Below are 60,948 nucleotides of genomic sequence, written 5' to 3' on the forward strand. Positions count from 1 at the left end.
CAGAGAGTGTATCTTAGGCTTGTGGGGGTCCTGCCAAGACATCTCAAGGGGTTCAGCTGTCCATGCCTGTAGCTCATTAGAGGAAAAGTCTGAAGATGCAAGTTTAGACAACGGTTGGCATAAAAGATAGAGCTGAAACTGTGACCGCAGATAAAGTTCTTCAAGGAATGTGACATGGAAATGGGACCAAAATCCTAAGTATGAGGATGGAAAAAGGCAGCAGAGAGAGATGGGGTGAGGCAAGGGGGAGGAGATGAACTGGAAAGACTGCCTTAGAGTCGAGGGAAAATGCTTCCATCGACAGTGGAATGTAGAAAAGAAAGATGACCCAAGGAGAAAAGATGATGGAATGGGACAACAGAGAGGTGTTATTGACCTTTCAGTGATGGTCAGCAGACAGCTGGGAGCAGAAGCCTCATTTCAGGGGAATTGAAGGGTGAACGTCTTATACGGGAAGGGAGGCACATTTGAGAAACTTGTCTATGAATTGAAAAAAGAAAAAAAATAGCCAAGACATCAGGCTTAAAAGAACAGTGGTGTCAAAGCTCTTTATTGGGAGCAGGCTCCCTGTGTGGGTGAGTTAACTGTAATACAAACTGGGAGGAGTTGCCTCTCTAAGCCTTGAAAGTAGGCCAGTGAAAGAAGAGGAGAAATTAACATCTGTGAAAAATACACAGTGCGGAGCATGGCAGGTAGCAGTTACCCATCAAAGGTCTACTTACCCCTGAATGCCTTCGGATGATTTCCTTTATTTTATCATGTATGTTTAGACCCAGCTAATTGGCCCCTACATGAGACCCTGCACGTGTGGAGATCAGACGAGAGTTTGCTGTAACCCCCTTTCCAACCATTTAAAGAAGCACTCCGCTGCCCCTGTCCCGTGGGGTTCAACAGCTTTTGAGGATCTGTTAGGGAGGAAGGAACCCTCAAAGCGGTGACTCAAACAATTCCTGTCGGTCCACAGCAGCCAAGGAGCAAACAAAAGTATTTGTTGTTGTTGTTCCGACGCTCAGTCATTTCCGACTCTTTGTGATTCCATGAACTGTAGCCCACCAGGCTCCTCTGTCCGTGGCATTCTCCAGGCAAGAAAACTGGAGTGGGTTGCCATGGTCTCCTCCAGGCGATCTTTCCAACCCAGGTACTGAACCTGGGTCTCCTGCCTCGTCAGGCCGGTTCCTTGTCTCTAGTACCACCTGGGAAGCCCCTCCCTGTCCCGCACTATCTCTGTATCGCTCCACTGTGCACAGGTACAGGAATGCCAAGCATAGCCAGACCATGTGCTAAGCCAAAGCAGACTTCCGCTCACCAAATCCAGCCCTTGACGTTGACGCCTCAGTGTCCGTCTCACACCTGAGAAACCGGGACTCAGAGGAGTTGAGCCTGTAGTCATCTGCTGCAGAGGTGATCTGTGGCTTCCCAGGTAATCCAGTGGTAAAGAGTCCTCCTGCCAATGCAAGAGATGTGGGTTCAATCCCTGGGTCGGGAGGATGCCCTGGAGGAGGAAATGGCACCCCACTCCAGTATTCTTGTCTGGGACATTCCATGGACGGAGGAGCCTGGCGGGCTACAGTCCACGGGGTCCCAAAGAGTCAGGTATGACTTGGTGACTGAGCACGCCCCTGCTGCAGAGCTCGTGGTGGGGGGTGGGTTGAGCTCATTTGGTGTCTGAAACCGGGGAATTCCACCCTCACTCGATGGGTCTCTTTTGGTTCAGGTGTTCTGAGACCTGGAAATCTACCCAGCACTCCCCCTGCTTCCACGAACATCTTCCCAGGAGATGAGAAGTCAGGTGACCCAGATCCCGGTGAGACAGTCACAGGCCAGCAGTGATACCAGCCTAACTAGGGCCAAGGACGGCCAGACGAAATCCGAGCCTGTCCTCAAGCAGCGAGGGGGTCGGGGGAGGTCAGCGACCCAGGTGCCAGAGCCAGCAGAGCCCCATCTGCCCTTTCATACACAAGCAGAGCAGGGTCAGATCTGTGGGCCGGAGTTTGAATGTCCAAACAGCCTGGCAAATCCTGAGCAGTGTTACACCTTCCCCAAGGCCCCTGCAGCCACCAAAGCCACAACTCCATGGAGACAGACACAACTCTGACCTTCGCAGATCACAGTCATCGTGGGGCCGGCCGGCCCCTGGAAGGGCTCCACCCAACTCAGACACCTCCAAATAGCTATTCTCTAAAGCACGCCCGGGACTGTTACCTCTCTGCGTGAAGTAAGCTCAGAGATGAAAGACCAAGGTGATCATTTGAGTCCGGCTTATGCGTAATTATGCATTCATCAGTCAGAGCTTTAATTACCCGGAGATAAAGGTGCCTTTAACGTTTTGGGGAAAACTGGCTCCAGCAAAATGCACTTCTTTTGTCTACCAGCCAGGGACAACTAACTGTTATCCTGGGAAGGGCTTAGTGGGGAGACTCCAGCCTAAACCATAAAAGGCTCTTGGCCATTAAAGGTGATCCCGCTGAGATGGGCACAGCATTCGTGGGAGATCCTGCATGACCAGGAAGCCCAGAAGAGCTCCCTAGGCAAGGGCACTCCTTGAAAGATGGAAAGCGAGAAATCTCAGGGCCAGAGAGGGAGGCGCAGAAGGAAGAGGGCAGGGAAAACTTAGATCCTTAGGTAAAGCATCATCTCGTGACTTCCTGGCATGAAATGTGGAATCTCAGACTCAAGACCTACTGAATCAGAATTGGTATCTTCTGTGAGCCCCAGTGGTTTCTATGTGCATTCAAATGTGAGATGCATTGATTTAGGGACTTCATACCCCAAGACAAGGGCTTTTCAGGTGGCTCAGGGGTAAAGAATCCCACTGTAATGCAGGAGATGCAGGAGACATGTGTTTGGCCCCTGGGTCGAGGAGGAAATGGCAACCCACTCCAGCATTCTTGCCAGGAAAATCCCAGGGACAGAGGAGCCTGGTGGGCTGCAGTCGATGGGATCGCAGAGTTGTACACGACTGAGCACGCATACGCACGCATACCCCAGGACAACATGCCTTCTGCTCATTGTTAAAAACAAGTAACTGGTCTTTGCTCTCTCTCTATTTATCCGTGTGTGTTAAAGAAGAAGGGACTTCCCTAGAGGTCCAGTGGTTAAGACTTCGCCTCCCAATGCAGGCAGGGGGTGCGAGTTCAAACCCCGGTCAGGGAGTTAAGATTCCACATGCCTTGGGGCCAAAAAACCAGAACCTAAAACAGAAGTGATATTGTAACATATTCAATAAAGACTTTCAAAATGGTCCACATCAAAAAAAAAAAATCTTAAATAAAATAAAGAGAAAAACTGGAGGCAGAAATGTGCAAATGTGTGTGTCTAAGGAGCGCTTTTCTTGTTTAACATCTGGCAGAAGGCAGAGATTTTTCCCTTCCAGTGTTGCTTTCAAAGGTAAACATAATTGAACGGGGGCACACTGAGGGCGGAAGTAAAGACCATAAAACACACACAATGCCAAATTGAAGTGATTAATAAAGCCGAGAGGAGAAGCCTCCCCGGTGCGGTGTGAGATGCGACAGACAGGTCAGGGCAAACCTAGGGAACTGACTTCAGCGCCTCTCGCCTAAGGGCTGGGACAGGCAGCAACAGAGACAAAACCATTTCACAACGTGGAGAAGAGGAAGCTGGCGAGAAAGAAACCTCAAAAGAGGGGGGACGGGGTGAGAAGGGATCATGTAGGGAGAGAGATGCCTTGGGTGGTGAGGTTATCGGCGCGGTGGGATGTTACTGCAGCCTCCAAACTGTGCCCACAGGTCAGATTAACAGACCACAGACGCCAGGCATCCAAGGCTGAGGTTTAAATAATCCACCCAAGTCCTAAGGTCTGAGGACAGACTTGTCTTCCCACCTGAACACTGCTACTTACTAGAAATGCAAATCGGGAGGAAGTGTAAATTTTCTCATGGATGGATCCTCAACTTCCTCATCTGTGAAATCAGGGTAATTCTACCAACCTCGAAGTAGTAACGATGAAATGGGATAGGGCATGTTAAACATTAAAGACAACATTTGAGAACAGACATTGCAGTGCTCTGTGGTGACCTAAATGGAAAAGAAATACAAAAATCCCCGAGGTCCCCGTCGCAACTCGAGAGGAACCCCAAGCTTCCCGCCGCAACTCGAGAAAAACCAGGAGATTCTCCCCTTAACGTGAGATGAGACCCTTATCCACTGCAGCGTCTCGAGAGAAATCCCATGTTCCCTCTTGAAACTCCAAAGGGTACTTGACGCACTTCATGCAACTCAAGAAGTTTCCCGTGGAGCTGATTCACTTTCCTGCGCAGCAGAAACTAACACAGCTTGCAAAGCATCTGTACTCCAATTAAAAAACAAAACAAAACACATTAACCCAAGACGCAAAGCCACACCCAGTTTCAAGGGTTGGAAAAATAGTACTTCTTGATGGGAGAAGCCATTCTTTTTCTGATTCATGCAAGATATAAATGCATTTATAAACAAAGCCAATCTCTTAGTACAATGCCTGGTACATATCACACTCTCAAAATGATAGCTATTAAACTTTTCATTTTCCCAGCAATATTCCAAGCATTACCAATTTCCCAGAAAATGTCTTCTCTTGGCCCTGATCTTAAACTGTGCTCTGAAAGAGTGAGGAGAAATGATTCAATTGCTTTTATTTTTTTTAAGGTTTTTTTTGATGTGGACAATTTTAAAAGTCTTTATTGGATTTGTTACAATATTGCTTCTGTTTTATATTGTGTGTGTGTGTGTGTGTGTGTGTGTGTGTGTGTGTTTGGCTGTGAGGCTTGTGGGATCTTGACTCCCCAGCCAGAGACAGAACCCATAGACCCCCCCCCCACTTCACCATTGGAAGGTGAAGTCCTAACCAATGGACTGCAAGGCAAGTCCCTCAGTTGCTTTTATAAGCTCTGTCCTCTGCTCCCTTAGTGCTCTCATTTATTCCATTCATTCCCTCAATAATTGCAATAGCTTATTGTATTAACCAACTCAATGACACTTTGGGCATCAAAGCATCCACGAAGGACTTGCCCGGTGGCTCCGTGGTTAAGAATCCACCTGCCAATGCAGGAGACACAAGTTCGATTCCTAGTCCGGGAAGATCCCACATGCCTTAGAGCGACTAAGCCCTTGCTCCACAACTACTGAGCCTGTGCTCTGGAGCCCAGGAACTGCAACCACTGAGCCCACAGGCCACAAACACTGAAGCCTGTGCAGCTGGGGCCTGTGCTCTGCACCAAGAGAAGCCACCGCAGGGAGAAACCCGAGCTCCGCAATAGAGAAAAGCCTTCTCAGCAACGAAGACCCAGCACAGCCAAAAATAAATAAATTCAAGAAAAGCATCTGTGGAAGGAAAACGAAAATGCACAAAAAACTGGGCAAATGCCTGATATCTTCTCGAACACGTGCACCCGTATTTTCTAGGGCCTGGCTCTCAAGAAGTGCAGGAAGGGATTTGAGCCAACTTCCTGGAGCTTCTGGAAGTAAACCTATACTCTTGTGAATGATTCCCGTAGGCGGCGAGCAGCTCTGCATTCCCTGGGTCCCTGGACCGTTCCTTCCATACTGGGTCCCTCAGACAAGGGGATGAGGTGCTGAGGAAGCCAGACTTGGTCACCCTTGGAGTGGCTTCTTTGCACTACTGTGCAATCTGCATCCTAGACCAGATCATCTGCTGTACGCATCTGCGTCTTTGGTCCCCTTGATGAGGGCCTGGAAAGGACGCCGAGTGGGAGGTGGGGAGGCTTCGAGAGTGACGCTCAACAGCTGATGAGTCACGGGTGCCTTTGTCAGACACTGTCAACTGACAAAGGACCTTCCAGACGTGCCAGGGTGCAGTCATCAACCTGAGGGTCTGCCTCGCTTAGACTCCTGAGTTCAGCCCAGTGACGCACACACCTTTTTGCTTCGAAGGGCTATTTCAGAAATGGTCTCCTAGAATCGACCCCATGGGCACCACAACTCCTGCCAGGTCATGATTATCTATTACTCCTTTGGAAAACAAGAAATCATCCCCGCTCCCTACTATCTGACTTGTTCCTCTGTTAAAATCCCACTGAATAGTGTCGTTGCTGTTGTTCAGTCACCAAGTCGTATCTGACTCTTTGCATTCCCTTGGTCCACAGCCCTCCAATCCCCTCTGTCCTCTGCTACCTCCCAGAACTTGCTCAAATTCATGTTCACTGAGTCGGTGATACTATCTCACCATCTCATCCTCTACCGCCCCCTTCTCCTTCTGCCCTCAATCTTTCCCAGCATCAGGGCCTTTTCCAATGAGTCAGCTCTTCACATCAGGTGGCCAAAGTATTAGAGCTTCAGCTTCAGCGCTACCCAGTGCTAACTCAGGACCTAGCAATGTGACTGACTCATCTCCTGACGATAAATCTCTTCTAGATCCAGAGTGATTTATATGGAAACTTGACTTAAATATTCTACTTCAACTTTCTCAGGGGCATCCATGAGCCATCCATGAAATGCCCCCAACTTTTTGGACCCCAAGGACTGGTTCCATGGAAGACAATTTTTCCATGGACCACAGGTGGGGGATGGTTTGGGGATGACCACATTGCTCGTGCACTGTATTTCTATTATTATTACATCAGCTCCCCCTCAGATGATCAGGCGTTAGATCCCAGAGGTTGGGGTTCCTGGCCCTGGAGGATATGGTATTTGCCATCGGCTCCCTCTACTCTGGCTTCTCCTTCCACTAACAGTCTATAAACAACTCTGCACCTGGCCATAAACCACAATCTACTGTTAGCCCCAAAGAAAAAAAAACAGCAACCAATTGCAAAAATCTTGGCTTCATTTGCAAACCCCTATAGCACTTACTCATATCCAGATTGTTTCATCCTGAGCTTCTCTAATGGGCAAACGGAGGGGGTGGGGGTGAAACAATTCCTCATCAGAGCCACCCGCAGGGAGTACCAGGACTAGTAATCTCCCGGAGGGTCACCAACACGTGTGCCATCTTGGATCCACTGGGTGAGATTATCCCACCTTCGGATAGCTTGCTCAACAAGCCAACCAGCTACTCCATCCCTGGATGCACGGCGCTGAGATTATCCCAAGACAACTTGGTTTTCCAATGGTCTTTTCCAACGTGAAGATAAGAGAGCTCCAGTTTGGTCTCAGAAGCAAAAATAAAACATAAGCGTGCATCCTTAAATGGATGCTTTCAACTTCAAGATGCTTGACGTGTCAGCCACTAATTATAAACATTTCTGCAAACCAGAGTTTTAATTCAGTTCCCGAAAACTTGTCCATCGACTTTTGATATTTTAGAACGTCAGGCTCGGACCAAAGTTCAGAAGCACAGGACGCAGGACGCCAAGTGGTTCATCCGGGGACTTGATGAGAGATGAACGTGGACTTTCCGGCTCAGGGAGCCCCTGTAGTTTTCCCAGCCTCTTTCCACATTCGTCAAATGGGGCCAATAACAGGGGCCTGTCTCGTAAGGAGGTTAGAGGAGTGAGCTAGATAATTCATAGCACATTGAGTCCGACAGACAGTAGCGCCCAATAAATATTAAAAGCAAATAGGAAAAGAGAATGTCTGCCGTCCCAAACCTTTTCTCTTCTCTTTCAAGTTAAAATGCCATGGTAATCACCGGGATGGTTTGTTTCCAGGCAGTAATAGAAAACCATCCATCCTAGAGTCATTTTAAATGAAATAGACACTTCATCTCGTTGATACAGATGCAGAAAGAGGTGGGGTGGGCGTGAGAGCAAGGAGCAGGCCGACTTGACCTGGGGGCTGGGAGGAGAGCGAGGGGGGTACCATTTTGGTGGCTCTATGGCGATCCCATGAGATTTTTTCAGCGTCTTTTAACTAGTGAGATGCTGATGTTGATGAAAAATGGAAAAAGCGAAGAGGAAAGCATGAATCCCACTAGGCCGCCGCCTCCTTCTGCGTGTTGGCTGCTGAGCCAAACGCATCACAGGCTTCCAATAACTCTGAAATAATAATCAAATTTAAAAGTGAGGAAATCATTGCAACCTGGCTGCCCGCCCAGCTGCTGCTCGGAGGGTGATGAGCTGATTTTTATCTGCGAGTAGATCTCCCCTTTGCCCGGAGAAACGTAGGAACCCCATCCAACTGGAAGACTTTTCTCAGCAGCCTTTGCTTGGACCATGTGCCTTCTTTCCCAGCACAATCCTCCCCACACCCCAGGGAAACTCACCCTTGCCTTTTTTTTTTTTTAATAAACAACGAGATTTGTTCCAGTTTCTTTAAGGATCAAAGTATAAAGAGTCTACTTTTGGCTTCCAAGCCTACGCTGCCAAGATCAGAGTTCTGTGAAAACTGGTTGGAGCCCAGGCAAGGCCAGGGAGAGATAGCACTAGTTCTCCAAGCTAGGAGGGCCCTGGAGGTTCCACACTGACACAGACCTGGAGATGGAAGACGCTCTCCAGACTGCAGTGGGTTTACGCCCTCCCTGCCCATTCTCCTCAAGGTCTCCCACTGTTGGCCTCGGTTACTTCTTCCTGGAAAGTTGCTGACTAAAGACTGAGTAGTCAAAGGGGGTTTGTTATCAGAGATGGCCAAAAAAATGAAAAAAAAAAAAAATTTGAATGTCTCAAACAAGTAGGGGTCAACATATGTTAAAGGTGGTTATAGAAAATCTTGGGTTCTTAGGAGTCTCTGTGCTACTTGTTGTTCAGTCTCTCAGATGTGTCTGACTCTTTGCAGCCCCACGGACTGCAGCACGCCAGGCTCCTCTATCCATAGGGTTCTCCAGGCCAGAACACTGGAGTGGGTTGTCATGCCCTCCTTCAGGGGATCTGCCACTCGTCCTCCTCCTAATGCTTCTTGATCTTGCTTGAGCTCCAAGGCCCCACGATGAGTTTCTCCTCTTGTATCAATTCAGTCGCTCAGTTGTGTCCAATTATTTGTGACCCCATGGACTGCAGCACGCCAGGCTTCCCTGTCCTTCACCATCTCTCAGAGCTTGCTCAAACTCATGCCCATTGAGTCGGTGATGCCATTCAACAATCTTGTCCTCTGATATCCCCTTCCCGTCCTGTCTTCAGTCTTTCCCAGCATCAGTTCAGTTCAATTCAGTTCAGTCTCTCAGTTGTGTCTGACTTTTTGTGACCCTATGGAGAGCAGCACACCAGGCCTTCCTGTCCATCACCAAGTCCCAGAGTTCACTCAAACTCATCTCCATTGAGTCAGTAATGCCATGCAACCATCTCATTCTCTGTCGTCCCCTTCTCCTCCCACCTTCAATCTTTCCCAGCATCAGGGCCTTTTCCAATGAGTCAGTTCTTCACATCAGGTGGCCAAAGTATTGGAGTTTTAGCTTCATCATCAGTCTTTCCAATGAACACTCAGGCCTGATCTCCCTTACAATGGACTGGTTGGATCTCCTTGCAGTCCAAGGGACTTTCAAGAGTCTTCTCCAACACCACAGTTCAAAAGCATCAATTCTTCAGTGCTCAGCTTTCTTTATAGTCCAACTCTCACATCCATACCTGACCACTGGAAAAACCATAGCCTTAACTAGATGGACCTTTGTTGGCAAAGTAATGTCTCTGCTTTTGAATATGCTATCTAGGTTGGTCATAGCTTTCCTTCCAAGGAGTAAGCACCTTTTAATTTCATGGCTGCAATCACCATCTGCAGTGATTTTGGAGGCCAAAAAAATAAAGTCTGACACTGTTTCCACTGTTTCCCCATCTATTTGCCATGAAGTGATGGGACCAGATGCCATGATCTTAGTTTTCTGAATGTTGATTTTTAAGCCAACTTTTTCACTCTCCTCTTTCACTTTCATCAAGAGGCTCTTTAGTTCTTCTTCACTTTCTGCCATAAGGGTGGTGTCATCTGCATTTCTGAGGTTATTGATATTTCTCCCAGCAATCTTGATTCCAGCTTATGCTTCCTCCAGCCCAGCGTTTCTCATGATGTACTCTGCATATAAGTTAAATAAGCAGGGTGACAATATACAACCTTGACGTACTCCTTTTCCTATTTGGAACCAGTCTGTTGTTCCATGTCCAGTTCTAACTGTTGCTTCCTGACCTGCATACAGTTTCTCAAGAGTGTCTCTTATAGTGAGTTGGCTCTTTGCATTAGGTGGCCAAAGTATTGGCGATTCAGCTTCAACCTCAGTCCAATGAATATTCAGGATTGATTTCCTTTAGAATTGACTGGTTTGATCTCCTTGCAGTCCAAGGGTCTCTTAAGAGTCTTCTCCTACACCACAGTACAAAAGCATCAATTCTTCAGTGCTCAGCCTTCTTTATGGTCCAACTCTCACAACCATACTTGACTACTGGAAAAACCATAGCTTTGAGTATACTGTGCTCTGTGCTATAGAACCTTCTAAAATACAGGAAAAAAAATTCTGACAAGGGCATTTGATTCATAAAGAAGAAATATGACTTAAGTAACTTTAGAGTCCAAAACAAAGGATGTCCGCACATCCCCAAAATGCTAAGCAGATCTCAAAAGGAGAGGTATGGAGGTGCCAAAGACCTTTGAGTTCTGAATTTTACCCAGACTAAGCCCATTTTTTGTTTGTCTAAGCTGTGCGTGTTCAGTTGCTCAGTCATGTTCGACTCTTTGTAACTCTGTGAACTGTAGCCCACCAGATTCCTCTGTCCATGGAATTGCACAGGCAAGAATACTGGAGTGGGTTTCCATTCCTCCTCCAGGAGATCTTCCTGACCCAGGGATTGAACCTCATCTCCTTCATCTCCTGCATTTTCAGGCAGATTCTTTACCACTGACCTTGGATGCCTGTTCTAAGCTATAGGACACAGTATTCTAAGATAACCCAAGGCAGAAAAATCTGGGTAACAGAAAGAAGAAATGAAGCAATGAACTTTAGAGAGGAATCACCAAGGATTTCCTCCCATGAGCTCCTTGAATGTCTTTAAAAACGTCCCACTGGAAGTGTTCCACACCTACACACTAGGATGTCTAGGTACCTGTCTGTTGCAAAGGTAAGGCTCATATCCACAGAGGCTGTAGTTTTTCAGATGTTTTATCTTTGGAAAAGAATATCCTATAGTTGTCCCAATCAGTGAAAGAGTTTAAATTCTATTACCCATACATTGGGAGGAAGTGCAGAGTGAAGCCTTTGCCCCACCAGTTCCAACTGCAGCTGTGGACCCCTTACCACATGGAAACTGTAGTGCTCAGGGAATCGAGAAAGTGAGATTCTCACATTGTGTAGAGACTGCCCACCCATCTTTAGAAGCTGAGCTCCAGAAAGCCCTAAGCTGTGTTTGTGTGTGTATATGCATGTTCACTCACTCGCTCATGTCTAGCTCTTTGCGACCCCATGGACTGTAACCCGCCAGGATCCTCTGTCCATGGGCTTTTCCAGGCCAGAATATTGGAGCGAGTTGCCCTTTCCTTCTCCAGGGGATCTTCCCAACACAGGGATCGAACCTGTGTTGCATCTCCCACATTGGCAGGCAGAACACCTGGGACACCCTTATCTCTGTATTTACTGGATGAATTTTTTGGCCCCCAGGTAAGCTTGATGCTTCAAGCATGCAACCTCAAGGTCCAAGTCAGAAAAGCAAGAAAATAAAACAGCCAGGGGAGTCCAAGAGACTCGATGCTTTATAAATAAGTTCTTGGAGTTTCTAGTGTCAACCTCTGGAGGGGATGGGGGTGTGAGATTGCTTCCTGCATCAGCTCTGGGCCCCTCTGGAGGAAGCCCATTTTGAGGTTCCAGCATCCTGGTGGTGTGGGATCCTGGGGCTCTAGGTAGGCAATGGCTCAGATGCTGGCTACATGGTCGAAAGGCCACTTAGGTGTCCCCGGATCCAACCAAGTCCTCAGCTCCACCCTCCAGTTATCAGTAAAAGTTGAAGACCCCAGAATGCCTTGGGCTGACGTCTTAGATGAATTTTCACCGGCAATTTCAGAGCCAAATATATCCCTAGGTAAGAAATCTTTTTCAGAAGGAGGGAGTTAACCCGGCTCAACCGCTCTTTACCTTCGGCTAGTGTTAAGAGAGGAAAGAAAAAAGGAAGAAAGGAAGCGGTCCCGTAGCCTCTGGCCTCTGAGCGGGTTTACCCAAACGTTGCCAAGGCGATGTGTATGTGAGTCGGTCTTCGCTCTGAGCCACAGTCGCTGACTTGACAGAGAACACCCGTCCAGACTGCACCATCGGGTGGCAGCCAGGGAGCACGGGCACTGCAGCGCTCAAGTTCAAACCTGGCGGCTCAGCTCCCTGCAGGAAGTCACGAGCTTTCTGCATTTTGTCTGTTTTTCTCTTGGTGTCCCTCATCCCCCTTTCATCTGTTCCTCACCCTTGATGGGGAGACAGGAAGACTAGGTTTGTCCAGACACACGAATCCAGTCCTCCCCGCCATTAGAACAGAAAGGGGGCATCGGAGATGCCAGGAAGCTCGGGGGAGAAACGTACCTTCTTAGGATGGAAGAGACTGGCTCACGATCACCTGGAGAAGGCAGATTTTGTCTCCTGACTCCCATCCAGAGCTTTGCTACCGAAATGACAGTGACCTCACCCAGGATCGCCCAGGAAGCCAACATACTTCATGGAGGAAGCATGGAGCCTGCCCCCCACACAGGGAAGGACAACAGACGTTTGATGAATCAATGAGTGACTGTAAGACGGAGAATATGGATGCATTAATAAGACAGGGAATATAGAGAATACAGATGAATCGATGAGTGACTGTAAGACGGAGAATATGGATGCATTAATAAGACAGGGAATATAGAGAATACAGATGAATCGATGAGTGACTGTAAGACGGAGAATATGGATGCGTTAATAAGACAGGGAATATAGAGAATACAGATGAATCGATGAGTGACTGTAAGACGGAGAATATGGATGCGTTAATAAGACAGGGAATATAGAGAATACAGATGAATCGATGAGTGACTGTAAGACGGAGAATATGGATGCGTTAATAAGACAGGGAATATAGAGAATACAGATGAATTGATGAGTGACTGTAAGACGGAGAATATGGATGCATTAATAAGACAGGGAATATAGAGAATACAGATGAATTGATGAGTGACTGTAAGACGGAGAATATGGATGCATTAATAAGACAGGGAATATAGAGAATACAGATGAATCGATGAGTGACTGTAAGATAAGATAGAGAATGGGAAACTCTTTTCTTTATGAGCTTTTCTTTCGTCTTTCATTGCTGTGGTTTAGTCACTAAGCCATGTCCAACTCTTTGTGACCCCATGGACTGTGGCCCGCCAGGCTCTTCTGTCCATAGGATTTCCCAGACAAGAACACTGGAGTGGGTTGTCATTTCCTTCTCCAGGCAATCTTCCCGACCCAGGGATTGAACCCAAGTCTCCTGTACTGGCAGGTGGATTCTTGACTCCTGAGCCACCAAGGAAGCCCCTTTACTTTTTATTACCCATATTTTATGACTTCATGTAGTAGCAAAAATATATTTTACAACACTTGATATGAATACAAAGCCTATCCATATTTCATTTCAAAATGATATAATAGATTTTTAAATAAATATGAAAAAGAGCTTGTGTTTTTATATTCTGTGTTTCAGAAAACATAGGAAGATGTAATTCACGAAGAAAAAAAAAAGAGTATGGCAAAATGTATTCTGAATTGAGCCCTTGATGTCCATCTGAATCTTCTGGGAAATGAAGCCCTGTAATTATACTTTGCCTGAAAAAATGAAGGTTCATGGATTGCTTCATAATTCCTCTATAATCACAAGCTTTCTTCTTTTTTTAAAGAATGTTTATTTAAAAAAATTTTTATTTTATTGACGTATAGTTGATTTACAAGGTTGTGTTGATTTCTACTGTATAGTAAAGTGATTCAGTTACACATATATACACACATATACCATTTTTCATGTTCTTTTCCATTATGGTTTATCACAGGTCTTTGGATATAGTTCCCCGTGCTCTCCAGTAGGACCTTGTTGTTTATCCATCCTATATTATATAATACTTTGCAACTGATGCAGAAAATAGGCAACTCTTCCCAAGGTTTCTGGATTTCAGTGTCTACTCACATCTACAAAATAGCCAACAGCAAGAACTCCTGCATCTCTAGGCGCGCAGCTCACAACCCAGAGCCCAGCTGCTCCCAGGACCCCAGACATAGCCTCCTCTGCTGAGAAGAGGTGCCAGCGCTCCCCTCCACAAGTTTCCCCCATGCCTGTCACAGGAACATCAAGCAGCTGCCGCCCCAAGTGTGTGCTGAGGGCTGAGGCCAGACTGTGATGAAGAGGGCAGCTGTCCGCACAGTTGGGAGTAGACGAGCCGGTGATCCTTACCCATCCTGCCTCACAGGACCATTTTGGACCAAGGCTATTCATTTATAAAAGTAGCATCTCACCTAAAGACTGTCATACTGGGTGAAGAAACTCAGAAAAAGAAGGAGAAATATTGTATTAAATATGACATCCTTTATATGTGAAATCTAAAGACATGATACAAATGAACTCACAAAACAGAAGAGACTCACAGACTTAGGGGACGAACAAGGGGGAAGGGATAGTAGGGAGTTTGGGATGGACTTGCGCACACAGCTGTATTTAAAATGGATAACAAAGAAGGACCTGCTGTATAGCCCAGGGAACTCCACTCAGTGTTACATAGCAGCCTGGATGGGAGGGGAGTTTGGGGGAGAATGGATACTAGTGTATGTATGACTGAGTCCCTTGACTGTTCACTTGAAACTATCACAACTTTGTTTATTAATCAGCTATATGTGGCTCAGATGGTAAAGAATCACCTACAATGCAGGTGACCTGGGTTCGATCCCTGGGTCAAGAAGATCCCCTGGAGAAGAGCATGGCAACCCACTCCAGTGTTCTTGCCTAGAGAATCCCATGGATGGAAGAACCTGCTGGGCTACAATCCATGGGGTTGCAAAGAGTTGGACATGACTGAGTGACTAAGCATGCGCACACACACCCCAAATCCAAATAAAAAGTTTTAAAAAATAAATACATAAATAAAAGTACTATCTCAACTAACCAGTGCCTTCTGCGGCTCCAGGAGAGAACCAGGCTAGTTAAACTTAATGAAGACCAAACCAATGGTGGTGCCCTTATCTTAAGTGAAGCCAGTGAGATTAGCCAGTTGCATGCAACTTACAGCTTCGCAGAAGACATCGCCAACAACAGCGCTCATCTACGCGTATAAAAGCACTTGAAGAAACACGTAGCATCTGCAGGGAGAGAGGCTGCATGTAGAAACAAACACCCCAAATCACCTTCTCGGGATAAGTTTGCCGCTTCATGGGCTTTTGTAGCCAAGCCCTGCTGGCTGGCAGCTTGGTTTATCTCCTTAGCGGGAACCATGATGCATTTGGCTGGCTCTTGGCTTCCAATCCTACTTGTAATTTGAATCGAGGGTAGATGGTTGGGGTCAGACAGCGAGGAGCCTACAGGCTTAGAGGGGAGCCTCTTTGCTCGGTGTGGCTCCGCAGGGCGCTGAGGTATCTGCAGAGCTCTGCATCCTGTGCTGGGTCCTCTCAAAAGTCAAGGAGAGGACTGGATTCAACTCTGGCTTCAGGAGCTCCCTGGGGCTGAGCACAGCACACACCTAGACCCCCGGGGACGTGCCATTACCAGGGCATCATGAGCTGTCTTATTTAGGCATCAAGGCTAAGATGGACACAGCTGTCACTTGTCCAGAATCCCCAGCGAAAAGTGACTCTGGTGCTCAGCACATAAATATTTGTTGGTTTAAACCAACTTCTACTTCTGGGCTTCCCTGATAGCTCAGTTGGTAAAGAATCTGCCTACAAGCAGGACAGCCCAGTTCAATTCCTGGGTCGGAAGATCTGCTGGGGAACAGATAGGCTACCCACTCCAGTATTCTTGGGCTTCCCCTGTGGCTCAGCTGGTGAAGAATCCGCCTGCAATTCGGGAGACCTGGGTTCGATCCCAGGGTTGGGAAGACCCCCAGGAGAAGGGAAAGGCTACACACTGCAGTATTCTGGCCTGGAGAATTCCATGGACTGTACAGTCCACGGGGTCACAAAGAGTCAGACACGACTGAGCGACTTTCACTTCTACTTCTGCCCCCTTCTCTGGGCTTATCCTGTTGCCAGACCGAAGAGGAAATAAATAGTGGTAAAGGATGAATTAAAAAAAATGTGATTGACTTTGGCATCTAGAATATAGGGATTTTTAAAGCTGTTTTATGGATTTACCCTGAAATGAGCTAATCCAACCGTCCCCCCACCATGCATGCATCTGGTCTACCCTCCCACAGCCCTGACCTCAGACCGTGTTGTAATTGCTCAAACAAGTGCCTTCATGACCCTCCCTCTTGCTCCATGCACCCAAATCCTGCTGCATCTACCTTCTAGGCTTGCCCAAAATCACCTCCCCCTCCCTCTTCCCACTGGCACTGCCGCAATTGAGGTCACCTGGCAGGTCTTCTTGCGCCAATCTCTTCCCCGTGCTGCCGTCCGTGTAACTCTGCGAGGTGCCCTCCTCATCGCGCCCCTGTCCTGGGCCAAGGGCCTCCCTGGTACTCATCCTGCCTTTAGAATAAACTAAAACCCCGTCGTGTCAGCCCCTGCCTGTTGCAACCCCAATCCAACATTCCATTCCTACAGCCTACTCACTGATGACGCCAAACTTCTCACTGTTCCCGAAATACATCCATTTTTTTCCCCAGTCGACCAACTTTACCAAATATCCCTTTTATTTGCCAAGCCCCATGTTGGGCACAGGGGTACAGGGAAGGGTTCTCAAAGGTAGCACTGTTGATGTTCGGGGGACACATGTCTTTGTCGTGGGGCCTAGCTCGTGCGTTAGAGGATGGTTAGCTCCATCCTTAGCTTTTACCCACTAGTTGCTAGTAGCAACTTTCCCCAAAGTTGTGAGAACCAAAATTGTCTCTGGACACGGCCAAAGGTCCCTGAGGGCAACCTCATCCCCTTTGCGAACCACTGCTCTAGAATAAAACATGCCCCCTGCCCTCCGGGAGCCTGCCCATGGTTTGTTAGGAGTGATGGGTACCTACAGTGGGTTACATCAGTAAAACCCTGTCAATGTTTGGTGTTCTGAGACCCTCAAGAGGCCATCTTTTCCCACCTTCACCCTGCCCCTTCCACATCCCCTTTAAAGCCCAGCTCTCATGGAGGCTCCCTGCAACTGGTACTCAGAAGTCGCATTGGGGCTCCCTGCGTTGCGATCCCCATGCACTTGACTTACATCTTGCTTAATGCATCATTGATTAGCTCTTCCTCTAGGTCAAGAGTCAGCATACTTTTCCTTGTAAAAGTTAAAAGTAAATATTTTATTTTGGAATGTAATCTATTACCACCACTCAGTGAGCCATGGTAGGTGAAAGCAGCCACTAACAATAGTAAAGTCATTGGGTGAGTCTGTATTCCAGAAAAGTTTTATTCATAAACAAGATGGTGGTGTGGCTGTGTTCCAATAAAGTTTTATTTATAATAGGAGATGGTGGTATGTCTGTGTTCCAATAAAGTTTTATTTCTAAAACAAGACGGCAGGCTGGATTTGGCCATGCCTAGGACCCCTGCTCTGAGCAGTGAACTCCTTGAGGTCAAAGCCCATGTCTCCTTGACTCTTGTGTCTAGCACCTCACATAGCATCTGGTGCATCTTAGACACTCTTTGAATGATTAATAGATCAATGGATTGATGATAGACATCAAAAGAGTATTCATACAACACATCACTGTAAGGTTTTTAGTGCATGCATTAAGGAACTGACCAAAACAATAAAAACAACCTCCATTGTGAATTCAGTAATTAAAGAGCCAAGATGGGTTGAAAGAAGAGATGACCTCCCTTCTCTGGAGCCGGGAGCCGACGTAGGTGTAAGATGGCCAGAGTAAGTACAGGGTGCCCCACCACGTTTGAAATCCACGGGAATAACAAATGAAGTTTGGGCATCAGTATGTCCCATGCAATGTTTGGGATATACTCACATGTAGCCGCTGTTAACGGAGAAGGCAATGGCACCCCACTCCAGTACTCTTGCCTGGAAAATCCCATGGACGGAGGGCCTGGTGGGCTGTAGTCCATGGGGTCACTAAGAGTCGGACACGACTGAACGACTTCACTTTCACTTTTTTTCACTTTCACACGAAAAAATTATTGATCATACATCTGAAATTCCAACTTAGCTGTTGTTGTTCAGTCACTCAGTCGTGTCCGACTCTTTGTGACCCCATGGACTGCAGCACACCAGGCTTCCCTGTCCTTCACCGTCCCCTGGAGCTTGCTCAAACTCATGTCCATTGAGTCCGTGACGCCATCCAACCATCTCATCCTCTGTCGTCTCCTCCTCCTCCCCGCAATCATTCCTAGTATCAAGGCCTTTTCCAATGAGTCAGCCCTTCTCATCAGGTGGCCAAAGTATTGCAGTTTCAGCTTCAGCATCAGTCCTTCCAGTGAATATTCAGGACTGATTTCCTTTAGGATGGACTGGTTTGGTCTCCTTGCAGTCCAAGGAACTGAACTGAGCGCCCCTTATTTTTCTTTGCACCTTATGTAGGCATCGACTCTTGATGCTGTCTCCTGTTTCCTCCTTGAAGCCTTCCAGTCAGAGAGACGGAAACCTGTCCGACCTGCTGGTCCACCCTCCCACCCACCAGGAAGACGGCCCCCTGTACAACTCATAGCAACAGCAAGCAGTTCTGTTGGGACTGGAAATTTAATTAACAAAATGCTAACGTGTAATTTGGAGGAGGAGGGAGGGAGGAAAAAAGCGTTATCACAAAGTTAATAAGAGAACTATTTTAATTATGGTATTTAACAAGTTATGACCATGCCGCTGTGTTCTCTGGGGAAGGATTCACATCGTTCAAGAATCTCGGAGCCCAGAAGGGATGGGATGGCGAGTGAGGTGGGAACATCACCATGCTGTGCTTCTCTGTGGCGTATCTTTCAGGGGTCCGGCTCTGGCCTTTAGAAGCCCCCAAGGAGTCGTGTTCTTCTGTCTCATGACTCAGAGAAGAGAGCTAGCTCTCCCCATTCTCCAGGTCATGTTCCAACCCAACAGGGCCTGGGGAGGCACAGAAAGCCCAGCCTTGGTGTGCAAAGCTGCCCTCTGTGCCCACGTGTGCTGGGGAAGAGAGAACTGGGTTTTGTTCAGCACTGGCTCCTCCTCTGTGTCCCCCCGCCTGCTCATCAGCCCGAGTGTGCACCTCTCCGTCCCCTCCCCTAAATGCCCCAGACAGAAGCAGAAGCCATGGGCCTGGATGCAGGGAAGAGGGGTGAAGGGGGTGTCTCAGAGCGACGGGGGCCACTGCGACCTGACCTGTCACAAAGCAGAAAGAGCGGTGGTGGCAGGGTCACAAGACCTTTGCTCACACAGGCTAATCCCAAATCCACCAGAGTCAGGAGAGGGCCGTCCTCAGTGTGCCGAACAGGGGACCCCACTCCTGCCAGACCTCTGCAGGATGACGCTGGCCCCAGGGACTATAAAGGACATGTGGCCCCCTGGCATGAGACCAGCCAGCCGGGGACAGGACCGGCCTTGGCTCCCCCATCACTGATCCTGTGCCCCATGACTCCCAGGCATTTGTCACAGCAGCTGGAGGGGCCTCTGCGGGGGGAGGGATGGGCGAACAGCTGGGCACTCAGCCTGCGAGGGTGGTGGCAGGGAGCGGAAAGATCAAGCAGGGGCGGGCAGAAGGCACTGCTCCCCAGGAGGTGTGTGCCCTTCATGTCACCGAAGGAGGCTCTGAAGTCCCAGACCTGGGAAGTCTGGATCACGGCCCCTGAGCATCCACAGTGTCATCAAGGCAGAGAAGCAGAGATGAGAGAGAGAAAAGACACGTGTGATCTTAGCGGGATGTAGCCACACCCCCACAGATAACCCTCCTGAGACAGACTGAATAGATCAAACTGCTGACAGAGTTGTATCCACCCTGACCGCTGAGATCGCCCCTGCCAAGGCTGGTTACGACTTTCCCGACGTTTTCCTTTCCTTCTTCCAGTTCTCATCCTGAATTGCACAAGCCGTTGGGGGAGTTGTCCACACTAAGAGGACAGGGGTGAGCTGTGATGACCCAGGGCCTGAGAGAGGTTGAGGGTGTCTATACAGGAGGACATCGTGACATTGTACGGGAGGCAGGGATCAAGACCATCCCCAAGAAAAAGAAAGGCAAAAAGGCAAAATGGTTGTCTGACAAGACCTTACAAATAGCTGAGAAAAAAGAGAAGCGAAAAGCAAAGCAGAAAAGGAAAGATATACCCATTTGAATACAAAGTTCCAAAGAATAGCAAGGAGAGATGAGAAAAGCTTCCTCAGCAATCAGCGCAAAGAAGTAGAAGAAAACAACAGAATGGGAAAGACTAGAGATCTCATCAAGAAAATTAGAGACACCAAGGGAATATTGCATGCAAAGGCGAGCACAATAAGGGACAGAAATGGTATGGCCTTAACAGAAGCAGAAGATATTAAGAAGAGGTGGAAAGAATACACAGAAGAACTGTACCAAAAAGATATTCATGACCCAGATAACCAGGATGGTGTGACCCCTCACTTAGAGCCAGACATCCTGGAATGTGAAGTTAAGTGGACCTTAGGAAGCATCACTACAAACAAAGCTAGTGGACATGATAGAATTCCAGTTGAGCTATTTCAAATCCTAAAAGATGATGCTGTGAAGGTGCTGCACTCAATGTGCCACAAATTTGGAAAACTCAGCAGTGGCCACAGGACTGGAAAAGGTCAGTTTTCATTCCAACCCCTAAGAAAGGCAGTGCTAAAGAATGTTCAAACTAGTGCACAATTGCACTCATCTCACACTCTAGCAAAGTAATGCTCAAAATTCTCCAAGCCAGGCTTCAACAGTACATGAGCCGTGAACTTCCAGATGTTCAAGCTGGATTTAGAAAAGGCAGAGGAACCAGAGATCAAATTGCCAACATCCGTTGGATCATCAAAAAAGCAAGAGAGTTCCAGAAAAACATCTATTTCTGCTTTATTGACTATGCCAAAGCCTTTGACTGTGTGGATCACAACAAACTATGGAAAATTCTTAAAGAGATGGGAATATTAGACCACCTGAACTGCCTCCTGAGAAATCTGTATGCAGGTCAGGAAGCAACAGTTAGAACTGGACATGGAACAACAGACTGGTTCCAAATAGGAAAAGGACTATGTCAAGGCTGTATATTGTCACCCTGCTTATTTAACTTATATGCAGAGTACATCATGAGAAACGCTGGGCTGGATGAAACACAAGCTGGAATCAAGATTGCTGGGAGAAATATCAATCACCTCAGATATGCAGATGACACCACCCTTATGGCAGAAAGCAAAGGAGAACTAAAGAACTTCTTGATGAAAGTGAAAGAGGAGAGTGAAAAAATTGGCTTAAAGTTTAACATTCAGAAAACTAAGATCATGGCATCCAGTCCCACCAATTCATGGCAAACAGATGCAGAAACAAGGGAAACAGTGAGAGACTTTATTATGGGGGGCTCCAAAATCACTGCAGATGGTGACTGCAGCCATGGAATTAAAAGACACTTGCTCCTTGGAAGAAAAGCTATGACCAACGTAGGCAGCATATTAAAAAGCAGAGACATTACCAACAAAGGCCCATCTAGTCAAGGCTATGGTTTATCCAATAGTCATGAATGGATGTGAGAGCTGGACTATAAAGAAAGCTGAATGCTGAAGAATTGATGCTTTTGAACTGCGGTGTTGGAGAAGACTTTTGAGAGTCACTTGGACTTCAAAGAGATCCAACCAGTCCATCCCAAAGGAAATCAACCCTGAATATTCATTGGAAGGACTGATGCTGAAGCTGAAGCTCCAATACTTTGGCCACCTGATGCCAAGAACCAACTCATTGGAAACGACCCTGATGCTGGGAAAGATTGAAGGCAGGAGGAGAAGGGGACGGCAGAGAGTGAGATGGTTGGATGGAATCACCGACTTGATGGGCGCAAGTTTGAGTAGGCTCCGGGAGTTGGTGATAGGGAGGCCTGGGGTGCTGCAGTCCATGGGGTCACAAAGAATTGGACACAACTGAGCGACCGAACTGACACCAGAGGAGAAACTCATGTCATCGTGGGGGCCTTGGAGCTGAAGCAAGATCAAGAAGCATTAGGAGGAGGACGAGTGGCAGTCGCGATAAGATCTGGGTCGTACATGAAGGGATTGATCAAATGGTTAACTGTCATCAAGACAACAGAAGCCAAATTTCTCCCTGTTGGCAAAGAGAGCTACAAGTGCAGAATGGGAGAAAACAAGAATGAACCCTGTGGTGTTGGACTGAAAGTGGAGATGATGAAACGTGTGGTTTTCACTAGATGGAGAGGGATGCAGAAATAAAGAGGGATGTAGATTTGAGTACATACTCTCACGAGTGCTGTGAACTCTTGCACGTGTGTGTGTGTGCACACATCTCCCACTGAGATGGTCTGGGAGAAGCAACACCCTAGAAGTGACGAGGACATTCCCAGACCCGCACACTATTTTCCAATAAAGGGACCCAGGATCCTTGAAGGAATCACCGATTTCAGAGCTGGGCAGGGAAAGTAGGAGGCGAGCGTGGACCACTCTGTTCTGCCATAAATAAAGAAAGTACTCAAAACATAAGGAGGACATCTCAAAAGGGCCTCAAGTCAGCTTGAAGGCGGTCCCACTTGCCAAATCTGAGATCATTTGAGAGACAAAAATTAATGACGGAATGAGCTGTGGGTGCTAAGTCGATTCAGTCATGTCCGACTCTTTGCAACCCCATGGATGTGGCCCATCAGGCTCTTCTGTCCTTGGGATTCTCCAGCAAGAATACTGGAGTGGGTTGCCATGCCCTCCTCCAGGGGATCTCCCCGATCATCCCCCTCCAGGGGATCTTCCCAGGTGCCACCTGGGAAGCCCATGACAGAACAGCTCATGACTAGGAAAAATGAGAATCCATGAGTCCACCTGACCTACATAAATAATTCCAAAGTGTGGTGGGAAATGGAATGAATAGTTGCTGAGTCTCAAAGTGCCTTCCCACATGAGAAAACATGTTTATTCCCCACACAGGGGAAAAAGAGTCACTACGGGATAGGGAGGGCTTCCCAGGTGCTGTACTGGCAAAGAATCCACCTGCCAACGCAGGAGACGCAGATTCAACCCCTGGGTCGGGAAGATCCCCCTGGAGGAGGGCACAGCAACCTGCTCCAGTACTCCTGCCTGGAGAATCCCATGGACAGAGGAGCCTGGCAGGCTACAGTCCATGGGGTCGCAAAGAATCGGATACAACTGAATTGACTTAGAGGAGATTCAGTGGTTACTGGAAAGAGATGGTTCTTCCCAGACAACCAGCCCCATATGAGGGTGACACGTTTGAGGAATTGAAATTGAACTCCTTTTTTAAATATTTATTTTTATGTATTCACTTATTTGGCTGTGCTGGGTCTTAGGTGCAGAATGCAGGGTCTTTGATCTTCACCACAGCCTGCGGGTCTAGTGACCTGAGCAGGAGTGGAACCCAGGCCCCCTGTATTGGAAGCTCAGAGTCTTAGCTGCTGGAGCACCAGGGAAGCCCCAGAACTGAACTTCTTGATCTCCAGGCAACACAGATGTACTCACACCAAAGTCACAAATGCTCCCCCAACTCTGACCTGAATGCTTATGGAAATCCACGGTCTTGTCTGATGATTGGCTAGTAAAACCTCAGAACACACTGATGCTCTCCTGCCCGCCACCACAGCCCCCTCCCTCCCCTACCCCAAGCCCAGCTTAGGTTTCAGAGATGGCAGATTCAGCAGAAAAAGGAATGAGGAAATGCCCAGAGGACCGGGGCAGGTGTCTTTCTGTGTAGAATTCTCCAGGAGGGGAAGAATGTCAGCTATGCTCCTCACTCATGAGCCATAGCAACAGGCAGGTCAGCTAGATGGCTCAGATCACATAACATGGCCCTGGCACCCAGCGCCACGTGGCACCCTGACAAACCAAACACAAAACTGCCAGGCTCATTCTCTGCCACCCGCACTGTGGGGAACTCGGCTCTCACATGCAAAGAGAGAGTTTCAAAGTGGGAGAGGTCAGCCCAGGGGTCCCGGCAGATTTCACAGCATAGCCTTGAGAAACAGGCGGCTGCCATTATTCTCATGAAGTGCTGTTCCATCAAGAGTGTGGTTGTGATCACCCAGCCGAGACGGTGACCTCTCCAAGCTCACATTTAGAGACTGGGTCAACTAGGATCTCTCTGGCCATGCATTTAGAAAAACAGCCATAGGGGAAAGATGACTGCGAACTGAAGACATTTATGCATAAAGCAAGAGGGATGAAGACAGATGGTCACTGAGTGGGTTAATTTGGCAGTTCAGATGTGTTAGGGCTCTGGGTCACCTCCCTTGAAATTTTCTTCCCTTGTCCTCATGGTCACCAAATGGCTGCTGCAGCTCTGGACATCAAATCCCGTATAGATCACCAATCATCTGCTAAGCACTGTGCAAGGATGAGCCAAACAGTTGGAGATCCCTGATTTCTTCAGACTTATGGTCTATTGTTGGTCAGAGATGGCCCTGGGTCACGGCCCCCTATGGTGATCCCTGTTCCTTTCATTCTGTTTGCAGAAAACAACTCTGAAAAAACCAATCTGTACTCATATTTTAAAACTCAAAGGTAGTTTAAAAGCTGGAATATCTGGAATTCCTTTTCTCCAGGATTCCCACTTCTCCAATTCCTTAAAGGAATGTTATTAAATACCTTTAAAATGTTAAAACTAGAAAGCAGCTAGCACAGTGCCTAGAACACGGTGAGTGCTTGAAGTAAGTTCCAGTCCTGGTTCTTTTCTTCATATTTGAGGCTCCTGGCCACCGCCTCCCCTGCCCTACTGTCAGGAAAGAGGATCTTCTTGTCGAGCTCTTAACCAAATGGTTTTCTAGTGACGTGATGGACTACGCTCTATAGAAAACCTTCTCTCCAAAAACCCACATGGGCATCTGAACTAATCACTGTTTTCAGAGCATGGGTCCTGGTCATGAAACCCATTCCAGATTAATTTGTACCGAGCAAAAAAGCTGATCCACAGCTTTGGGAAGCATGTCTTAACTAGTTCAACATCTCAGAAGCACATGCCCTGAGAGCAGAAGATGGGTGGATGGACGTCTACGCGGATGGGAATTGAGGATCTTCCCTTAATTGATGTGTTTCTACATTTCAGTTACCTGGCTGCATGCAATCAAATCTAATCTTCCTGACAACTGAATAAAGGAGTTATGATTTCCTTTTATTTTCATGTAAAGAAACTGGGATTCAGAGAGTTTTGAAGATTTACCTGAGGCCGTACAGCTAATGGTAAAGCCAACATGAAATCCAGGGATCTCAGGACCTGATCCTTTTTCTTTTTTTAAACTAACTTTTAATTTTGTTGTTGTTCAATCACTAAGTTGTATCCGACTTTTTGCAACTCCATAGACTGCTACACAACAGTCTTCCCTGTCCTTCACCATCTCCCGGAGTTTGCTTGAATTCATGTCCAGTGACTCAGTGATGCCATCCAACTATCTCATTTTCCATTGCCCCCTTCTCCTCCTGCCCTCAGTCTCTCCCAGCATCAGGATCTTTTCCAATGAGTCACACCTAGGAAGGTGGGACATATATGCATTGATAGATCACTTTTTTCTAAGTGGAAGTGGAAAGAGATCCAAGCATATCTATTACTATAATTAAAAATATAGCGATTTGGGATGCTTTGGGTTAAGAGATGGCTTTTTCTGAGCAAAAGGTATTTTTATGGAACCATTACATCTACATAAATAGCAAGAGAGTTGGACGAGAGAAAGAAGTCAATTTGATTCCTCTTGTTGCTGTGCAGGAAAAACACTCCCTCCTGATTTTTATACCCCTCTGCCAAGGTGGAAAATTTCCCTCTAGGTCCCTGTATCAAATCTAAATGCCAAATCTCCGGAGGGCGTGTGAGGAGGAGGCCCATGTTGACCCAGCTTTGCTGCAATAGGTTAAACGCAAAAGTGGGAGCCAAGTGGGGAGGACGGGAGAGATGAAGTGACTGACTGAGGTCAGGACCACAGGGGTGTCATTTTGGGCAAAGCCTTGATGCTCTGGTCGAAGTTTCCACTTCTCTGTATGCTGGAAATAGCCAGCTGTGCCCCTTTGCTGTTAAAAACCAGCACTGGTCCCCCGGCCAGTGGCCGGGCAGAAGTGGGCAAGGAGACGGAACAGAATGAGGACCCTCCCTGCTGGCCCAGGAGACCGTGTTATCAAGAACCCTGACTTCAGAGTCAGGGTGTTATCTTCGCTCAGATGAGGTTGGTTTCTGAGTTCTCGGGTCCTTCACTCTCATGCCCTATAGGTCTTTCTCGGACAAACCCTTCAGCCATCCCAGAGGGGGTCCTTGCCCAGTGGACACTAGAGCTTTCTGGCTCCTGGAGCTCCATTTCAGTGTCTTTTCACTATCTTTGCTCTTCACCACCCAACCCACTCTTCTGGCCACATCCTGGACTTGCCATCGCCCAGAGCAGTCCCCCATCTGACATTCTAAAGCCTGAGGTCTCTGGCACTACGCCCTATCTTTCCAGCTCTTTGCTCTCTGCCCACTCTCTCACCTCATCATGTTCTCCAAAGCCTGGGCACCTCCCTCTTCTCCCAGTTTTTCACCTCCCTCCTGGTGTCATTTGCTTCCCCGTTAAGCCCATTTGGCTATGGCCACTCTCTGCCAGTAACAAAAGCAACGCTGCTCGTCTTTCCACTTCCAACCCCACTCGTGGACCTGGCCAACCAAAGGTCTGCTTTGGTCCCACTTCCTGACGGCTGGGCAAGGCCAGAGAACTGCTCACAGACCCCGCACGTGGGCAGGAGGACAAAGCCGAGAGCCCATCCTGGCTGAGTCCTTCATGGTGCTCAGCAATTCGCCCATCCCTCATTTTCAGATCAGTCCCATCCCTCGTTCTCCTAGCAACACTGTCAACATTTCAGCCCCTGCTGCCATCTTTCCCAACAGCGATGACCCCGCTTCTTATTTCATTGGAAAAAAAAAATTAACAATCAGCTCTTAACTTCCTCACTCAGAACCTAACCTACCTGTACTGCTACTTCCTTCCTCGCATCTCGAATACAAACCAGACCTTCCTTCCATCGCAGGTGAGTCCACAACTTCACGCACATTTCTTCCATACCTCCCTCAATGTTTCCCACATTCATTATTTCTCTCTCTCTCTACTGACTTCACCTCGTAGCCTGTTAACCTACTCAGGTGTTTTCTATCTTAAGAAAGCGCCTACATACACACTATTGATATTATGTACTGACACCATGTAGAAAAAAGAGATAACTAATGAGAACCTATTATTTTGCACACCTGAGCCCAACAGCCAACTAGTTTTTATTAGTAACAATTATTTATTAATAAAACATAACCCTGAAAGCTAATGTATTGAATATTGATAATGTATCAGGCACTGTATTGGGAACTTCCCATGTGCCATGTCATTTAGCCCTCTGCCTCCCTTTATAAGGAAACAAAGGAGACGAGGACTTGCCCACCTTCCCTCTGACCCCTTCACCCATCCGCAAATGCAATCGTGAAGGAAAGCCCGGCCTCCGTGAGCTTGCCCCCACGGCTGCCCCAGGCACCCTTGGCTTCGTCCTAAACGAGGTGCCATCTCAACCATTACGGCATCCCGAACCTTTCCGAAGTGTCCTACCTCTGGCTCTCTGGATGCCACCTCCCAGTATTTGACCTCCGACCCTTGTTAACAGGCGTCCTCTGCTTTGACCTCACCCAGGGCCCTTTCCACCCAGCCCGGGGCCCCCCAACCCTAGCCCCTCACTCAGGCAGAAGCATTGCTTTGACCACGGCAACAAAGGGCTCCTGGGAAGAATCTCAACATGCCTGGACCGTCACCATCAGCTCCCTCCAGTCAGCACCAAAAACGCACGAACGGTGCCAAGCGGGGAAGGAAGGAGAGAGAAGATGCTCGGAGATGGACGGAGACACGTCACGGCCTCTGAGCAGGGCAGTGTGTTTGTTGCCTGGCTATGCTGCATCAAACCTGACTCCGGCCCTTCTTCAAAACCAGTCCTCCAAAGATCCAGACGCTGCCCTGGCAGGAAAGGCGGGCCCTCCTTCCGAGTTCCTGGGAGCATTAGCTCATCAGCGCCTGCTTGCTCCCCACCATGAGATGAATCCGCTCACAGGAAGCTAAGGGGAGCAGCGGCGCAAACAGAAACTCCAGGCATCTCGGCGGTTAGAACACATCTCCCTCCTGCTGCTCGGATGGTCCCTCTTAGGAAAAACAACCTCAACTGGTTCGGCCTCAGCTTCCCTCCGAGCTTGATTTCAGCTCCCGGTCCTTTCCCCATCCTTCCCACGCCCCCTTCTCCGTTCTCCACGCTGTCCCCCGTCTCCCATTCCTGTGCGCTAGCTCTTGTCCTGGGTTCAACATTCCCAGGGTTGGAAACACCAAGCAGCGATGCAGGCGCCAACAGGGAAAGTGTGGGCTGGAATCGAGAATGATCTGACCACAGGCCAAGAGGTCCTTTTGGGGAGGAGCGACCCAGATTTCACTAGACGTCTTTGGGTGAAAATTCCACGAAGAGTTTGTGGAAGCATACATTTCAACATTGAAGCTGCCTATATATTCCAGAATCCTTGAAAATGGGTACCTGAACCTGTATTTGTACATTCTACATCTCTGCTGTCACCAGTCTAAGGCGCCTTTGCATACATGACTAAAGATCTCCATCTCTTGTTCTCGCCTCCCCTCCTTAGTCTCAAATCCAGTAAAAACCCTTGATTTCCCTAAACCTCGTGTTGGTGTCTTTCCTATCGCCTTGGCAGCAAACACCCTGGCTTCATAATAATAACCATTTAGCGCTTTAGCATTGAGCTGTAATTACAGGAATGCACTGGAAGGCTGATGTCAAGTAAGCTTTCCTCCCCCAAGCACATTGGCAAGGGCTCTGGTTGGGTTTTGAGCGAAGACCCTCTCCGGAAGCCTCGCAGGAAAAGGGTCAGCCCCCATGGAGGGAGGCGAGACGCCGGTGGTCTGCATTTCAAGGCCAGCGCTGAGCCTGCCCGTTCGTGCTGCACACTGCCAGCGAAAAACACAGACTTCTTCCCTCCGAAGCAAAGAATCCTCAGCGTCCTTCAGAATCATGTCTCAAAGAGGACAGAGGTAAAAGAAGCGAGAAAGTCTTCCTTCCTCTTTGGAAGGCTTCGAGCAGGAAGGGAGGAACGGGGCTGGGAAGCAGGAAAGGTCCAGGACTCGGCTGGAAGCAGACCGCCCAGCTTCATGAATTGCTCAAGGGTGGTTCCTGGTGCCGGCTGCTCTGGGTTCCAGCTCAGATTCTGCCCAAGGCCCTTCCAGCCTCAGGGAGAAGGAGGTGACAGGCGCCTCTCTTCTGAGACGTGATGAAAGGTATGAGTCACGAGAAGTGGGCGGGAAGTTAGCCCCAGGGTCAGGGGCCCTGAGCATCGGCAGCTGGATGAAGACGCAGGAAGAGGAGGGGGGAATCCCCACGGGAAAAAAAAAATTGTCTCCAGTTGCCTTCCTTCCAGCCCACTCAGATATTTCAGAGATGTGCCAGACGCAGAGCGGGCAAGCCTGAGAACCAAGGAGCTGTCTGCCGATAAGCACCAAGTAGGGTTACCCTGTGTCTCATGCCAGTCTCCATGAGGGGCTAGCAAAGGAGCCGAGGCAGCCTGGATGGGGATAAGGAGGCTACGGCAATAAGCTAGCTTTGATGTGGCCACACCGCATCACGTCAGAGTTAGAGGAGATCCTGGAAACCACTGATTTGTGGATAAGCAAACCAAGGCCCAGAGAGGGCATGGGGTTTGTCCAAGACCCACAGCTCCTTAAGTTTCGGCAAGACTTTGCTTGGTCCCCAAGCCAAACACAGAAACGCTGGTACGTGAGCCCAAAGACCAGCTCGAGTGGGGACACTCCCCTCGGAGCAGACCTCCACCACTTCACCTGGCGGTCACAGGCTGGACACAGGGGACCCTATGACCTTCTCATCCACCTGCCTGTTGTCTTGTCCCAGCTGAGACTCAGCACCTGTTAATCCTAAGAAATTCAAGTGTGATGGACAGTGTTTCAATCAAATAGCATGAGACATGTGAATCTTCTACTTTTTATAGAAAGGGAAATGGAACCCAGAGCTGATGTAAACACGGTACCTTCTACCTCAAGGTCTTTAAAAACAAGCAATAGGAAAACCATCTGTGATCCATGTAAGCGATAGAACATTATTCTGTGCTAAACGGAAGTGAAGTGCCAAGCCATGGAAAAGATGTGGAGCAACACCCGTTACTAATTGAAAGAAGCCAATCTGAAAAGGCTACACACTGTAGGGTTCTAACTGTACGGCATTCGGGAAAAGGCACAAGTAGAGACAGTAAAGGATCAGGGGTGGCCAGGGGTTAGGGAGGGGGAGGGAGGCATAGGCAGAGCTCAGAGGACTTTTAGGCCATGGAAAGACTGAAGGCAGGAGGAGGAGGGGACGGCAGAGGATGAGACGGTCGGATGGCGTCAGCAACTCTATGGACATGAGTCTGAGCAAACTCCAGGAGTTGGTGACGGACAGAGAAGCCCAGCATGCTGCAGTCCCTGGGGTCACAAAGAGTCGGACGCGACTGAGCGACTGAACTGAACTGAAATTGTTCTGCATGACACTATAATGGTAGATACACGTCATTATACATTTGTCTGAACGCATACGATGTACGTCACCAAGAGCAAACCCTGTTGTGAACGACGACTTTAGGTGATGGCTATGTGTCGATGTAGGTTCATCAGATCAGATCAGTCGCTCAGTCGTGTCCGACTCTTTGCAACCCCATGAATCGCAACACGCCAGGCCTCCCTGTCCATCACCAACTCCCGGAGTTCACTGAGACTCATGTCCATCGAGTCAGTGATGCCATCCAGCCATCTCATCCTCTGTCGTCCCCTTCTCCTCCTGCCCCCAATCCCTCCCAGCATCAGAGTCTTTTCCAATGAGTCAACTCTTCGCATGAGGTGGCCAAAGTACTGGAGTTTCAGCTTTAGCATCATTCCTTCCAAAGAAATCCCAGGGCTGATCTCCTTTAGAATGGACTGGTTGGATCTCCTTGCAGTCCAAGGGACTTTCAAGAGTCTTCTCCAACACCACAGTTCAAAAGCATCAATTCTTCAGCGCTCAGCCTTCTTTACAGTCCAACTCTCACATCCATACATGACCACAGGAAAAACCATAGCCTTGACTAGACGAACCTTTGTTGGCAAAGTAATGTCTCTGCTTTTGAATATGCTGTCTAGGTTGGTCATAACTTTCCTTCCAAGGAGTAAGCGTCTTTTAATTTCATGGCTGCAGTCACCATCTGCAGTGATTTTGGAGCCTCCCAAAATAAAGTCTGACACTGTTTCCACTGTTTCCCCGTCTATTTCCCATGAAGTCATGGGACTGGATGCCATGATCTTAGTTTTCTGAATGTTGAGCTTTAAGCCAAATTTTTCACTCTCCACGTTCACCTTCATCAAGAGGCTTTTTAGTTCCTTTTCACTTTCTGCCATAAGGGTGGTGTCATCTGCATATCTGAGGTTATTGATATTTCTCCCAGCAATCTTGATTCCAGCTTGTGTTTCTTCCAGTCCAGCATTTCTCATGATGTACTCTGCATATAAGTTAAATAAGCAGGGTGACAATATACAGCCTTGACAAACTCCTTTTCCTATTTGGAACCAGTCTGTTGTTCCATGTCCAGTTCTAACTGTTGCTTCCTGACCTGCATACAAATTTCTCAAGAGGCAGATCAGGTGGTCTGGTATTCCCATCTCTTTCAGAATTTTCCACAGTTTATTGTGATCCACACAGTCAAAGGCTTTGGCATAGTCAATAAAACAGAAATAGATATTTTTCTGGAACTCTCTTGCTTTTTCCATGATTCAGCGGATGTTGGCAATTTGATCTTTGGTTCCTCTGCCTTTTCTAAAACCAGCTTGAACATCAGGAAGTTCACAGTTCACATATTGCTGAAGCCTGGCTTGGAGATTTTGAGCATTACTTTACTAGCGGATGAGATGAGGGCAATTGTGTGGTAGTTTGAGCATTCTTTGGCATTGCCTTTCTTTGGGATTGGAATGAACACTGACCTTTTCCAGTCCTGTGGCCACTGCTGAGTTTTCCAAATTTGCTGGCATACTGAGTGTAGCACTTTCACAGCATCATCTTTCAGGATTTGGAATAGCTCAACTGGAATTCCATCACCTCCACTAGCTTTGTTCGTAGTGATGCTTTCTAAGGCCCACTTGACTTCACATTCCAGGATGTCTGGCTCTAGGTCAATGATCACACCATCGTGATTATCTGGGTCGGGAAGATCTTTTTGTACAGTTCTTCTGTGTATTCTTGTCACCTCTTCTTAATATCTTCTGCTTCTGTTAGGTCCATACCATTTCCGTCCTTTATCGAGCCCATCTTTGCATGAAATGTTCCTTTGGTATCTCTGATTTTCTTGAAGAGATCTCTAGTCTTTCCCATTCTGTTGTTTTCCTCTATTTCTTTGCATTGATCACTGAAGAAGGCTTTCTTATCTCTTCTTGCTATTCTTTGGAACTCTGCATTCAGATGTTTATATCTTTCCTTTTCTCTTTTGCTTTCCGCTTCTCTTCTTTTCACAGCTATTTGTAAGGCCTCCCCAGACAGCCATTTTGCTTTTTTGCATTTCTTTTCCATCGGGATGGTCTTGATCCCTGTCTCCTGTACAATGTCACGAACCTCATTCCATAGCTCATCAGGCACTCTATCTATCAGATCTAGGCCTTTAAATCTATTTCTCACTTCCACTGTATAATCATAAGGGATTTGATTTAGGTCATACCTGAATGGTCTAGTGGTTTTCCCTACTTTCTTCAATTTAATTCTGAATTTGGCAATAAGGAGTTCATGGTCTGAGCCACAGTCAGCTTCTGGTCTTGTTTTTGCTGACTGTATAGAGCTTCTCCATCTTTGGCTGCAAAGAATATAATCAATCTGATTTCGGTGTTGACCATCTGGTGATGTCCATGTATAGAGCCTTCTTTTGTGTTGTTGGAAGAGGGTGTTTGTTATGACCAGTGCACTTTCTTGGCAAACTCTATTAGTCTTTGCCCTGCTTCATTCTGTATTCCAAAGCCAAATTTGCCTGTTACTTCAGGTGTTTCTTGACTTCCTACTTTTGCATTCCAGTCCCCTATAATGAAAAGGACATCTTTTTTGGGTGTTAGTTCTAAAAGGTCTTGTAGGTCTTCGTAGAACCATTCAACTTCAGCTTCTTCAGCCTTACTGGTTGGGGCATAGAGTTGGATTACTGTGATATTGAATGGTTTGCCTTGGAAACAAACAGAGATCATTCTGTCCTTTTTGAGATTGCATCCAAGTACTGCATTTCGGACTCTTTTGTTGACCATGATGGCCACTCCATTTCTTCTGAGGGATTCCTGCCCGCAGTAGTAGATATAATGGTCATCTGAGTTAAATTCACCCATTCCAGTCCATTTGAGTTCGCTGATTCCTAGAATGTCGACGTTCACTCTTGCCATCTCTTGTTTGACCACTTCCAATTTGCCTTGATTCATGGACCTGACACTCCAGGTTCCTATGCAATATTGCTCTTTTCCGCATCAGACATTGCTTCTATCACCAGTCACATCCACAGCTGGGTATTGTTTTTGCTTTGGCTCCATCCCTTAATTCTTTCTGGAGTTATTTCTCCATTGATCTCCACTAGCATATTGGGCACCTACTGACCTGGGGAGTTTCTCTTTCAGTATCCCATCATTTTGCCTTTTCATACTGTTCACGGGGTTCTCAAGGCAAGAATACTGAAGTGGTTTGCCATTCCCTTTCCACTGGACCACATTCTGTCAGATCTGTCCACCATGATCCGCCCATCTTGGGTCGCCCCACGAGCATCGCTTAGTTTCATTGAGTTAGACAAGGCTGTGGTACTAGTGTGATTAGATTGACAAGTTTTCTGTGAGTATGGTTTCAGTGTTTCTGCCCTCTGATGCCCTCTTGCAACACCTACCGTCTTACTTGGGTTTATCTTACCTTGGGCATGGGGTATCTCTTCACGGCTACTCCAGCAAAGTGCAGCCAATGCTCCTTACCTTGGACGAGGGGTATCTCCTCACCGCCGCCCTTCCTGACCTTCAACGTGGGATAGCTCCTCTAGGCCTGCCTGTGCCCGTGCAGCCAAGGCGTGGGGTTGGTCCTCCCGGCCACCGTCTCTGGGGTCAGGCATGGGGTATCTCCTCCCCACCACCACCCCTGACCTCGGACATGGGGTAACTCCTCTCGTCGCCGCCCCTGACCTCGGACATGGGGTATCTCCTCTCGGCTGCCTCCCCTGACCTCGGACGCGGGGTAACTCCTCTTGGCCGCCGCCCTTCGGGCATGGGGTCCTCCCAGCTTCTGCCCCTGACCTCGGACATGGGGTAGGTTCATCAGTTTCAACAAAAGTACCACTCTGGCAGGAGATGTGGATACTGCGGGCGGCTGTGCATCTGTGGAGGTACAAGGGGTCTTTGGGAAATCTCTGGACCTTCCTCTCAGTTTTGCTATGAACCTAAAATTACTCACAAAAAAATAGTCTTAAAAAAAAAACTATAGTAACAAGAATCCAATTCCATTCAACCAACATTTAATTGAGTTGCTAATTTCACCAAAAGAATTTTTTTCTCCCCACTGTTTGCTATTTTCAGCTTTCATGATTTTCTGCTTCCTATTATATTTTGTGGGAATACCAGGGAAAAGAGCAAGAGGCCTCTGGCTCTAGGAGAGTGTTCTCAAACCGCAGTGCACACGTTTCCACACTCCTCCGGCATTCTCGTTTAAAAAGCAGATTTTTAAACCCTACCTCTGGCCCTCTAACTCAGAACCCCTAAGGGTCAAGCCAGGCTTCCCAGGTGGCTCAGTGTAAAGAATCTATCTGCCAATGCAGGAGACATGGGTTCAATCCCTGGGTCAGAAGATCCCCTGGGGGAGGGCAGGGCAACCCACACTCCAGCATTCTTACTGGAGGATCCCAAGGACAGAGGAGCCTGGTGGGCTACAGTCCAGGAGGCCACAAAAGAGTCAGACACCACTGAGAGACTAAATAACAACACAAAAGGCCGGGGAATGTGCATTTTCACAACTTCTCCAGGTGATCATCATGGATGCTAACCTTCAAAAAGAACTGCCTGCCTGGTACCTGGAGCAGGAAGAAGCCTCTGGGAAGAAGTCTGCCAGCTGGACCTCTGTGGCCTCAGGTTATAATTGAAGATTGATGGGGAAAGACAGGTGAAGAACCACAGACAACAGGCGAAGAGCAGGAGGCATGGAGCTGACGCTCCCCTCTCGGGAGAGTCTTCAGACCTGACAACACGGCTTCCCTGTGGCTTCCCCCTCCTGCATGTGAGCTTCTGCCTCAGGATCGTTCATGACCGCCTCCCCAGCCCCTGGCCCAGGATAAATGCTCAACGTCGTGGTTGGTGTTTGGTCACTCAGTAGTGTCCAACTCTTTCATTAAAGGAAAAGACATCAGATTTGTGACCCCATGGACTGTAGCCCGCCAGGGACCTTGGTCCATGGGCTTCTCCAGGCAAGAATACTGGAGTGCGTTGCCATTTCCTCCTCCAGGGGATCTTCCCAATGTAGGGATTGAACGTGCATCTCCTGCATCGCAGGTAGATTCTTTACCTCTGAGACACCTGGGGAAGCCCAGATACTCAATACATTAATGCTGAACAGATGAATCAATCTTGTCCAGGAGAAGAAGCAGGTAAAGACACAAGCAAAAGTCTCCCCAAATGATTGAATCTTCCCCTCCATTTAAAGGTGCAGCTCTCCCCGGAGGCCCCACTCCCCGGAGGCCCCACTATGAGGGAGAATGAAGCTTGGACACGATACATCAGCTGCTCAGGAGAATGTGACCCCTTCTGGAAACCAGGACTATTCTGTATCCAGAAGTCTCAGCTTGCTCAGGGTGGTGGTGTGAGCACTGCTCAGTTTCCAGGATACTGAAACTAAAGCTGCTAAACACATAGCGAGGTCTCAGAGGGGAAGAATGTGGAGGAAAATGTGTCTGATGGGGGCTGAGCCCGGTGAGGCTGCCACACTGGCTTCCCCAACCCCTGCAGCGAGTGGCAGAAATCAAGTGATGCCTGGGGCACATTGGCTCAGTGGTAAAGAATCCACCTGCCAAGAAAGAGCCAGGGGTTCAGTCCCTGGGTGGGGAAGATCCCCTGGAGGAAGACATGACAACCCACTCCAGTGTTCTTGCCTGGAGAATCCCATGGACAGAGGAGCCTGGAGGGCTACGGTCCATGGGGTCATGGGGTCACAAAGGGTCAGACACGACTGAAAGACTGAGCGTACACGCACGGGGCCTGCAGAAATCTGCTGCTCTCCCCCTAATACCTGCCACTTCCCCACATTTCAGAGTGTTTTTGCCTGCTATCCTCTAAAATAATGCATCTTTGACTTTTTCCTGCTCTTTGAAATCGCAAATGCTCCTGGAATTGCTGTAACCAGATTCACGCTAGGATGCATATTACTTCAGTTTGTTAGGGCTGCTGTGATAAATACCACAGGCTCAGTGGCTGCGCGGCAGGTGGATTCTCTACAGTCTGAGCCACCAGGGAAGCCCTTCCACCACATTCATGTCACTGCGGTGTTTGGAGATGCTGCTTTTTCCCGCTGCGTGTGGCCCTCAGGGAAGATGGGCAGGCTGGCCCCCTCACCCCTGCATAATGTGACTCTGCAGAATTTGGAGGCTGGTCTGCTAACTCCCTCTTTCAAAGCCCTCAGTTGCCCCGATAACTTGCTGCCAGATTGAACCTCCTCCGAGCCTAGTGCGCAATGCTGCTTTTGCTCTTGGGGCGCCTTGGAGATATTTCCCAGTGGCGACAAGGGTAAGCATCCTGTCACCTTTAACACACTCTGACCTCCCACGGCATCAGGCCAACCTGGGCTCTGTTACCTGTTGCGTCACCTACCACCTGCACAGCCTTGGGCGGATGACTTGACCTGTGCCTCAGTTTCCTCCTCTTCAGGGAGGTAGTGGTGACTGTCCGTGTTATCTAACGATTAGACAACATATGTAAAACATGTGCCTGCGTAAGGAAGGCTGGGCGCTACCCACCGTGCATATGCGTGGCTCCTGCAGCCCTCTGCGTGTACAGATAGCAACAGCTCCCTCACATCTATGCTGTGCCATTATTTGGAGATATTAAAAAGTGTGCGCCTGATGGTGGTCCTGTGATTGAGGGTCCACCTGCCAATACAGGAGACACAATCCTGTATTGTGTCTGTGTATTGTGTATTCAATCCCTGCTCCGGTAAGATCCCACATGCCCCGGAGCAACTAACCTGTGAGCCACAACTATTGACGCCCACACGTCAGAGCCTGTGCTCTGCGACAAGGCACTGCAGCGAGAGGCCCCGACACCCCGCAAGGAGAGAACACCCCCACGCAGCAACCACGACCCAGCGCGGCCAAAAGCACACACACACAGATGTGCCCAACTGAGCTGCACGCTCGTGGCCGTGATCTGGGTCAGCCTCCTTCCTTGTGCCCTTCTCCATGAAAGCCCCAGATGTTAAGGTTTTATGGTTAAGAATTAAAAGGTAAACATTTCCGTATGCAAGGAAAGTATGATGTGTATTTTCAATTTAAAAACCAGGTATAAGGAATGAAAATTCAGGCTTCCCAGCTGCTCAGTGGTGGAGAGCCTGCCTGCCAATGCAGGAGATGCAGTGGGTGAGGGTTTGATCCCTCAGTCGGGAAGATTCCCCTGGAGGAGGGCATGGCAACCCGCTCCAGTATTCTTGCCTGCAGAATTCCACGGACAGAGGAGCCTGCCAGGCTACTGTCCATGGCGTCTCGGGGAGTCGGACATGGCTGAGCAACTGAACCCAGCACACCATGAAAGTCAGGGACCGACCCCACCTCCGTAGTCCGTACTCTCCCTTCAAGCCCCAAACATTCTATTCTGGATAAATCCGTACTGTGAGTCGCTTTAGGGGAAAATCCTCCAGTAAAGATTAGGGGGTCACTGTCCACCGGGGTCATGGGGGATCGTGCCTCAGGACACAAGGACCTAGGGCATCACAGCTTGAGGCCCAGGGCGTGCTGATTCCCGTGGCCCCACGCAACCCCGAGCTCCACGTCTTAAGCAAGCGAAGCCAGGCCCTCTGCGCCTGACCAGTGGGGACTTTGGAAACCCCACACTCAAGAGTGAAGAGTTAGCCCAGCCTCGTGCAGAGGGATTTCTCTGTAATCCGCACACGTGTCCCGGGGATCAGGCCCTGGGAGGTGCCTCCATTCCCGGGGATGGCTCAGACCCCTGGCCCACAGCCCGCCGAACTCCCCAAGCCCTCTCGCTCAAGTTGACCTCAAATTTAATTAAAAGAAGAGAGATGTTGTTAATTAAGATGGTCCTCTGCAGGGCCATCACCCGGGAGCAGGGAGAAGAGCGAGGAGATAAACATCTCGTCGTGATGCAGAAAGCTGGAGGAGCCTCCCTGAGCCTCACCTGTGAAAACAAGCCTGGATGCCGCAAGCACGCAGGCGCAAAGCGTGGGCTTCGCGGGAGCCGGGGCCCCGCCTGTGGGTAGCGGGGCCGCAGAAGCTGCACAGGTTGCTCCCCAAACAGTCTCCAGGAGAGGCAGGCCCCCACGGTCCCCAGGGCACCAAAAAGGCCCTGCCGGCCGCTCCGTCTCCTCTCCATCTTCTCGGCCAAAAGGCCTGCCAGCAACTCCCCACAAGCTGGTGTGAGTTAGTAACCAAAGTCTGAGAAGGATTTAAAGAGACGATAAGAGAATACAGAGGGACAGACGTTCCGGGCGGTCCAATGGTTAAGACTCTGCGCTTCCGCTGCAGGGGGCACAGGTTCGATCCCTGCTTGGGGAACTAAGATCCCACATGCCACGTGGTGTGGCCAAAAAGGAGAGAGAGAGGATAGGAAGAGCTGAGAGAGGAAGATGAAAGGGACCAGCTGCAGCTGCTGCTGCTGCTAAGTCGTGCCAGTCGTGTCTGACTCTGTGTGACCCCATAGACAGCAGCCCACCAGGCTCCTCTGTCCATGGGATTTTCCAGGCAAGAGTACTGGAGTGGGTTGCCATTGCCTTCTCCGAAAGGGACCAGACAGTCTGGCAAATCTCTGGAGCTGGGGCTCCTGGGGAAGGCTTACGGTCTTGGTGGATGAGCCAGGTGACTGTTGGGTGTTCCTAAATGTGTGGCTCTCTGGTTCCCAACATCAGAATAGCCCCCCATTCTGGGATGCTTGGGGAAAAAAACAAATTCCTGGGCGCTCGCCTGGATTTAGGAAAAGACCTCCTATGGGGGCCAGGAAATTAGCATTTTAAAACATCCTGCAAGAGATTTGGGGGCCACCATGGTGCTTCAGGTCTAAAGAATCCATCTGCCAACACAGGACACATGGGTTCGATCCCTAGGTCGGGAATATCCCCGGAGAAGGAAACGGTACCTCACACAGGTATTCTAGCCTGGGAAATCCCATGGACAGGGGAACCTGGCAGGCTACAGTCCACGGGAATCACAAAACAGATGGACATGACTTAGCGACTAACCTACAACAACAGGAAATTCTGAGTCCATGCTTTAGAAGGCTGCTGCTGCTGCTGCTAAGTCGCTTCAGTCGTGTCCGACTCTGTGCGACCCCATAGATGGCAGCCCACCAGGCTCCCCCGTCCCTGGGATTCTCCAGGCAAGAACACTGGAGTGGGTTGCCATTTCCTTCTCCAATGCATGAAAGTGAAAAGTGAAAGTGAAGTCACTCAGTCGTGCCCGACTCTTAGCAACCCCATGGACTGCAGCCTACCAGGCTCCTCTGTCTGTGGGATTTTCCAGGCAAGAGTAATGGAGTGGGGTGCCATTGCTAGGGTAGTCTCAAATAGGGATTAGTAAACTACAGCCCAGGAGCCAAACCTGGCCCTCAGCCCGGATATTAGCTAATGCTCATTTGTTCATCTTTTCACAAAATAACGTGATAAGAACTTGCTCTAGACAGGTCCTGTTATAGGTACTGCTGCTGCTGCTAAGTCGCTTCAGTCGTGTCCGACTCTGTGTGACCCCATAGACGGCAGCCCACCAGGCTCCCCCGTCCGTGGGATTCTCCAAGCAAGAACACTGGAGTGGGTTGCCATTTCCTTCTCCAATGCATGAAACTGAAAAGTGAAAGTGAAGTCACTCAGTCGTGTCCAACTCTTAGTGACCCCATGGACTGCAGCCCACCAAGCTCCTCCGTCCATGGGGTTTTCCTAGAAATAAAACATTAAAAAAGAGTTGTAATCTCTGTCTTCATGGAAAATGTGTTCTAAAAAGGGATAGGGAGGAAAACAGTCCCCCCACCAAAAAAAAAAAAAAAAACAAGTAAACATATAATATCTTCAGATGATAATACAAGCTATCAAAGAGCAATAAACAGTGCCAGACATCACCCTAACACAGGGACGTGAAGATTGGGTATAACTCAAAAAAGCATGCAGGCGATGGCAATGACCCCTCTAGGGGATGGTGAGGCTGCTTCAAGCCAAGATTCTCTAACTTCCTGGGACTCCAATATAGTTATTTGTGGTTAAAAAAAATTGAGCATTCTATCAAGGAAGTTATGCAACACAAAACAAAAATAAAATAAAAACATAAAAACAAACAAACAAACAAAACCCCACACTTCTGCCAGAGGTCTGTTTTTTTTTTCTGGCTTCTCTGCTGAGATGAATATTTATCTGCATGCTCTACAGGGAGGCGGGGGCTTCCGGCACCAGCAGAAGAGGCAGCCAGCTCTCAGCTACAGGGGTGGCGGCCGGGACCCCAAGCCCACCCCTCCAGAGCCCACAGCCTCATCTTCCACATGTAACTCGAGATGCAAGAAAGAGAAACCGAGATCGTGGCAGCTCCGGCCAACCACTATCCCAGGGGGCGTTTTGTAACAGAGGAAGAAGATTTTGAAACAGTTCTCTCTTGTAGCCAGCGAGACATAAATCTCAGTTTCTGGTCAGAGGCTGAGACTCGCTGGCTCTCGGAGTCATTCAGGAGAGACATCCACCGTCTGTGGCCTGAGCCTCCATCTCCACCCTGCCCCGCCAGGGAAATGGTCATCTCCATGCTCCATCCGCCCGGCGCTCAGAGGGCCTTCAAGGAATCAAGAAGCAAATGCTTTACGCTGACTGTGGTTTCTCAGTCGTCACCCTGGGGTGGGGCGTGGGGTTCCTCCACATTACAGTCTTCGTGCAAGTTTCTTTCCTGTGTTTCAATTCTGCTCATCCCCTTGCTGCAACTTGAAAGTATCAGTTCTTTGGCAGTCAGTCTTCTTCATGGTCCAACTCTTCAGAGTCCCTTGGGCTGCAAGGAGATCAAACTAGTCAATCCTAAAGGAAATCAACCCTGAATACTCACTGGAAGGACTGATGTTGAAATTCCAGTACTGTGACCACCTGATGTGAAGGACTGACTCATTGGAAAAGACCCTGATGCTGGGAAAGATTGAGGGCAGGAGGAGAAGGGGGTGACAGAGGATGAGATGGTTGGATGGCATCACTGACTCAACGGACATGAGTTTGAGCAAACTCTGGGAGATGGTGGAAGACAGGGCAGCCTGGTGTGCTGCAGTCCATGGGGTCACAAATAGTTGGACACAACTCAGGGACTGAACAACAGCAACAACATCCCCTTACAAGCACACACAAACGCACACTAGCCATTGGGATCCACTGAGTTGGTGAGAGTTCCTTTAAAACCTTTTGACCTATGCAAAATGGGACTGTTATAATTCCCCTTCGAATCAACCAGACTCCCTCCCCCGAGTCCCCAGACACACACCCAGAGCAACAGAGCATGTTGAGGATACTCAGGAAGCTGTTTGCATTTATTGCTGGAGTTCTAAGGAAACGATAGTGAAAGGGTGGCATCTGTGATATGGGATTCTGCTGTACAAACCGCACCCTGAAGACTTTCTGGATTCTTCTGTTAACAGCCACCCCACCCTTCCTCAGAGCTCACAGGCCAATAGGAGCAGATGGAGGAGAGAAGTCATTCCCACGTTGCGCTTGTCGTTCAGTCACTCAGTCGTGTCTGACTTTGTGCAACCCCATGGACGGCTTCCCTGTCCTTCACTATCTCCCAGAGTTTGCTCAAACTCACGTCCATTGAGTCAATGATGCCATCCAACCGTCTCATCCTCTATCATCCCCTTCTCCTTCTGCCCTCAATCTTTCCCAGCATCAGGGTCTTTTCCAATGAGTCGGCTCTTCACATCAGGTGGCCAAAGTATTGGAGCTTCAGCTTCAACATCAGTCCTTCCAATGAGTATTCAGGCTTGTTTTCCTTTAGGACTGACTGGTTTGATCTCCTTACTGTCCAAGGGACTCTCAAGAGTCTTCTCTAGCACCACAGTTCAAAAGCATTGCTAAGAAGCAATGAAGCATATACATTATACTTCAATACATAATATTCCAAGTACCCACTCTGTCCCCAGATGATGCTAGATATCCAAAATGCAAAAACAAAGAAGCCGTGTTATCTTCATCCTAGAAATTCAGAGTCCATAAGGACAACAGATAAAAGGTATATTTTTTAATGACAATAAAAGTCAACCTCCTTTTTTGGACTGTTAAGGCCTTCTATCATCTGACAGCCACCGATTTTTCTGAACACATCATATTGCTTTTGCCTCATTTACTCTACGCCAGCTACACTGGCCTTCTCGATGTTTCTTGAACATGCTAAGCATGTTTCTGCTTCAGAGACCTGGCATTTTCTGTTCCCTTTGTCTGGAAGGTTCTTCCTGCAGACGTGTCAATGGCGTGCTCCTGTATTTCTTTCTATTTGCTCTCCTGTGACCCTCCAGGGAGGCTCCTCTGGCCATTCTACCTGAAACAGTCCTGTGGCTTCTCCACCTACTCTCTTCCCTGCTTTAGTTTTCTTCTATGGCACGTATCATGTATGCCTTGAATAGTACAAATTCATTTATTATCCGTCTCCCTCACTAAAAGCAGATCTCAGGTTTCTTTCGTTCCCTGCTAAATGTTCCATGCCTAGCATATAATAAGCATGCAACAGATATTTATTGAATAAGTGAATAAATAAATGCTATCATAAAATCAGAATCTAGCATCATCTATCCAAACCACTCCCAGTCTACCATAGGGATATTCCACTTGAAGCATCACCCTTTCCTGGAAAGTTTCCTCTATGCAGTTTTAAGCATCAAATCTTATTTCCTGGATGACATTTATTGCAAGAACTGGAGATGCCTTTCCCTGGAAAAGAGAAGTTTACAGCGACATACAATGAAATCTCAGACAACTGTTCCAAATCATGTAAACATACAATATGGTGATTTTCTGAAATATTGGCTGCAGAGTTTCAGAAAACTCTTATGCGAGTGCTTTAGCAATAAAGCAAAAGAGAAAATAAAAAGTCAAGATGGTGCGGTGGAAGTGGGAGCAGGAACCAGAGCTTCATAGACAGGACCCGGCTGTCTTTATTTTTTTATGTTTAATCTGCATGGTGGGCTTCCTTGGTGGTTCAGATGGTAAAGAATCTGCCTGCAATGCGGTAGATCTGGGTTTGATCCCTGGTTCGGGAAGATCCCCTGAGGAGGAAATAGCAGCCCACTCTAGTATTCTTGCCTGGAGAATCCCATGAACAGAGGGATGTGGTGGGCTACAGTCCATGGGGCCACAAAGAGTCAGACACGACTGAGCAACTAACACACTATCTGTATACCAACTGCTGAGCCCAGAGACCAGAAGAGGGGAAGTTTGCCGAGATGTCACCATCTGTCACCAGGTTACCCCTCCCCCAGCCCTCCCCCACTTATTTGCATGAGATAACAGCGGTCATTCAGAAGCCAGGAGGTACCACAGCCAAGGCGTCCCAAAGCAGGAAGTGATACGGGTTAGAGGCAAGCCAGGAGAGCAAAAGGGAACTAATCTGGACCAAGAAGAGACTTAACCAAATGCGAACACTCAATGCAAAACTATTTGCATGCTGCCACTGCACGTGGCAAGCACATAACTCAAAGGCAAAGCTGTTCGCGGGACCAGCCTCAAACCAAAGGCCAGAGTTCCCTGCGTGAGGTTCAAAGGCGGCGGTGAGTATAGATCCACGTGGTTCTGGTTTCTGCGCTCGAGGTTTCTCTCCTGGAAGGGTCTCCTTTCCACGGTGACAGCCAGCAATGCTGTTTTGCTCGGGTCTCTGTGCTTGGCCACAGATGGGCCAGATTTGAGGCTGGGCAGTACTGGCCTTCCCTGTGGACCTTCAGCGAGTGTCTCAGCCCGAGGACCTGGGTTGGCAGAGAAGGGCGGTGAGTTCTGATCCGCTGGCCTCGGGAGGAGACAACCCCGTGGGCACCTCCACTTCAGTTTCCAGCCTCTGGAGCCCTGGGACAGTGCGTTTCTCTTATTTAAACCGGGGTCCCCAACCTCTGGGATCATTGCCTGACAGTCTTGGGTGGAGCCGATGCCATAATAACAGAAACAAAGTGCCCAATGAATGTAAGGAGCTTGAATCATCCCCTTTCCCCAGGTCCATGGAAAAATGGTCTTCCATGAAAGTCCCTAGTGCCAAAAAGGTTTGGGGACCACTGCTTTAAGCCCCCAGTGGGTGGTTTGTGGTGATAGCCCCAGGGAGCTAACACCAACATCAGTAGCTTTTACTCCGTGACAGGTCTCTGGGAATTGATAGGTTTCCTTGGGCCCGAGCCCTCCCTGACGCCCCGTGGAGGATGTTCATGGAATAACCACTGAGTGGTTTTGAAGGATACTGGGTTCGGCTCATATTCTGCATCCAGGCCTGTGGACACACCCTCCCCCAACCTGGATTTTCACTGCTCACCTTGTCTTAGGTAACATACAAAGGCTCTATATGGATCATCTCATTTTATCCTCACAGGGATGATGGATGGTCCTGTCCGCCCACCCCATTTAATAGAAGAGGAAAGAAGGGTTTCCATTGCTATATGACACTTGTGATAGACGGCTGAGAAAATATGGAATTATATTTAATGTGGCAGCTCCTTCACCACTCCCAGGACCCCCATCCCCATCACCCACCGGGAACACAGCAGCCAAACCAACAGAGCTTACATGAGCTGATGGACTTACTTGGACATAAGATATGTGGTATTCATTTCATTACTTTCTTTCATTCAGACAGTTCAATATCATATCTGATCTCGGTATTTTATTATGACTTCATATCAACGTCCTTGATCTTGACTTTCATCTCAAGGGCGAGAATCTTCTCTGATCTCTTTTAATGACTTTTTATTTTCAAAGAATTTTCAATTTACAGAAACGTTGTGACATTGGTATCACGAGTTGCCATACACCCCACTCCAGTTTCCCCTCTTGGGAGCTTCTTACACCCCCATGGAACACTTGCCACAATTTATGAACCAATACCAAGACCTTGCTATTAAATGGGACTGTAGCCTAGACACGACTGGGTGACTTCACTTTCACTTTTCACTTTCATGCATTGCAGAAGGAAATGGCACCCCACTCCAGTGTTCTTGCCTGGAAAATCCCAGGGACGGGGGAGCCTGGTAGGCTGCAGTTCATGAGGTCGCTAAGAGTCGGACACGACTGAGCGACTTCACTTTCACGTTTCACTTTCATGCATTGGAGAAGGAAATGGCAACCCACTCCAGTGTTCTTGCCTGGAGAATCCCAGGGATGGAGGAGCCTGGTGGGCTGCCATCTATGGGGTCGCACAGAGTCAGACACGACACGACTGAAGCGACTTAGCAGCAGCAGCAGCCCTCCAGGCTCTTCTGTCCACGGAATTCTCCAAGCAAGAACACTGGATGGGTTGCCATGCCCTCCTGCAGGGGATCTTCCCGAACCGGAAATCAAACCTGCGTGTCCTGCATCTCCTGCACTGCAGGCAGATTCTTCACCCACTGAGCCACCTGGGAAGCCCTTGTTATTAAAGAAAAGCCCTAAATTTCTCCAGTTTCCTTTGTCCCTTTTCCGTTCCAGGGTCCCAGTCAGGACACCACATTACACGTGGTGCTCCTGTCTCCTTATGCTCTTCTCGGCTGTGGCGGCTCTCAGACTTGCCCTGCTTCTCACAACCTTGATGGTTTTGAAGGGTGCTGGTCGGGAGCGTCAGAGAATGTCCCTCAATTTTGACGTGTCTGACGTTTTTGTCATGATTGTACTGGGCTTGCCAGTTTGGGGAAAGAAGACCACGGTGGTAAGGGATTTACTGGTGGTCCAGTGGTTAAACCTCCACCTTCCAATGCAAGGAGTCCAGGTTCAGTCCTGGCCGGGGACCTAAAATCCCAAATGCCTCTCTGGACCGAAAAAATGAAACATAACACAGAAATAATATTATAACAAATTCAATAAAGACTTAAGAAAAAAAGATTCACATCAAAAAAGAAGAAGACCACACAGGCAAAGTTCCACTCCCACCACATCCTGTCTAGAGCCCAGGCCCCCCTCTCCCCAGCATCTCACGAGGGATGCTGCCCTTGACCCTCGCTGAGGTCGTGCCCTCAGGCGTCCCCACCGCTTTGTCTCTCTTTCCCCTCCTTTCCTTACTGTGCTCTTGGGAGAGAAATCACTAAGTCCTGTCCCTTAAAGGGCGAAGTATCTACATAAATTATTTGAAATTCTTCCGCACTGAGGATTGTCATCCTCCTCCTTTTCGTTATCTATGCACTCACTCACTTGCATCGGTACGGACTCCTGAATATTTACGTGTATAATCCAGCTCCACACTATTTACATTTGGCCGCATTGTTTCAGCTTCGGCCTTGGAGAGCTCTTTCATTGGGTTCCCATGCTCCCCACGCTAACCCCATGCTTATGTATGTATCTTTTAATTTTGACTTTTCTCTTTTTGTTGTTCAGTCGCTCAGTCGTGTCCTTCTCTTTGTGACCCCATGGACTGTGGCCCGCCAGGTTCCTCTGTCCATGGGATTCTCCAGGCAAGAAGACTGCAGTGGGTTGCCTCGCTCTACTGTAGTGGATCTTCCCGACTCAGGAATCGTATTCTGGTCTCCAGCATTTCAGGCAGATGCTTTCACCATCTGAGCCACCAGGGAAGCCCGGTTTTTCTTTTAGTTGTTTGTATTATTTCCTTATTTTCTGTGCTCCAAGATCACTCTGAGTATTCCATGCCCTGGTGCTAAAGCCAGCCCTTTCTGCAAGAGGCCCTGGGGTTTTTTTTACTGGAGGATAGTATAAGACACTGGAGAAGGCGATGGCACCCACTCCAGTACTCTTGCCTGGAAAATCCCATGGACAGGGAAGCCTGGTGGGCTGCAGTCCATGGGGTCGCGAAGAGTTGAACACGACTGAACGACTACGCTTTCACTTTTCATTTTCATGTATTGGAGAAGGAAATTGCAACCCACTCCAGTGTTCTTGTCTGGAGAGCCCCAGGGATGGCAGAGCCTGGTGGGCTGCCGCCTATGGGGTTGCACAGAGTCGGACACGACTGTAGCGACGCAGCAGCAGCAGCAGCAGTAGCAGTCTGAGACACAGAGGCTTGGGCATCAGGCGTGCACGTTGGACTGGGGCGCTTCCTTCTAAGCTGGCTCAGCTGACAGACGAGGAAATCTGTACCCATGTGCTAGTCCCCGATACACACACGTGCACACATTTATAAATGCTCCTATATGTAGCCATTCACATCCAGATTAAGCTGAACATGAGTTCCCACTATTTCCAGCTGGAATCCACTATCCCATGGATGCTTCTATTGCTTATCTGTAAACGTCCTTCCAACAGTGAGAACCCAGTCACCCCCCACCACCCCCTCATCCATGTACTTACTGCTCATTTCCAGTGGCCGAGTCCTGAAGCATCAGGACCGCTAACCCATCCCCCCACGGGAAACGGAGTACAATTATGTCTACTTTCCCACTGCGTTTAGTCTCAGAGACTCATTTCCAAAGTTACTCGGGGGCACACCTTTTCCTCCCGGGCCCTCCAGGACGTTGTTTCCTATGTTTGTAATCCAGTTAGATTCTTCGGTCACATCCTGCATTCCATCCTGGGATTCCCCCAGTTTCCTAAATAGCTTTTAAAAAAGTGCCTACGTGAAGGTTTGCCTTTGTGCTGTAAAGTTCTATGCTTCTGGCACATGTCTACACCACTACAGTATCAGACACAACCCTTTCCTCGCCCTCAGACGTTCCCTGGGCTTCACACATTCAACTCTCCTCTCTTTCTGAGAAGAACCTCTGATTCTTCTGTGCCACTCATATTTTTGCCTTTTCCAGAATATTATAAAATGAGATCATGCAGTTTTCATTTTCCAGAATAATCCCTTTTGCTCAGCAAACTTCATTTAAGATTCATCTGCATCTTCGTGTAGCTCGCTAGTTCATTCCCTTTTTGTCATGGGATAGTATTCCACTCTATAGTAGAAGGCAACAGCACCCCACTGGAGAAGGCAATGGCACCCTACTCCAGTACTCCTGCCTGGAAAATCTCATGGATGGAGGAGCCTAGTAGGCTGCAGTCCATGGGGTCGCTAAGAGTCGGATACGACTGAGCGAGTTCACTTTCACTTTTCACTTTCATGCATTGGAGAAGGAAATGGCAACCCACTCCAGTGTTCTTGCCTGGAGAATCCCAAGGACGGGGGAGCCTGGTGGGCTGCCGTCTATGGGGTCGCACAGAGTCAGACACGACTGAAGTGACTTAGCAGTATTCCACTCTGGGGCTTCCCAGGTGGCTCAGTGCTAAAGCACCTGCCTGCCAATGCAGGAAACTCGGGACTAATCCCTGGGTCAGGAAGATCCCCGAGAGAAGGAAATGGCAACCCGCTCCAGTACTCTTGCCTGGGAAATGCCATGGACAGAGGAGCCTGGTGGGCTGCAGCCCATGGGGTCACAAAGGATTGAGCATATGCACACCCATGCAATTTCCCATCGTCTATAGCATCAAATTTTCCTGATCCATTCGCCTCTGAAGGCCATCAAAGCTGCTTTCAGTTTGAGGGGATCATAACTAAAGCTACCATTAACATTCATGTGCAGGGCGGAAGTTTTCACATCAGTTTGGTCAATATCCAGGCATGTGACCGCTGGGTTACAGGGAAAGATGGGGGCTTCCCAGCTGGTGCTAGTGCTAAAGAACCCACCTGCTAACGCAGGCAGATGTAAGAGACCTGGGTTCGATCCCTGGGTCAGGAAGATCTCCTGGAGGAGGGCACGGCAACCCACTACAGTATTCCTGCCTGGTTAATCGCATGGACAGAGGCGTCTGGCCGGCTACAATCCATAGTCGCATAGAATCAGTCAGGACTGAAGCAACTTAGCAGGCATGCAGAGTCAGACTACGTTTAGCTTTATGAGAATTTCTCTGACATTTTTTCTTTGTTGTGTTTTTAGCAGTGCTCAGTACTAAGATGGCTGCAGACAAACGTCTGATAACCGTATTAAGGGTCAGGCTTCACTGCGAATGAAGGAAGCAACGTGACCAGCACCTCTCCCTTGACTGCCGGAAAACAGCAGTCGGAACACCTCCACACTGAGCCTGACCCCGGGGTCATAGACTGTGCCTTTTCTCTGCACCTAAATTCCTTTCAACTCAGCCATGCCTTGTGGTTTCTGAGATAATACATGTCAGAGGAATAATAATTACTATTAACTGTCCCTTACTGGTTAATTGTGTGGCTCAACTGAAAACCTCCATCTGGTGATTTAATTGCATTCTCACTCACAGGCAGCCATTTCCCTGAATCCAAATAATCCTGCTGCCACATCCCAGAACAGAGAGAAGCCCATTTTTCCAGAAAAAAAAAATACTATTAAAGAGCCTAGGTTTATTTAGAGACTCTCAGCCTGAGAGTCCCCCTGGTCTGCAAGGAGATCATATCAGGAGATCAAGCCTCCGCTCAGTCTCAGAGGTTAGCAAGGGACACACCTGAGTCCCCTTCGGTTTCATCACCTGCAGGAAAAGCTGGGGGACGGCATCCTCTGTCCTCCTGTGGCTGGAGGGGATTCAGGCCCTGCTGGAGCGGTCTTGCTGTTGTTCAGTCACTCAGCTGGGTCCGACTCTTGGCGGCCCCGAGGACTGCAGCTCTCCAGGCTTCCCTGTCCTACAGTCTCTCCCAGAGTTTGCTCAGGCTCAAAGCCATTGAGTGGTTGATGCTATCTAACCATCTCATCCTCTGCCACCTCCTTCTTCTTTGCCTTCAATCTTTCCCAACATCAGAGTCTTTTCCAATGAGTCAGCTCTTCCCATCAGGTGGCCCAAATATCAGAGCTTCAGCTTTAGCATCAGTCCTTCCTATGATGAACATTCAGAGTTGATTTCCTTTAGCACTGACTGCTTTCATCAAACCTTCTGGATCTTCCATAATAGCAAATCTAGTCTTTCTTGTTCAAGACAGCACAGACCCCTCCGTTCAGAGGTGATAAGGGCAAAATCAAGCCCATCATGGGAGTGACAGTATTTGAATTGTTATCTCAAAAGGAAATGAACAGAGCAACATTGATCTCGTCCGCCAGCTCTGGACACACACGCCCAGGACTTCACAGGGGCCAGCACCCCAGAGAGACAGAGGGCAGAAAATGGGAAGGTGGTGGGCAGGATGAAAGAGCTGGTTTTTACAGCAACGCTTGTCAGAGCAATCCTTTGTGTTTGACCATTCAGGATCAAGACCATCAAGCACCTAGAAGATGAGACTGCTGAAATTCTCGACTGAAAAGCTGAGGGACAGGAGAACTAGAGTGGATGCCTTTGCTTCGTCCTCACAAACAAAAAGCTCCAGCCACCTTGTCTTCCTAACCCTGGAGATTGCTCACCTGAACAACTCCTTGTATTCTTTAAGAGGGGCACATCCCCAATACAGAGTTTGGAACTCAGATCTAAAAATGCGGGAAGGTATGAGACTGATGCAGAAGGGGAGGTGGGGGGACAGAAGGCTTTGTCTGCTTTTCCTTCGCTTTTAAATATTATTGGATGATTTCCTTGAATTTCTAATAAGCAGGTTGGAGTTTAAATTACAAGATCTCTAACAGAGTCAGAATCCAAATGGCTTGGGAGCCAGCGGACAACAATGGCTGTGGCCCACGGGTTTCAGGTTTGCTCTTTGCAGAGACAAAGCTCCCATTGACCGAGCGGCGGAGAGGCGATCTGGGCAAGGAGAGCGAGAGTGCGGAGAGGATTTCCATTACCCCGGTCATCATCCCCAAGGCCAGGGGAGGACGCTGGGGGAAGAAAGCCTAGCCTTACCTGGCCAACGTGTTGCTGAGAAGGACAATTTGGAGAGAGGCATGCAGTTGATATCTGTGGTTCCTCCCGAGCAGGGTGGAGACAGAAGACCAAAATGAGGGGAAAAGGAAACAAGCCCATCTATGCAAGCTCAGGCATTCAGCAAGAATTAAAAAGCACAAACATCAGAGTAGAGAACGGGTTCTTGACAGCAAACTATGCCTGGTTCGTTCTAGAGAAAATAGGTCTTACTGACGGATTCCAGGAGCTGAGGTCCACCCTGCCTTCATTTTGCTCAGGAAGAATTTGCAAAACCCTTTAAGCCATAAAAATTCATTGACTCTCTTCTCTTAGAGGCAGTGTAGCAGAGTGGGTATGAAACCAGGATTTTAGGGTGAGGGTTTCAATCCTACTGGGAAAATTAATAGTAAATTACATTTAAGCCCCGTGGTTCTCACAGAGCTTTTGTGAACATCTAAACGCAAACATCTGCCAACATCAGCAGTGTTTTCAGCACTTACAAACACCCAACAACTTGTAGCCATTTTCCTTTGTAAATTTTAAAAAAATTTTTAATTGGAATATAATTACTTTACAATATCGTGTTAGTTTCTGCCATATACCAACACAAATCAGCCACAGACACACACACGTCCTGTCCCTCTCGAACCTCCCTCCCACCTTCCTCCCCATCCCACCCCTCTAGTTTATCACAGAGCACAGGGTTTGAGCTCCCCGCATCATACAGCAAATCCCCACTGGCTATTTATTTTACGTATGGCGATGTATATTTTTCCATGCTCCTCTCTCCATTAGCGCCACCCTCTCCTTCCCCCACCGAGTCCACTGAGTCTGTTCTCTGTGTCCCTGTCTCCCTCACTGCCCTGCTCTCCTTGCACCCTGAGGAAAGGGGCTCCAAGCGGCCTCTGACCACTCTTAGCATCATTCTCCATCTGAAGACCTTCAACCGAGTGCTTTCCTGCTGAAGTTTCAACATTTCTCATTTCTTCCCTAGAACAGCTGGTCCCAATCTACTAAATAACCCCTTTGCACACTTGAAGACCATTATTAAGATTCCCCTTGGCCATAAACATATGAAGAAGTGTTTAACATATGAAAAAAATGTTTAACCTCACCAGTAATCAAAGGGATCCAAATCAAAACAACAAAATGCAATTTTTGCCTATCAATTTGGTAACTCTTTTTAATGATAGTACTCAATGCTGGTGAGAGGAGGGTAAGGGGGCAATTTCGTACTTTGCTGGTGGGAGCATAAATTGGTACAATCTTTCTGGAAAGCAATTTGGCAATATGTTATCAAGACCCTGAAAATTGTCCTTACCCTTTAACCCAGCAATTCCACTTCTGGGAATCTATCTCAAGGAAATCATCAAGACCCAGACAAAGCTTTCTGCTCAGTGGAATTTGCTCCAGGGCACAATATTTTGATTTATGAACAACTAGAAACTGCCTAGAAGTTAGTTCATTGGTGCTGAGACACCTACTAAAAAGCTAAGCAAGGTCATGTCCATGAGAACCATTCAAGGACAAGCAAGGTGATCACCATAAAACAGGAAACGCAAGCACGTACAACCGGATAGAAAACCTAAAAACAGTGGGCTTTTAATGACAAAATTACATATATTTTTATATGTAAATAGAAAAAGACCAGATGCAAACGCAGCAAAATATTAACAGTTCTTATTAGAAGGTGATAGAATTATGGGTGCCTTTTATTTTCTTCTTTATAATTTTACAATCAAAAAAAGTTGGGTAAGAACTCTCATGGCCTCGTACTTGTTTGCTAAGGAGTTCAGTTCAGCGTGGTCCCAGCGTGCCGTGGCATATTGTCTGGAATCCAAACAATAAACTGTCAAGGGCTGCAGAGTTCTCCTTAAAAGGGCCAGATACTGAACACATACACTTCACGGGCCATACAGTCTCTGCTGGCACACACTCACCTCTGCCCTCGCACAGCAGAAGCAGCCATAGACCATAGGACAATGAGTGAGCACGCCTGTGTTCCAATAAATCTTTATTTATAAATTAGGCCGGGCATCCATTTTAGCCCTTGGCCTTACTGTGATGACGCTCAGACGAGATGGCCTAATTTTCTACCAGACTCCAAAAATCTATAGTTTCAAGCAAACGTGGCTGGGGAGACTTCTAGAAGGGTGTACACGTGCTGAGTCTCTTCAGTCTTGTCCAACCTGATGGACTGTAGCCTGCCAGGCTTTTTTGTCCACGGGATTTCCCAGGCCAAAATACTGGACTGGGCTGCCATTTCCTCCTCCGGGAGATCTTCCTGATCCAGGGATCAAACCCACGTCTCCTGCAGCTCCTGCGCCGCAGGTGGATTCCTTACAGCTGAGCCACCTGGAGAACCAGGGAAAGCGTTTCTGCATCCCCATCCCACATTAGCCGATCAAGTGGTCCTGAAACTTTTATTCAGAAACATTCAGCTAGGGGTCACACTTCAGGGGCCTGTTTATCCACTGCGGACGGGCGACCCCTCTTCTGCATCACTTGGTCCCCTCCCATGCTGGTCTTTCTGCACCATTCACTTTAGCCCTTCATGCAGACGGCAGGAGGAGAAGGGGGCAACAGAGCATGAGATGGTTGAATGGCATCACCGACCCAACGGACTTGAGTCTGACCAAACTCCGGGAGATAGTGAAGGACGGGGAAGCCTGGTGTGCCGCAGTCCATGGGGCTGACTAAGCAACTGAACGACAAGCAGAGGTTAGGGTGGGGCGTAAAGAAAGTGAGAAGTCCTAGCGATGGCAGGAAATGGACTGGGGACTTGACGGAGCTGGAAACGAGTTTGAGATTCCATTCCTCTCCCCTCCTTGTGGTTGCAAGGACGAGAGAGACAGAAGATTCACTGAGTTTGCTGTGTCCCAGACGATGCTCAATGGGTGGCAAAGAGATGCTGTTTAATGGGCTCAATTTTACAGAGAGACCAATCTGACCCTGAGCTGGGCACCCGTATGTAAATGCAGAATGGTGATTGGAAGCTTTGAAGAGTCCCCTCCTCTCTTGGGATTGGAGCCCTCCATCACTCACCTGTATGCACACGGTCCTCACCAGTGCAGTCAGCGTTCCTCCCCACTCCCAGCTCTCTGAAAAGAAAGGGTGGGGGTGGGAGCCGTAATCGTATCCCTCAACAGAGGTGTAAAGTCAGAACAAGGGGCCACATGGGAACGCCTGGCACAGCACAGGTGCTCAGGACACCTCATTCCCTCTTCACTCTTTAGACGAGAAACGGTGCTACCAGCTCTGGGGATGCAGGGAAGGATATGGTTTCCTGGCCCGCCCCCCACCAGGTGCCCAGTCTTCAGGTTATGGACACAGATGACTGCAGCCTTGGGCATCTGTGAATGATCACGCGACATGCTGTTGGAACAGAGAAGAGGGGGAAATTCTTTCTAACCACTAGCGTTAGTGAGGGCTTCCGGGAGGATGTGACATTTGAGCCTTATGGACAGGATGGTGGTGCAGGAGAGGCGTCTGGGAGGGAGAACCATTAGAGCTCAGGCAACAGACAGGAAGGGACAGAACTCCTCGGGAAACAATGAAGCGTTCCCGATGGCTCAACACTCAGGCGCCTAAGAACCCAGAGCAAAGTCAAGACTAAAATACCAAGGAGGCTGGCTCATGGTGATCCGCCATCCGCTGCGATGAGAAGGGTACCTGTGATTACCATTGGCGGCCCTGAGATTCTGAAACCAGGAAGTGACATCCTCAGAAAGTCATCTTCACAGCGTGAACCTGCGTCTCAGTCTGCCCGGGACAGTCCTGTCCTGCAATTATTCCTAGAGCGCCTTTTCATGCCCTAGAGTGTTCCCGTTTGGATGCAAAATTACATGGCCACCCCACGTTTCTATCATCTTGCTGTCAGTGGGAGACAGAAAGTGGAACAAAAACAGGCTAGACCCAGACAGACCAGTTCAAAAGCCACCACTCCAAGTATCTGAGTAGTTAATAAGAATTTCCGAAGACAGAGAGCTTGTGGGAATGGATAGAAAGAAACGGATCAAAGACCCACTTTGAAGGCAGATTCAGTAAGACATGGTTTGATGGAGCAGAGAAGGAATGAGAAATAAGGAGAATTCGGTATTCTCCAGGGATATCCCTAGGCATGGGGTCTCTGGATCATACGGTAGCTCTATTTTAGCTTTCTAAGAAGCTCTGTGCTGATGGCCATACTGGCAGTTGCAATTTACAGTCCCATCAGCAGTGCATGAAGGCCCCGTTTTCCCCACACTCTCTGCAGCATTGATTGATTGTAGAGTTTTTGATGATGGCCGTTCTGACTGGTGTGAGGTGACACCACAGCGTTCAATGCAGGGTCATCTACAACAGCCAGAACGTGGAAGCAACCTAAGTGTTCGTAGACAGATGAATGGATGAAGAAGGTGGGCTACATATATACACAATGGAGCACTACTCAGCCCTACAGAGGATGGGGATTGGTCATCTGTAGAGATGTGGATGGATCTAGAGTCTACCATACAGAGTGAAGTAAGTCAAAAGAGAAAAACAAATATCATATATTAACGCATATATGTGGAATCCAGGAAAATGATAAAGATGAGCCTAGTTCCAGGGCAGGACTAGAGATGCAGACGTAGAGAACTGATGGAGGGGGGAAGAGGAGAGTGGGATCAACTGGGGGATTAGGACTGACATAGACACACTGTCACGTGTAAATAAACAGCTAGTGGGAAGCCGCTGTTTAGCAGGGGGAGCTCAGCTCGGTGCTCTGAGATGACCTAGGGGGTGGGATGGGAGGGTGTGAGGGAGCTCCTAGAGGGAGGGGGTATATGTGTACATATGGCTGATTCACTTTGTTATACAGCAGAAGCTAGCAACATGGTAAAGTAATTATACTCCAATGAAAAGAAAATACATGTAAATAAAGAATCAATATTTTTTTTAAAAAAGGCGTACAGAATGACTGATATCTGAGTACTAGATATGCTAAATGGGTGGGGTAAAGGAAGAACAGGGGCCGAATGTGAGGATCTGGGGCTGAGGAGAGGCCAGAGGTGGAGACGGGGACTTGGCAGACTCCGGGGAAAATCCTGGCTGCGGAGGGCATGTGTGAGACCACCCAGGGGGAGGGCAGAGCTGACGTCCCTGAGGGCACACGAGGCCCTGCGGCCTAAAGATCGTGACTCAGGAGCAAAAGATGTGAACTGGGGCAGGAGCAGACTCAGGAATGCCCGGGAAGAAGGGAGTGGAGGATGAACCTTTGGACCAACAGCACCAGACGCTTCCGAAGGACTGAGTTGCATAGAGGAGGGCAATTAGGAAGACTTCTGAAGGCTCCACTTCAGCAGAGCACTGGGGGCAGAAGACAAATTGCAGTGGTCTGGGAGGGAGGGGCGAGTCAGAAAGCGGGGTCAGGAGGCGTCAATGAGTCTTGGGACAGTTCCGTCCATGAAAAGACTGTGGTTTGAGGGCAGAGTCCAGAGAAGGAAGCACGTGGGGGAGTTAAGTGGAACCTGAACACGTGTGAATACCAAGAAGAAGATGCTGGAGAGAAAGGAGTTGGGAGAGTCCAGGGGTAATCGTTTGGAATAAGTCGAGAGCAGATGGCGTGCACGTGAGTGGAGGGGCCAGCCATAGACCAGAGGCAGGACTGCCCACCTTTGCGGAGGCTGGAAGGAAGTGGGGCTGGACCACAGGAAGCTCTTGATGTGGGTGGATGATAAGAGGACAGAGGGAATGACCCTGATGGTGTTGGCGGTCGTGGTAGAAATAGTTGTGCTGGTTTCATTATTCCCAACTGTTAGTCATGATCATTACTCTTCTGTCAACACGGAAGTTCCCTGCCTTTGTTTACGTAACTCCAGCGACAACCCCGTTTTACACGGGAGGTAACAGAGCCAGAAAGGGGTTCAGTAAATGGCCCACCATCCACCATAATAGTGGCAGAGTTCAGATTTAAACTCAGGTCCTCCTGGATGGCATTAGTGGTGAAGAACCCACCTGCCAATGCAGGAGATGCAAGAGATGTAGGTTCTGCCTTTCAGTCGGGAAGATCCCCTGGAGAAGGAAACGGCAACCCACTCCAGTATTCTTGCCTGGAGAATGCCGTGGATGGAGGAGCCTGGCGGGCTACAGTCCATAGGGTCACAAAGAATAGGACACGACGGAGTGTGCATGCACATACACACACACACACACACACAGACACACGCGTGATTCCTGATGCATGCACATACACACACACACACGCGTGATTCCTGATGGCGCAGCCAGGCTCCCAGGCCACTTGGAGTCAGTGTAGACCAGTGGCTTGGTCCTCGCAGCAGAGCGGGAGGTGAAGTCATCTTCTACGAATGATGGGGGGTGGACTTGGAGGCCTGAGCGGGGAGGAGAGTTGAAACAGCTGCTGTGAAGAATGCGTAGGGATGGGCCAGGGAAGAGAGAGGGCACAGCCGCCTCCCAGGGGTGCCGACAGCTTCCGGGAGATTCCATCCGGCTCTGACCGCCTGAATTCCCAAGCCCATTTCCTGCCAAGAACCACCCCCCACCTCGCACACTCTGCTCACTCCTCTCGTTGTTCTGGTCCTCCAGTCCCTGCCTCAAGAGCGATGAGTCACACGGCTCGAGGAGAAAGGGGCGAGGACACTTCCCACTGCTGGAGGACTGGGGGTGATGGCCATGGAATGGCGCTGGGAAGGGAGCTCTCAGAGGTTTCGTGTTAACAGAAACTCCCAGTCTGAAAGGTCTAAGGAAGCAGTGCATACAGTGGGCGATAATGGTTGCACATGGAAGGTTTGGGTGGCGTGGTCCGGTCGCTTAGATCCAGCCCGTGGAGCTGAGTCACAGACCAACTGGCCCAACCACCCTCCTGGTGGGCCACCAGCTTCTATCCCATTTGTTGGCACATTCAGCCCATACCACGTCTCTCTACCAGAGACCTACTACGTTTATTTAGCAATCAGGTTTTTGTTGTTTTGTTTTGTTTTTGAGGGGGGAGACTTCCTGGTGGCTCAGATGGTAAAGAATCTGCCTGCCAATGCAGGAGATGCAAGTTCGATCCCTGGGTCAGAAAAATCCCCCAGAGAAGGGAAGAGCTACCCACTCCAGTACTCTTGCCTGGAAAATCTCATGGACAGAGAAGTCTGACGGGCTACAGTCCACTGGGTCACAGAGTCAGACACCACTGAGCAACTAACACAACAAGGCAAGCTCCTTCACTGGAGCCCAGAACCTAAATCTTGACCTTTGATTCACCGATTCGACCGCTTTGAAAATAGCAGCAGACTGAAACTCACTGGCCTCCCTATTTGGGGGATGGCCATCGAATTATTAACCAAAAGTGTTGGCCTCAGGGACGCGCCTGAGGACACGGGCTTACTCCTTGCTGGATGTGACCCACAAGCTCCAACAGAGCTATTAAGCCATTGGTTGAATTAATAAAATCCATACGGGACCAGAGTCTAGAAGAAGCTGGGCTCTGTTCAAATTTCCATAAAAGCTGCCCGCAAAACCAGAGAGTTGGCGTCCCATTTTAGGAGCGCACTGGCCTCCTGCCTCCGAATGTCATTTTCAACACATCGGGACTCGGGATAGCAAAGCTGTGGACCGCGAGACTCCAGGGGCTGTAATGAGAACCTTCTCAAGGCTCTCTCTTCCGCGGGGCCAGAAACTCGCCTAGCAAGAGTCATGGCATTTGATGCTTAAACATAGAGAAAAAGCACAGGGAAAATGACCATTTTCCTTTTCTGTTGGTTTTTAGCTTCATTTTCATGGGAGTATAGTTGCTTTACAATGCTGCGTTAGTTTCTGCTGTACAGCAAATTGGATCAGTCACACATAGACATATAGCCCCTCCCTTTTTCTATATTTTTTAATTGGAGTATGATTGTTTTACAATGTCGTGTTAGTTTCGGGGCACAAAAGCATATATCCCCTGCCTCTTGGCCCTCCCACCTATCCCAGCCCCGTGTCTTATGTTCAGGCCAAAAATGAATCATTTGAGGGGCTGCAAACCAGGGAGGGGCTTCCCAGGTGGCTCAGTGGTAAAGGACCTGCCTGCCAATGCAGGAGACTCACTTTCAATCCCTGGGTCGGGAAGATCCCCTGGAGGAGGGCATGGCAGCCCACTCCAGTATTCTTGCCTGGAGAATCCCCTGGACGGAGGAGCCTGCTGGGCACGGTCCATGGAGTCACAAAAGATTTGGGTACGACTGAGCGACTGAAGGACAACAATAAGCCACCGATGCTCTAATTCCTACGTGAGTGGGACCAGTTGTGAGGCTGGGGGTGAGGGAGCGAGAGGGGCAATGCAGTTCTTTCTGGAGAGTTCTGCTGAGTTTGCGAGCATTCAGAATCCGTGGGCGAATGTTTGAGAAGCAGTGGCGTGAGTATGCGTACACACACAGGCTCCCGGCTTCTGAAGAGGTGTGTCCCATTCTCCAGCCCAAGTTAACATCAAGCCCGAGCCTCCCCGCAACCCCTGATTTAAAGTGGTTTCTCCTCCCACAGGCAACAGAGTCTCCTGAAAACCCTGGACACGGCCAGCTCTCCAACAGATTACCATCTTTCCCTTAAGTCGCCCTGAAAAGAAGCCCAGGGGCAACAAATCCCTCCCTCTCCCGACCGTTCCAACATTTCTCTAATTAATGCAGGAGAAAATTAATTACAGAGGGATTTTCAAGACCTTGGCATCTAATGACCAGCCGGGCCTCCCCGCCTCCCCGCTGGCTCCCTGCAGCTCCTCATTGGTCCTGCCTCCCTCCCGCCGCCTCGCCCCCTCCCCACCCTTCCCAGAACCCCCGAACAATACCTCAGGCTAATTAGGCAGGGAAAGAGTTTCTTGGCAAAGAGCGCTGAGTGCTAGGTCAGTACCTTGAACAACCCAGAAGAGAAACAAAACAGCATTAAAAGAAAAAAAAAGAAAGAAAGAAAGAAAAAAGAAAAAAACCTGCTAATCCCAAAGCGCATTTCCGCCAAATATTCTCCTTTTCAAGTGCTTTCTTCCTGGTAAACAAAGTTCTGTCGCTGGCTCCGGAGATTTTAGGACACGGTTGCTTAGTAATATCGGAGAAAACACAGCGTCCCCACCTCAGCTGCATCTTGTTTCTCTTCTCTCTTGCTCACTTCACCGAGAGGCCCTGACATTCCCACATTGCGAGGGACGGCCTGTTTGTAAAGAAGAGCTGGGTTTTCTTTATTTCTTTTTCTTTTTTTTTGTGAGGGGGGGGTCTAAATGCTTTCCCAAGCCAAGCTAGGAACAAAGATTATGTCCTCTAGGTCAGTCTGGCCCGGTAGGACTTTCTGCAACAAAGGGGTGGTTCTACATCTGTGCCATCCAACATGGTTTGCCATGGATCACATGGAGACTTTGGGCACTTGAAATGGTGCTCGTGACATCGGGCAACTGGAAGTTAAATGTTGCTGCTGTTGTCATTCAGTCGCTCAGTCGTGTCGGACTCTGCAACCCTGTGGACTGCAGCCCGCCAGGCTTCCCTGTCCTTCACAATCTCCTGGAGTTTGCTCAAACTCATGTCCATTGAGTCGGTGATGCCATCCAACCATCTCATCCTCTGTCATCCCCTTCTCCTCCTGCCTTCAATTCTTCCCAGTATCAGGGTCTTTTCCAGTGAGTAGGGTCTTTGCATCAGGTGGCCAAAATGTGGGAGCTTCATCTTCAGTATCAGTCCTTCCAGTGAATATCCTAAAGAGCCTCTTTGTGAAGGTGAAAGAGGAGAGTAGCAAGTTAAATGTCACCGGACATTATTCGCCGCAGCTTGAAATGGCCCCATGTGGCTCAGGGCCTGGGGCACCACCGGTCCTGACATAGCCCCAGCAGACCCACTGGAGG

General features: G+C 48.7%; 1 long non-coding RNA gene across 2 annotated transcripts; it reads right to left on the reverse strand.

Moving 5' to 3' along the window:
• Window positions 1-40,291: 40,291 nt before the first annotated feature.
• On the reverse strand, window positions 40,292-60,548 carry LOC147350976 (uncharacterized). Of its 2 annotated transcripts, none has more exons than XR_015146812.1 (4): window positions 60,049-60,548; window positions 54,171-54,226; window positions 43,089-53,480; window positions 40,292-41,262 (listed from the first exon to the last, which is right to left on the reverse strand). It is a non-coding gene; the product is annotated as an uncharacterized LOC147350976 (long non-coding RNA). The 2 variants fall into 2 exon arrangements; XR_015146811.1 differs by having other exon boundaries at window positions 59,911-60,548.
• Between the last annotated feature and the right edge of the window lie 400 nt (window positions 60,549-60,948).

Source organism: Bos grunniens, chromosome 19, assembly GCF_055505025.1.
Source record: "Bos grunniens cultivar Pamir isolate PY7600 chromosome 19, Bosgru_T2T1.0, whole genome shotgun sequence".
Lineage (NCBI taxonomy): Eukaryota > Metazoa > Chordata > Mammalia > Artiodactyla > Bovidae > Bos > Bos grunniens.